This window comes from Populus alba, chromosome 12 (genome assembly GCF_005239225.2).
Source record: "Populus alba chromosome 12, ASM523922v2, whole genome shotgun sequence".
Lineage (NCBI taxonomy): Eukaryota > Viridiplantae > Streptophyta > Magnoliopsida > Malpighiales > Salicaceae > Populus > Populus alba.
In genome coordinates this window covers 14,678,669-14,731,944 of record NC_133295.1, presented here as the reverse complement: position 1 = coordinate 14,731,944, position 53,276 = coordinate 14,678,669, and the positions used below count along the sequence as shown (strand labels likewise).

The window sequence follows — 53,276 nt, the reverse complement described above, 5'->3', positions numbered from 1 at the left end:
CTGGAACCAACTGAGTGTTATGATGAAATTTTGCTATATTTGAGTTGATTAGGAAGTTTTTGCATCTGGGTTTTGGGAATTTTATTTTTATTTTTATTTTTTGGATTTTGTTGTTAAATCATGCTATTTAGTTGAATTTTCATGATTGTAGTTTGAGTATGATGTTTGATGTAAATTTTTATGCTTTGTTGATACTGTAATCCTATGAAGTAATAATTATGATTTTACAAGGAGTTGCTTAGTGTTTAATTTGATGAAGGTGTTGTTGGTAGAAGTATAGATAGGTAGATGATGTCGGTAGTTTGGTTTGGTTTTTGTTAAGATTTTGCTTTTAGATTAGGCACTAAGATCACACTGGTTATTTAGTTGCGGACAGCAGGATTTTGATAATTTTCTTATTGGTGATAAAATGTTTGATTTCTGCTTTTATGTTATGAAAAGATGTTATAGAATTTTGTGTTTTAGATTTTAGAAACTATTTGAATATTTATGACCGCTCAGGATAGTGTATTTTTTTATATGAGATTCATCCTGAATGTGCCATGCACCTGTTTCTGCATACCTTTGGGAATGTCCTTGCTTTATAGAGTTATTTTTCCCCTTTCTGTCTGGTGCTCAAATGACAGGTGTATGGTTTTCTGAATTGTTGTTGCAGATATGAGGATGAGCCACCAGAGCCTGAGATTGAAGTAAGAACTTGATATTATGATTTGTTACCTGCAATGTAACTTAGAAATCTATCTTGTTCTTTATTTAAAATGAGGGTGCAATGATTGGACAGGAAGGGGTTGAAGAAGATGCAGATAACGAAAATAATGAAGATGACAAAGGGGAACCAATTGAAACTGAAGACAAAGAGGAACAGGAACCAGTGGAGCGGCCTCGTAAAACATCAAAATTTATGACAAAATATGAGCGTGCTAGAATTTTGGGAACCCGTGCTCTTCAAATCAGGTTTATTCATTTTCCCCTTAACATTGTCACTATAAAATTGGGTTGACCCCGTTTAGTTTTTGTGATTGCTAATTTTTCTTTTGCTCTGTAGCATGAATGCTCCCGTGATGGTTGAGTTGGAGGGTGAGACTGACCCGCTTGAGGTAAGATTGTTTTACTGGGATCTATGTTGAATTACTAGATTATTGCTTTATAGAGATGAAACATACTGTAGTCAGTGGTGTGCTTCTTGCAATGTATGATATGGTTTGTGTGGACAACTGTACGTTCAGGTGCTTTACACTTGTATATATGTTCAATAATTTGATGTTTTGGTCTTTCCATTTGATTAGATTGCTATGAAGGAGCTTCGTGAGCGAAAAATACCTTTCACCATCCGTCGCTACCTGCCTGATGGAAGGTCAGATTATTAGCTTAAATTATCCTTAGCAAATTAATTTTGCAATGTATAACATTTTTCTCCTTTAATTTTCTTTACTGTTCACTCTAGTTTGTTCTTGTTCTTTAATGCACCCTGTGGAATTATCCAGTTATGAAGACTGGGGAGTCGATGAACTAATTGTGGAGGACTCGTGGAAGAGACAAGTGGGAGGTGATTGATAAACCAAGATTTGGTTGGTGATTCCTGTTGCAATTTGATCAAGTTGGAGATAGTTTAAAGCCTTGTATAATATGTAACCAAAAGTATTTGCTCTAATTGCTCGGAACATGACCTGTGAAACTAAACTGAATATGTGGTGTTATGACAGATTTTGAACTCTAGAAGTGCTTGTGATTCTTAGAAAGAAATGAATATGGGTGCTTTGAATTTCAAATGTTGTATCCCAAAGTTCTGATGGAACGATTGGTTGGATGCATGTTATGGGACATGAGAAGTATTTTATTCTCCTGCTGCCAGGCATAGGAAAGAAGTTTTCTTGAATCTATTTCAAATAACTGCAATGTTAATCATGAATCTATTGCCGACTATATAAATGAATTCCTAAGTGATTTCTCTTACGTAAAAGCTTCCCATTCTGAAGCTTGATCATCTTCCTGCGGCCATTAGAGCTGTACTGCTGTTTTGGTTCTGAAAATTTTCAATCGGTGTGAGTGTCTCTTCTCTCTAAAAAAGTTTCCAAGTTCCAACTTCTCTTCTGTGAGGAAAGAAACTCTTAACATAAAACAAAATTATTGATATCTTTTCCTAAGGCACAGCTGTGTACAGTTAAGGTGTCTCGCTATAGATTATGGCCACTTGACTGCCTCGGTATTTTCTTGGGAAAACCAAGTTTCAAGTTGTTTGAGTGTAGCTATCATCTTGAAATATCTTTTTCAAAGAACATCAATTATTTGATTGTCTGTAACACCTAGTTATTTTTTCCATCAATGGTAAGTATTAATCGAAAACTCAGCCCTGGATGTATAGCATATTGGCATTACTCTTTAAAAAAGATAAAGAACCCAACCCATCATTATGTCGTCCTTCATCGCCTTCCCCAGATTCTTACAAAAACTGGTTATAAGAACTCATTAAAGCTTTGCCGGACGAGGATAAAGTTAAGGCAGGAATCACATCTCACCTTCACGTGCATTTTTCTGTTTCTCATGTTCAAGTTAAGGACTTACCTTAAGATTCATCAACCATTGTGAGAAAGACTAGCTTTTTTGAAGTATGAGATGAAGAGGATGTTCTTTACTGATATAGAGTTGATGTAGTCTCTTCAGAGAGGAGACTTCCAATAATCTTATTTCAAACAAAACTAGTAAGCTATTAAACAGATTGTATACATATAGCACAACACCACACCAAATAGCCCAGCATGCTTCATGGATCACAACACAGTACAGGAAACAATCACGCAAGATAACAGAAAACACAGGGAAATTAAAGGGTTGCTCCATCATCAACCACAAGAAGTTATGATCATTTCCTCAATTTCGGTATAAGCTTAAGAGGTTGCTCCTTCATCAATGTGATACCATACTTCTCATCCATGTCTAGTTCATCAGGAAGCATGTTATTTGGTAGCGACCAGTCAAAGCCATGGATTAAATTGGCCAAAGCCAGCTGAACTTTCTTAACAGCCATTGGTAACCCGGCACAAATCCTCCTTCCACTTCCAAAAGGCAAAAACTCAAAATGGTTTCCTTTGTAATCCAGATCAGAATTCAGGAATCTTTCAGGTTTAAAACACAAAGGGTCTTCCCAATTGGCAGGGTCTCTTGCAATTGCCCATACATTCACAAGAACTTGGGTGTCCTTTGGTATGGTGTAGTCCAAAACTTGACAATCTTCTGTTGCTCGGTGAGGTATTAGTAATGGTGCTGGAGGGTGTAATCTCAAAGTTTCCTTGAAACATAAATGCAAGTAAGGGAATTTTGCCAGGCTTGATTCTGTTATCAAGTCTTCAGGAGTTTCTCCAGCAAGTTCTTCGCGAAGTTGTTTCATTGCTTGTGGATTCCTCATCAGTTCTGCCATCGCCCATTCGACTGTTGAGCTAGAACTATCCGATACTGCAGCTAAGAGTTCCTGCTCCCATGAAATAATGCAAATGATAATACTAATATCTTAACAAAAGGAATGTATTATGAGTGTATAAGTTAGAGATCATATATACCACGAAGAATGAACTGATTTGCTCATCAGAAAATTCCCCATCAAGCAAAACATCAAGGAAATCTTTACGTTTTCTGGAATTATCATCTCCTGTATCGTTGCGGCCTTCTCTGCGTTCTTTGATGATACTCCCCCATAATTCTTGAATTCTACTCCCGCACTCATTACACTTTCTACTCAGACCTTGAAGATCCAACCTACCTAGTACAGGATACAAATCCGATATGTTTAGAGTTGTATGTAACTCCATCATTTCCCTTACAAGCTCACACACTCTTTGACACTCTCCAGATTGATCGTAATCTATCAAGTCTTTTGATAAGTAAATGTTCGCCAATACATTAAATGTATAAACAAACACAATATCTCGTATTTTGACTCCCTCCCCTTCCTTCTTTTTCAAGAAATCTATCATTTCTTTGGCCTTGGCCTCTCTTGTACTTGACTGTCCATCAACGACTTTAGAAGAGAATAGCTCATTCCTCATCAGGGAACGAAAGAACTTCCATCGGTCGGTGCACTCAAACGTCCAAGCTATGGAGTCCTCATTCAGCTTAGGGTCCTTAGCAAAGGATGCGTGAGGCACACACCGGCCGGAGAGTTCTCGGTCATGGGTCTTGAGGATTTCGGAGGCTGCTTCCCGAGAAGACCCTACCACAAGAAGTTGAGTCCCTAGTCGGAGGGACATGAGCGGACCATAAACCTGTGCTAATCTGGTCAAGGAAATATGGGGCTTGTTTCCCATTTGAAGTACATTTCCTATAAGAGGCCATGATCTTGGCCCTGGTGGAATTGCCGGGACTTTGGAAGGTTTGTGTTTTAGGACAAGGGAAAGCAACAATAATATTGCTAGAAGAAACAACATGGGAAAAGATGGATAGGTGCTTGCTAAAACACTTATTGAAACCATGGTTTCCATGAATTAATGCGAAGAAGGTGTGTTACAACATTAACTATGTTGCTATATATTTATAATGGGGGAGGAGGCAATCAAGCTAGCTGCTGACGACGGACTGTTGTTGCCAATAATTAGAAAAAACAAACATTAACAGTAGAAGACCTTGCCATTAACCTGAGGGGGTTATTCTCATTCAAAAAATGCCAGGCATACCTGCCGGCTTAATTTTAAGTAGAAGTTATGATGTCAGCAAATCTCAAAAGGTACAAAAAAAAGAAATAATTTATGTATCAATTACAGGTAATCTCCTGGACAGATGTAATTGATAACACTTGTGGAATGATCTTTGGAAATTTGATGGAATCAATCACGTGACTGATTTTTTTTTTAAAAAAAACAGTAATTGATAAAAAAAAAAAAAAAAAACACTGGAACGTCGAAGCCCTTCCATGTTTGAAGAGCCCTTCTTTTTTGTTTTTAAATTTAAGGGGCTTGAGATCCCATTAATTGTCAAAGTCTCTCTCTCTCTCTCGAATGAAATTGATGATATAAATTCATATATATGAATTAATATTTAAAACAAAATTGATGATATTTCACAGCAAGGAATTTAGGCTGGGTTGAAGCAATTCTACCTAAATCTATTGAGAGTGAATGAAGATCTTCGAACCATCATACTAGAGTTGATAGACAAGCATGTGGTACAAAAACCATGTGATTCATGTTTGAGGATATTGAGACCCTAACACCAATGGCCTCTAATTATCAATTTAATTTCTTGAAACTTGTTGTTCAACACTATTAATCTGTCCTTTTTTATTAATAAGTATTGATAGGAAAGTGATGGATCGACAAAACAAAAATCATCAATATTTTTTCTTATGTTAGATCCTTTTGAAATGTAATCTTTCTTGGACCCATCAAAGATAGGGCGTAGTTGAAACATAGTCATGTGCTATGGTAGATTTCACCGACTCCACTAGGAAATATCAATTCACCAATCTCAAGCACTCTCTTGACAAATGCACCAACCTCGAGATTAAGTTTTTATAATTTAGAGAACGATATTTCAAATCTTCATGATTTAGTGGCTGTTTGGTAATACAATCACGTGTGAGATGGAGATTGAGTCACAAAAATATATATTCTATTAAAGTAATACATGGTTTTGTTTTGATAAAACCCACCATAAATTGAGATTGCATCTCAGGTTTAACGAAAACAAAAAAAATTAAATTTTACAAACAGCAGCTATCTCAATTTTTCCAAAACAGAGAGGTTATTCTGGGAAGACGAAACATAAACAAAAAAAAAAAGGTTTAACAGAGGCCAACGTAGGGGAAAAAAAAAAAGACATTGCCGCCTACCTTCCTTATCATCACCACAAAAAAAAGCCTTGAGTCACTGTCAACAACAACAGCACCACTATCAGAGAGGAGAAAACCCCGCAGAGTAGCTACTCTTCCCCTTGGCCTTATCCTTCTTTTTCTTCAGCTGCATTTCCGTCTCCACTATTTTGCAAAGTGAACAGTGAAGAGCGTCTCCACTATTTATAGGCAAGGCCAGGTCCTGCCCAAACTTAGATGCATTGGACTGGATCTGACTAGTAAAATTAAAAAATCCAACAAAATTTCTTAGATTTTTTGTTTTATTTGAAAAAATAGTATTTAACATTATTCAATGATATTACATAATTACATTAGAAGAAAATTACATGATAACATAACATTTGTAAAATTTGATCGTAATATCAGTTTTACTCCTGATGATATTGTACCTGATATTATTGCACGCCCAGGAAGCCATGGAAACTGTAGTCCTTGTCGCATGAATTTCATACGTGATGGAATTGTAAATAGTTTAATGGAACAATAAAAAAATACTTTATATAAAGTATTATTTATTTCATGATATAATAACAGTAATTAAATCTATAATATTTCAATTGAAAACTATTAATATTAATATATGTTTTTTTAGTTATTTTATAATCTTAATTTGAAAAGTATTCTTAATCAAACACATGAAACTACTTTTTGTTCAACCTCAATTTCAACCATAATTTTAACCAAACATATATTTTACTAAACCAACTTCAACTAAAAATGTTTTTTACAAAATAATTTTTTTCAAACTACAACCACAAAAACTACCACAATCCAAAACACTTAGCTAGCTCCGATATCTATAATGAAACCATTATTTGTTCATACTTCTTGTATTGAACCTAGCTAGCAAGCTAGCTATCTTTGCATTAATCACCTTCACGGAACCAAAAAGTTCCATTAAGTGTTACTGATAGTAAAACTGGATAGAACATCACAGCAGGTCGACAAACAGAAATTGGTGAGAGAAAGAACTGACCTTCATTATCTATGATTCCATCTTCAATGAGCTTTGGGATGCTGAATCTCTGGAGTAACATTGCAGCTCGCTCGATCCAATAGGATGAAACCGATCTTATCACTGTCTGATGCATTAATCCTTTCAGTGAACTCCTCTTCTTTTCCTGGCATAAGCCTCAGGAATGTTTCGGATCTTTTCCCCGACTTATTCCTATCCTCCTCAGATTCCAGACCATCACGAAATGAAACTAGATGGATTAAATCTCCTATGTTACCTTTCATTTTCAAAGCCGATGCATTCCTGATACGCTCTTTGTTACGAGCCATACCGGGCATTCAAAGGAAACTTGCCTAAAACATTGTGTTCTGTACTGTTTACAAATGTGATTTGAACCCGTAACCAGCCAAGCATGCTGGAAGCTCCATTGGAGGAATTATAATACCTTGTTCTGGAAAAGATATAACTAGGATATATCTCTCTTTCTTTTTTATTATTGTTTTTGAATCATTTTTCTTTGCCCCCAATGAATGTTTTAATAATTGATGGACCAGTTTCTGGATTTTTTGGAATAAATTTAAGGGGCTTGAGATGCCATTGTCAAAGTCTCTCCCTGATCTCCAATGAATTTGGTGATCCTACATGCATTCACCTGAATTAATATTTAAAACAAAATCAAACAAGAAACAATAATCATAATGCAATTTGTCGCCGTCCAAGAAATTGGATGATGCTCATATATATATGAGCATCCAATTTCTTGGACGGCGACAAATTGCATAATTTGGCTGTAGCATTCATTGAATGTTGCATTATATATATATATATACATCTGGAGATACCCAGTAGACACTTAAATGATGCTAATTTATTTTTTCTTCAACTCGAGATCCCACTTGATGTTTATACGTGAATTGCAAAATGCAAATAGGGTTCAAATTAAGAATGTTTTTATTTAATTGTTTTTTTAATGTTAGGAAATAATATAAATTATATCCTAATACTTTATTTAACAGTTTAAACTATTAAGTTGAGATAATTCTATGACATCATATCAGAGTTTTGATGACCAAGCAGTCACGAGTTTGAATTTCATTATCCTTATTTATATGATAAAAAAATAAGCACAAAGTAATGTGGACCTGTGTAAGTTTCAAGATTAAAGAGTTTTCACTTGAGATAGTGTGTTGAAGAATAATATAAATCATTTCTTGAGACTTCATTTAATAGCTTAAGCTATTATGTTGAAATGATTCTTTGACACTTTACCGTTTAATTATTATTAGTTGAGCTATTAGCTTGCTGAAATTATAATTTTAATTATAAAAAAAATAAAAATAAAGGAGAACAACCACACTTTTGATGATATTGAAATTTTTTTTATTTTACTTTAAATTAATATATTTTTAATGTTTTCAAATCATTTTGATATGCTGATCTTAAAAATAATTTTTGAAAAATAAAAAAAATTATTGACATGTTTTTTCAAGTAAAAAACACTTAATTTGAAAAGCAACAACAATCACACTCCCAAACACACTATCAATCTTGTGGAGTAAAATAAGATTACTTCCAATCTGTTGTGTGTTAATCATGAAGGGAAATCAATATGGAAACGATTCAAATTATTGGGATTCACTTGAATCCAGACTTTTTGAACGGTTTTTAGCTGATACTGACCGCAGTTCAGACTCTTCTCGGCACTATTGACATCAGATTCTTAGTTTAACATTTCCTTTAGCTTAATTATGTGGGCAGTTGTGTTCTTGATGATTGTGACTTAAGTGTTTTTTCTTCTTTGGCTAACAATGATGCAGGGCACATACTCCCAGTATGAATCATACGAAGACGATGGCAATATTGCATCCTATTATCGTGGTTCTTACGAAAGCAGAAACCAGGGACAGCACTCACGGCAAGCGGCTGGAGGTTCATGGCCGGATAATGAAGTTATGGCTAGACAACTACAGGAGATGTCAATATATGGTGAAGACTCAGGGAGTACAGCTAGTGAAAACCACCAACTTTTATTTAATCTTTATCTTGTAATTGCTTACCATTTATGGTTAACTATGGGCAAAGTTTTGTTCCTAACTCTATAATCTTAAATCTACAGTACTTGGTGCACCACTAGGAATGCCAAAGATTTTGTTGTGGAGCTTACAGATGCTTAACATCTCAAGATAATCAAAAAATCATTATAAAATTAGAACCAAACTTTTTTTACCATATTCTGTTCGGGATGGGTTGGATAAGATTGGATGCTGACCTTCATGAAAAGAGTTCATAGCTTTCAAATAATCTGGGCAGGCTAGTACTATATTTTGTGGACTAGACATCTTCAAGAGCAGAGCTCACAGCACCGTGCTATTTTACTGGCTATACTCATCTGGTTTAACAGAAAAATTGAATAGGATACAAAATTTTAGGGACTCTTATAGAACAAAGGTGATGATTATATGGAAACAGTGACTCTTGATGCCTCATCGGAGCTTTCCACTGTGACCACACAGCATAACAAGCAACTGTCAATGTTCTTAGTTCTTGGCATTGAGTTGGACCTGCTTAAGAATTTTAATAGGACTCGTGCAATTTATTGCGGATCCCTTTGAATGAAATAGAAAAACCTTCACTTTAAGCCTTACATAATATCCTTAATCTAAAGGTAGGGAAAAAATGCTGTGACAAGCAGCCATCTAGCATCCTCGACACCATGTTTAGAAGTTGAAACTTGAAAGCCCTTTAGGATCCATGGTCCTTATGGTGACTATAGTATATTTGACCTCCTTTTTTTCTGTATTAGTGAATACAAACTGCTAAAATTAACATAATTAGAGCCATTTATCTATACAAGGAATAACTAGGGGCAGTTCTCAGGAGCGATGATGGGACAACCATGGCATGGAAGTTATGGTTCGTATTAGGAAGATGATGAAGCTATAGCTAGAGAACTGCATCAGAGTTACAACTCAGATGTAGCTGATGATGCAGCTATAGCTAGAGAACTGCAGCAGATGGAGGATAGAGTGGGGATTATGGCCTTATATGATGGAGCCTTTGGAAGTAAAAGAGGTAAAAATTTTGAACCTTTAATTGAATCATATTTAGTTAATGGTTAAGCTTCTTGGATAACTCTTCGCAAGTCCTAGATTTTGTTTCTCGCTCCATAGTCTGCTTGCTAAATACTCACAAAGCTCATGCTGTGAGGTTTAAAATCTACAAAAATGTGTCTGCTATTTACGATGCAGCTAGTTACAGTCATGGAGATTACTCCATAGGCTCAATATAAACAAATAGAAAATCAAAGTTATGCAAATTGAAAATTACAGAATGTGAATGGAATGGAACTGGGTGCTGGCCAAGGGCCTGGACTTGCAATATGTTATTTTCTTCCTGCACCCCAGACAAGCAATTGACTGACAGAAGTCTCACTGTTTCAAACTATTATCTGTATAAACTTCTTGATTTGACCTGGTGATGGATTCAACTGGTTGTTATAATGAACTCACTTGAGTCAAATTTCTAAAGGTTGCTAGTTGAAAAGGCATATTCATCTAGCTTGTGGTCTCTAAAGTTTGCTAGGCTTGATATTGGAACGACTTGAACAACTGGACCACTTCCAGTCCTAATTAGGTTTATCCTTATTTATATGACCAAAATAGTGAATTTCTACAGATTCTGCATGGGAGGGTAATCTTGGAGGAACTTCTGCTAATCATGGAGGTTCTGCTAATCGTGGAGGTTCTGCTAATCGTGGAGGAGCTTCTATTCGAGTAAGATAATGAACTCATTCCTCTTTTCTCTTTGTTCTTCTATTTTTCTTCAAGTGCTGTGTGTTTGTTACTGAGTTTAATTTTTATATTTTCTTACTCTTTCCGATCAGGTGACTAATGTTCAAACACGGGATGGCGGAGAAGTTGATTTAGATAATATGTCATATGAGGTAGGCTTTCGAACGGGCACTGCATGCTTTTGTAAAATTTATGAGCTGACTTGTTTTAGCAGACTCCGTTAGTTTTTCTTCTTTTTTTCTTTGAAATTCTAGCTGTATGCTCCATCAAACAAGCTTTTCCACATTACATTACAATATTTTACGTTGTTTATTGCATTTAAGTTTTCAATAAGAAACCAGAGTAAACTCTGCATTCTTTTGGGATTTTGGTCAAAACTTGGCAATTTGTGGCTTCAAATGATACAAAAATCAAAGTGAAATGGTCGGTCTTCCACATGTATCGATGCTCGAGAATTCTTGGCATTTGTCTTATCATCAAACTCACAAGTTCTTGCTGGGATCTTTATAATATGAACATTCTGCTAATTTGTTCAGGAAATGCATCGATTCGAAGAATCCATGGGTAGTGTAAGCAAAGGTCTGTCAAGGGAAGCAATCTCTAGATTGCCTGTTCACAAGTGCAGTCCATCAAGCACAAGAAGCAATTCAGGAGATGCAGAGTATCATTCTCTTCAATTATAAGTTCTATTCAGCACACATTTATGTGCGAGTGATAAGCAGGGGCCCACACATACACACGTTTGCAAATAAAAGACCATGGCAATGTCATCAAGATAAGATTTGGTTATTGTCTCAAAAAAAAAAAAAAAAAAAAAAAAAAAAAGAGACAAGAATATTTGGAATAAAGAGGACATGTTCTCCTGTCCTTCCGGTTTTAAAATGATATTAATTCATTCTAAAATTATCTTGGAAATAGAATTATTAATTTAGTCTTCACCTTTGTATTTCTAACTTTTTTTTTTTCTTTAGTATTAATTTGTCCTAGAAAATTTATCCATTATCCATTTCCTAGCAAGCTAACCAAACACAATTCATAAATGTTTATATAATCTAAAAAATCAAAAACATATTAATTTAAAATAAAAAAAATAAAAAAAATTTAAATTTTTTCAGAAACACTTTCAAAATGCAATGTCAAACACATTGATATAAATACCCACAACCTTCCCAAAAAATAGCTTCTAAATTATGATTATGTTATTACCCTCTTTAATTCTTCTTTCATGCCTGCATCTAGGTGTTTGATATGTAAAATGGAATACGAGAGGGGGGGTCGCTTGGTCACTTTGCCCTGTGCGCACCAATATCATGGGGATTGCATTAAGAAATGACTGAAAGATAACAAGGTTAAGTTATTTATTCTTGCTTGGCAATGTTGATTTATAACAAACCTCTTATCATTTGCGTCAATTGTATCAATTGGTATTAAAATCCAATGGTCTTTGATGATTATTTTGCTTTGTTATATGTGGCAAAACAACCATGGCTCAAAAAAGTTGCATAACAGGACATAATTGTATAGAAGAAGATGAAGAGGTTTCCCTTTGAGAAAAAGACATTAAAAAACTAATGTGTTGTTTTTGTTCATATCAATTGTTATCATTCAAATTCTTAATGGTGGGATCCTTGATACGACGACCCATACAAAGTTATTGTGTTAGAGATCCACAATAAAGTTGCATGTTTAAAAGTGTTGTGTTAGAGATCCATGATAAAGTGGTTGATATAAAGGTGTTAGGAACTCATATTAAAATGACTCACACATAAAAAGATGTTTTTGATGGAGAATAATTTTTAACTAAAGACTAAACTCGAGGACAAGTTCTTTTCAACCTAGAAAGACTAATGTTATAGCAGTTTTTTTAGGAAAATAGATATTTTTCTTAGTTAATTTTATTTCTTTCTATTTTATTTTCCTATTCTTTATTATGATACTTTTCTAGTTTTTTTTTTTTTTTTCTATTTGAAGGGGATATTTTTCCCCAATTTTTTTTCTATTAAGTATTATTAGGGTTTCTCTAGTTTTTTTCTATATAAAAGGTTGAAATAGCTTTTTGACAAAAGAAGACCTAAAAAAATAAAATTAAGTATTTGAGAGTTTTTCTATATTTATGATGTTCTTAGTCTTTAATAGTTTTCAATTATAAATTTTTTTTTTATCATTCGCTCTGCATGCGTTAGAGAGGAAGAGCTTATGGCCGAAAAATAAAGGGGTGAAGAAAAAATATGTTCTTCATTTTTATGCCTTAATCCGACAATGATTTGTTTTCTAATTAAAATAATTTTTTGATATGTTATGCATGGTAATGAGCTCTTAAGCTTAGATAGTATTGATCATTGAGAAACTTTTATATTTGAGTATTTTCAAAACACCTAATTAGGGAGATTTAGCCCTATTTGTTTTTATTTTTTATTTTATGGAATCCATCCTTATGATCATGAATTTGGTGATTTAATATATATCCTCTATCTAGACTATGAAAGAACTTTATGATCCTGTTATTTGACTTGGAGGAAGAGTTTGAGTAGATTATATTCCTGTTGATTTTTTCCACATCGAGATTTTTCAAATAAAAATTTATTATGTTGTGTGTTTATTTAACATTTTTATTTTTGTTAAATGGTTGACCATATTTTTAAGTGAACAAAGAGAGAAAAGAATTGAGAATTGTGACATGTGAATTTGGTTATATTCTTGTCTTTTCCCAGCATAGATTAATAATAGGATTGTTAAATTTGGTTTAAGGCTTGGCCTAACAAGGGCACTAGGCCATCAATTGAACCAACGGGTCACTTTATAACCGAAAATTATAATTGATAAAATTCAAAAAAAAAATCATAAGTTTTTTTTTTTTTTTTAATTTTTAATGATTAGGTTTGACTATACGTATAGATTAGGTTTCGTTCATGGTTAGAACAATCAACCTTGGATCCTATACACAGTGCTCTGAAAACCTAGTTTGGCCTAAGCCTTAATCAAGTCAACATTTATGGTTAGACCAGTCAGCCAGCACCAGAATTTTTTTTTTTATTCTTTTATTTGTTTTTGACAAACTGGTCCAAGAGAAATGATTAATCCTCCCAAGTCGTGCAATCATCTTTCTTATCCTGAAAGTTCTCCTAATAATAATAATATATTTTACTCATAAAACTCAAACTCAAAATCTTATTTAAAAAAAAATAAACGCCAAACCAGTTAAACTAAATATCATTAATTTATTAGCTTGAATATATATATATATATATATATAAATGATTTTCTAAATTTAGAGATTGGACTTATTACAATATTTAATTACTTTTTTTCATAATTTTTTTGAAATTAAATTCAGGAAAAAAAAAAAAGGATATCAGATAAAAATAAGTTTCAATTGCTGTGGAACTAGAGTTGATGGACAAGCATGCGGTACAAATTAACCATGTGATTTATCAATTGGGACCCTCACACCAATTGGCCTATAATTATCATTTTGATTTATTGAAACTTCTTGTTCAACCCTATTTGTTTTTTTATTATTATTATTATTATTTATAAGCATTGATAGAAAAGTGATGATCAACAAAACACTATCATCAATATTACTTGTCATTTTCGATCCTTTTGAAATGGAATCTTTATTGGACCCACCAAAAAAACATAATCATATACTAAGGTAGATTTCACCAACTAAGCTAGGACTTTAGATGTAGAAAATCTTTTTATGTTTTTTTTAATCATAAATTTTTTTTTTAGTCTATTTGAAGTATTGATTGAGATTATATTCTATTTAGTAATTTTAAGGACACGTTGATTTGATATATTTAAAAGAAATATATAAAATGAAATCAAAATACTCTTTAGTAATAGGAATTATATTTTTTTTTATTTTAGAATTAAATTATTAATTTTAATATACAATTAAAAATAAAATAATCAATCTAACCTCGTATAATTTATAAAAAATAATATGAATTGGTTAAAAAACAATATTACTTTTAATACTTGTAACTTGATTATGCGGGGTAGTGTTTTTTTTATTTAAAAAAATCTAATTTTCAAACCATTTCAATTTAAAAACACATCATTAATTTCAATGGAATACTCATAAGCTAATATATCAATCAAAATACTAAAAACATGTTAAAAACACAAAATTAAATCGAGTTAGATTTATTTATTTTTATTGTTGGAATCCAACAACTTTTCTCTTTCTAACAAGAGATTGAAAAATAATACAAATAAACTCCTATACCAAAAATGATTTTGTTTAAATTTTAAGGAACCTAAATTATATAATTTGTATTATTTTTAAAGTTTAAGTATCTAAGTGTATATTTCATATAATCTTTAGCACGTCATCCATGATTTAGTGTCTTTTTAATTTCAGTCCATATTTTTCTAAATGCAAATTTGCCTAAAAAATCCAAATTAATTAGCCTTGAATTAGGATCTAATCATTCAAAATACACAATGTTTGTTTGTTTGAACAGTATCAGGTTCATAATATACAGCCCACATGTTTTAATATTTTTATTTAATTATCAATTTAATTTCTTGAAACTTGTTGTTCAACACTATTTGTTTTTTTTATTAATAAGAATTGATAGAAACGTGATGAATTAATAAAACATAAATCATCAATATTACTTGTCATATTCAATCCTTTTGATATGTAATTTTTATTGGACCCGCCAAAGATAGAGGGTCGTTGGAACATCATCTGTCTAGGACTCTAGCCAGGAAGTATCAATCCCAACAAATATATTAACCTCAATGACTCATCTGTCTCTCTTTTTGTCCTACACACAGGTGTTCCATATGTGTATGAATTCAATGAATGGCTTGTATTGAGCCAGCCCCACGTCTGATCAAGGGTTCAAAAGTGCTTCACAAACATAATTGTGTATTTGGTGTTATGTTTTAAAAATATTTTTTAAAAATTTTTAATTTTTTTTAATTAATTTTTTATATTTTTAAATCATTTTGATGTGTAGATCTAAAAATAATATTTAAGAATTAAAAAATATTATTAGTATATTTTTTAAATAAAAAATATTTTAAAAAATAACCACACATCAGTGAATAACATAATTTTTCTTCGACTTTCAAGAGAAAGTTTCTCAATTTAGAAATGACGAACTTAAGCTAGTTTAATCTTTGTAATTATTTGATTTCATCCCAGTTGATGATTCCCATGGAAAGAAGAAGGCAGAGCATGAAGGACCATTGGACCAACAAGTCACCATCTTTAGGAAACAAAAGTCTAGCCCATTGGTCAACAGCAAAGCTTGTCTTTGCGAAGGTCCTGGGTTCGATCCTCAAGAGTACCAGCCTGTCACCCCCGCGGTGCCTTACCTGCCTACTGGGCTTGCAGGATGTTCAGTGGGCCCGGGGAATAGTCGTGGTGAGCGTAAGCTGGCCCGGACACCCCGGGTTACAAAAAAAAAAAAAAAATTTATTTCGTGTGCTGTGAACTTTCGATTAATTAAATAGTTAGTCAACAAAGCATTCACTTTAATTTATGTGCTAGCCTCTAGTGTGAAAAGAGCTTGCCATGCATGGGAAAATAGAATTTTGATAAGAAATGGTGCTAGCCTCTAGGCTGGAAATGTTGGACCACATTGAAAGAGCAAACCATAGTGAGCCTCCCCAAGTAAAGATAATGTGTAAATCTAAAAAAAAAAAAAAAGAAACCTTGTTTTATTTTTATGAAAATTAAAAAATGTTGCATTAGAATTGTTTTAGAGATGGGTGATTGAAATTCTTAGAGTTTTAAATAAATTAAAAACAAACCTTTGGGACTGCTATAGTAATGCACCTAAACCATTAGGGGAGATTAATGAAATTAACCAAAAAGATTACTTGGTCATGCTATTTTTTTTTTTAATAAATATGAGTGTTTTTTTTTTAATAAGTTTCTAATTATTATCATATTAGCAATCATAAAACTCGAATTTAAAATTATAAAGAAATTAAATCCTTATTTTTTACTTTTTTTATTTTTTTGTGCCTTGTCATGCATCATTGAAACTTTCATGAATAAAGTTAACAAGCAATTATTGGAGGGCACATAGATAGTACACATTATATGAAGAAAAAAAAAACGTGTGTGAACATTCAAACTAAACAAGTGGGCACCATGTGCAAAGCTCTATGACCTTTCTTTCTTGTGGATTGCAAAGGAACGGTTTTCAGGAGAAAATTCTATATATAGCAACTAAATCTAGTTAGGTAAGTATTACTTTGAATATTGTAAGTAATTAATGTGATTTAATCATTAATTTACTCCATTAATTATCAACTCAAGACTGCCACCCGCCGGAAAACAAAACAAGCTAGCACCATCTTCTTTGAGGGTTCAGTTAAAAAAATTACATCAATTATGAAAAGATAATGAAAAATATTTGTAAGTGATAATATTATTTTCAGATGTAAAAAAGAAGAAAGTAAGAATATTCATAATTAATTCGTTTCATACGTGTAAATTAACCCCTAATTAGTTAATTGTAAAGTGAGAACTAGTCTAAAAATCTTTCACAAAGTATTTGGGCCTTTTTGGATTAAACAAAAATAAACTTCCTTTTACATGTATTAGCTAAAACAATCTTGAATTATTTATAAAAAGTTATTGCTGCAGAAAGCATGGTAGTTGAATTTCCCGATGGTATTTATTCTTTTTTAATTAAAACTAAGATAATAAGAATAAATTAGGGATTAAGTCTAACTTAATGGTAAAAAAAATTAATTAGTTTTAGTTTTTTATTTTTTGTATATATAATTGTGTATTATTTTTTATTCTAGTTCGTCTTTAGCTTTATGACATTAGCATCGATCAATAAAATTCCTCAATTATTATTAAAAAAATATGTGGTGAAATCTTTATTAACTACTTTCACATAAAAAGAAATCCAATATTTTTTTTTCTTCATCAATATCCATTAATTATACACTATATTATCCCTTCTTCTTCTTTTTTTTGCAATTTTTTTATAATTTAAATCTACCTATCACTTGTATCAATCCCCACACACATTCCTCTCTTGATATCTATCCCCAAAAAGAATTCAAAAAGTAAAGTCCCAATAGAAATCAATATTATTCTCCAATTGACTTCAAAATATAAGTGAGTATATATATATATATATATATATATATATATATATATATATGGATTGGTTGGTTTCCCAAACGCCACAAAACCGTGTGTGGATAATAATATGACATATTATTCCCTAATATATATATATATTAATCCTTTGAATTAATTAAAAGAAATTAAAAACAGGTTTTTCAATTTTACTTTATCCCTTTTTCTCCCTGCAAGGCTTCTACAACTCCCATCTTTCTCTCTCTCTGTCTCTCTTAAAATCCAAATTCATACCTCTCTCATACACATGAAGAAAAAGGTTATACATCTTTCTTCAATCTCTCCTCCAAATAGCCAAATGACTTACTACCTCCTCCTCTACCTTTAAACACTTGGATTTCTTGATATCAATCTAGGGTATCTTCTTGTTTCTTTTCTTGGATTTTCTCGCTCTCTTTATGGGAGCTGGCTCGTCTAGTTTGGCCTTGGAAAGTGAGGGAGGTTCTTCTCCATTAAGACCTAATCTTGATGATGTCCCAGAAAGTAGTGTCGCTTCTATTCTCATGCACCTGGATCCTCCTGAGATATGCAAACTAGCCAAGGTGAACAAGACTTTTCATGGTGCTTCTTTGGCTGATTTTGTGTGGGAAACAAAGCTTCCATCAAACTATAAGTATCTTGTAGAGAAGATTTTAGGTCAGAGTCCTGAGAGTTTGAGCAAGAAAGAGATCTATACAAGATTGTGTCAACCTAATTGCTTTGAAGATGGCACTAAGGTATATATATCTATATATCCCTCTGATCTCTTTTTTTTTTTTTTTTTTTTTCTTTTTTGCATTTTTTTCAAAATGAAATAAAATAGATCGCAAATGAGTTAGTTAATTATATGCTATATCTCTTGTCTAATATTTAATGATAAATCTTCGCATGATTAATTTTCTACAGCAAGTTTGGTTGGATAAAAGTAGTGGCAAGATTTGTGTAGCTGTTTCTTATAAGGCATTAAGGATAACTGGGATAGATGATCGAAGATATTGGAATCATATTTCATCTGAGGAATCCAGGTTAAATATTTATATATTCTTTATTTTTCTTTTTGGAGTTTCTCTATATATATCAAGTAAGATTCATGATCTATCGAAGGCTTCATGATGCGCAGCAGTAAGATTTATGGGATTTTGGATTTAAATTACTACATCAAAAATCGAGTAAATTCAAGTGAAAAGAGGTCTGTGCAAGTTTGTGGTTATCTAGCTATGAACATATAAATTTATAATTTTTTTTAAGACAATAAAAATGGACCCCAGTTTTCCCTGATCGAGATAGTATTAAAACATACATCTGAGATCTGACCAGTAGCAGGCGATTTCTTAACTCTACAATTAATCCCCAGAAAACAGTGCAACCAGTTGACGAAAATAATGACTTTCAAGTACTAATTCGCAAGATGGAAAAATATTTATAATATTGAAGACTTTATGCCAAGGTTTTCTTGCCTTGACTGCTGTGAGAAATTAAATACTCTCTTTGGATGCCTTGTGTGCATGACTAAAATAATGATGGAACTTGGATGGTAATCTTTTCACCGTTTAAAGGTGTAATAGAGTTTGTTTTTTAAAATTTATTTTTGATATTAATATATTAAAAAAATTCAAAAATAGTAGAAAATAATAATTTAAAACTAAAAATAATTAGAAACATGAAACTTATCTTTCATCACGGTCCATATATAGAATTGAATAAAATTCGTTAAATATCTAGCTTCCAATGTTTCTAATTTGATGAACCCAAAAACACACTATTATTTTTTTTCAATGAATAGGGAAAATGTCTTCCAAAATCTTGGGGTTTTCAGCCATAAAAAAATATTACTATTATTATTATAGTAAGAACTAATTCAAAGTTACAAAAATGCAAGAACTAATTTAGAACTAAATATTGTTGCCATGTAGGTTCAACACAATTGCGTATCTTCAACAAATATGGTGGCTTGAAGTAGTGGGAGAATTGGAGTTTGAATTTCCAGCAGGAACTTATAGCCTATTCTTCAAGCTCCAACTGGGAAAAACCTCGAAAAAATTTGGCCGACGAGCCTGTAATGTCGATCAAGTTCATGGTTGGGGTGTTAAACCGGTCCGATTTCATCTTTCAACGTCGAACGGCCAGCAAGCCTCATCAGAATGCTACTTGCATCAACAAGGAAAGTGGGGGCATTACCGTGTTGGTGATTTTGTTGCTGACAACAAAAATACCCCAATGAAGCTCAAATTTTCCATGATGCAGATTGATTGTACACACACTAAAGGTGGTGTGTGCTTAGATTCTGTGTTCATATGTCCTAGTGAATTTAGAGAAAAGTTGAAGCAATTTTAAGGCAAATTAAATCTTAATTTGTAGGTAGGATTGGTCTTGAGATGTTACGTAGTAAAGAAATATATTAGGGGGGCAGCTTTAGCTGAAAAATGAAAATGGTGGGCTAGTTTTTTGGGGTCTACAAATATTGTATTCTTGTGAATCAATGTAGATTTTGGATTGATCATGTTCATTTGTTTGTGAAACAATAATGAAGGATGATTATAATATTGTAGATTTGTATGCTAAACTCTCGCCTGTATTATTGGCATCTAATTATCTTCTAAATAAATACAGAGTATAAGTAATCCATTACAAGAAGCATCAACCAATTGGAGAGACAGATCACATACTCAGATAAAATGCCACAATCTTTTCTCTCTCGCAATCTCGTTGTGAAAAGATTCAGAGGACAATAAATTGTAGAGACAGAATCCTTAACTAGAGAAAGTGAAACTCTTTGAAGAAATATATGGTTTCTTTACTTGAGAGATGGTTGTTATCATGGGGATTTCACTAAACTGGCGGTCATCTAGGCCCAGTGGGTCCTGTTGTGTCTTCGAGTTTGGGCATAATAGCAACGGGGACGGGTGGCGACCGACTGATTTGGAAGATAGTTCTGTCACTTTATGCTCCTTTGGCATTCTTATCCACTGGCATTCTACTGGTTAGGAAGATTAGGGCTTTGCCAGTTGGCCCACCAGTTTATTGCCACGTCAGTCATTAGCGTTAATCTTAATTTTTAAACACCAAGGAACGTTAATCAAACAAAACCTGAATGAGCTAGTGGAGTGCCACCACTTTGGTTCCAATCCTTTTGACGAGGCGGATAAGGTGAGTTGCAGGCCGCTGCGTCAAACCCTAGAAAGAGGGCAAGATGCTGCCCAACAAATGAGAGGTGGGGGGAGCATTTATCTGGTTCCGGTAAAGATAGGAGGAGCTTGGATGGGATAAGATTGATGTGGATTTCTGTGACAAATCCCATCAGCCATGCCCTAAAAGAGGCAGTCACTTTCCAATGCTCTACAAATGAATCATAGGCATCTTATTTTGAAGCGAGTTGGGAGCATTTCAGCACAAAGTAGGAAGAACATGGCAATCCACCCAAGGCAGGATAAGTGGCTAAAAGCCATAAAGGATGATGTGGCCCAAAATCCTTATAGATTACATTCTAGACAAGCTTCAATACAATATTGGAGAACTCATTTAGATATCATATTTCCTGTTCCAGTTTTTGTCCAATAGATTACACTTGCAAGACTTGATTAAAAAAATCCCTAAAAAGACAAGTTGATGAGAAGGCAAAAGAAGAACAAAAATAGAGAAAGCCTAAGTACCTACTAAAGTGCAAGTGCCTGATGCCACAACAAATTCCATAATTAGAAAAAGCTTGGGAGGTAGGGGAGAAAGCAGATATTTGAATATTCTGTACAAATACAGATGGCCAACACTCGCTCATTTGAGAGCAAATAGCTGGTCCACCTCTGTTAGTCATGCCTTCCAACCATAGCCCATGTTATCATCAAGGTCACTGTTAAAAAACCCATTTTCAGTGAACTCGTGGGCAATATCGCTAACAATGTCGTCCTGCAGATGAAGATTCTGAGGCAAATCTGGTACTTTCTGGTTAAACCCACTGTTGCCACCAGCTGCCGAAGAATCACTGTTTGCAGGAGCTTTAAAACTGTTGCTCTGGCTTGGTGCAGGTCCTCCTGCACTTACTGACACAGTGGAAGCAGTTGGTGCCGTTGCCAAACTGTTGCTTCCAAAACCTAGTCCGTTCCTTGCCAGACCACCATTCCCACTCTGCCGAGAAATGGAATGTTGTTGGACTCCTCCCCCACTGTTATTGGACATTTCCTGCAGCAGTTGGTGGATCATCTGTGGTTGCAATGTCTGGTTGCCATGGGAGGATCGAGGAAGGCTCTGTTGGAGTAAGCTATTAGAGCTCAATGAGCGCTGCTGCAGCTGCTGGGGCTGCTGGGGAGGTGGATGTGGACTTGAAAAGCCACTCACAGGTAAATTCTGCATGGATCCTGGTATGAAATTAGCACCTCCTTGGAAGTTTGAGGATGGACTCTGATTAGAATTACTGAATGGTGAAGCAGCCTCCTGTTGAAGTGAGCAGGAGTTTGAATTCATCGAGTTCTGTCTCATGAGCAGGTTTTGGTAGTTTGTTAATGCCAAAGCAGCCTGCGCCGAACCACTCAAAGCACCTCGACCAACCATTTGATTGTTGCTATTGACATGATTGTTTATTCCAGGATGTAATGCCATCAGCTTATTGAGGGTGTTCCTATCAGTTGGCAGACCTTGAGCACTTGCTAACTGCTCCATTTCCTGCATTTTCTGCATCTGGAGCTTAGCTGCAGTGGCATGTCGAGGATAACTTTTCAAGCCCTCTGCAGACATGGATTCACATCAGGTCTTTATGCAGTCTATGATTGAAACAACATTTTCTCATGACAAAAATTAGCAGGCAACAGAAAAACAAAGCAGAATAGTCAAAACGCACAAAAATGAACCGAAAATTGTTAGCTGTCTAAGAACTAAAATAATAAGGATTGTGTAAAAGAAATGAAACCAAACAGGGCCAGTTTCTGATAAAATCATCTGAGGTAGTGACCTTCATGTTGAATGCAAACATCAGAAAAATCTTAATAAGAAAATTCCTAGCAGCAGGTAAGGCAAATATATCAACACTAGACGGCCTTTCATACTAAAGAAAATTACAACACAGATCATTGCAAATAATAAAGGAAGAAAGAAAAGTAGAAGCCAAAACAGACAAAACACTCCAATTTTTCTCAACCACAAGATATTAAACTTGAGAAAGCACTGAACTGCATAACAAAATTTTATTCTAAGGAAACCTTCTAGGATAGGGTAGAACACACAAAATGGAATAACACCAGCCACAAAAGGAATTTACCAATAGGTCCAGCTTTCTGCTCCCGACAGAAATCAATCAGATCCTTCATGCTGTTGACAACCTCAGATATCTGTCACACATTGAAGTAAAAATCATAAAACAAAGTAATTTGTAATTCTTCTATCAGTATAGAAATTCAGACCAAGAAAGTGTGAAAGTTATACCTGCAGGCACCGGACATATCTTTTGGAAAAACCCAAATCATTCAGTGACTGCAACTCTAAACTCTTTGCAAGCTGGCGACCAGCTGTCAGAACCCTTTATAAAAGATCAATGTTGGATCAGTATTTAACGGCTAACCATAATTATAATCCATTCCTTTGCAAACCAAATATTATTTGATAAAGCCTCAATTAAAATTTTAAAGCTCATTCAAGAGTTGAGACACTGTTTTGTGAATGTCATGCCTGAGGAAAGCTATATGGTTTAATGCTCCACTAGAAAATAAAAGATTTATGAGGACCACTGTCTAGAAAGGTAACAGTCTCAGCTGCAAGTTCTAGTCTACAGATTCAAATCTTGAGAGACTTCATCCAAAATGCTCAAGGACACCCAAATTCTCTCTCCACAACTTTCATTTATCCAGTATCAACACTAGATACCTCAAGCACTCATTGTATCATATGAATAGGGGAGCTTGAGTTAGCAAAACAACATAATTATGTCCATCAAAACAACAGGAACATGTCAAATGCTTTTTATTTCAGGAAATATAGCCTCAGGGATGGGGTCTGTGTGGACCTAAACTCATTAACATTGGAGTGTATTAACTTTATGAGTCAACAAGCTTCAGCCAGAAAGCTTGCATAAGCAGCACCAAATTGTATTAAGAAAGAATTAAGAGAATGCTCATTTTACTTACATATTGCTGTTTGTTTGCAAATCCTGTTGAGAAACCCCATCAGATCCGCTTTCAGCAATAGTGCTCTGGCATTTCTGTGCAACCTGGAGCAACTGATTCACCTGCAAAAGCACTCACTAGGTTGAAGTTAAAAATGCATCTACAACATTCAAAATTGAAGAGGGCTCACATCACTGTGACGAATGATGTGCAATCCAGTAATTGCTATCTAGAACTTCACAGGTGTTATTGAAGATCCACCGCGCTTATCCTTGAATGCTTTGGATTAAGAGCATTCACAACCAAACAAAGAGATGACTATTTCAGCCTCTATTTCTCTATTCATTTTCTCATGTTTTTCTTTGGTTAGGGTAACTGTGATGGATCATCTCTAGGAAGCATCACTCCAGAAAAACAAAGAGCTAGTGGGACTTTCCAATGAACACAATGTTTCAAACACAGTACCTGTGGTGCAACCACCCTCCGTGGAAGAAGTTCTTCATGGCGCCGAGCACAAAATTCCCATGACAATATCTAAAAATGAATAGAAGTACTAGCCAGTTATTAAGAATTTTATAAATTATCAATACTTGTATCAGAAACAGTGTTCATATTGACCTTTAATTCAGGGGTGAATATAATACGAAGCTGACCCTCACGAACAACACGAAGTTGCTCATACACACTCTCTTGGACTGCTTTTGCATACTCCAGCATCATTAATCCAGAAGGCAATCTAAATTCACGTGGCAAGTCCAAAAACAGAAGCTCATCAATGACACCACTTCCAAACTTGATTTCATTAAGCCTAGGGAGTACTTCAAAAGTTGCCTCTGCAAAAAATAACCCATAACAAGCTCGGAGTTAAATCTCCAGAATAAATGAATCACAAGGATGTTCCAAGTTACAGTGGTTATTTCTAAGTTGAGGGTTGAACAGGAGCTAGATAGTAGCCCTAAGAGTATTTTATGACGAGCAAGAAATATGGAATCATCATGTTATCATGTTAACATTCCTAAAAACAATGAAGAAAAGAACCAAAGCACACATTTTAGCTTTTTAGCTAATGAGCTGCAGATGGCTCTTAGATGATGTTCATAGTTTTTTTCATCTACTAAAATGTAGATATTTGAATTTAATAGCCTTAAAAAAGGTGGCCTGTGGAGAGCGCAACAAACCGCCATCAAAGCTCTTAAACAAGTCAACTTAAAATAGGCAGAAGAAATCTGAGGAAAAAATAACCACCGGTGAGAATTTAAACTTGGGGCTCATCCTGAACAACCCAACTCAGCTAACGCCCAAGGAAAATAAATTAACCAGAAAATCAAAGCACCCAGATATGTCCCATTCCTTTTTATGAATGACCCTCATAGCAGATAGCATATATCATACAAGTGCACAAAAAACATACCAAGAGAATGATTATAGATGAAAATTAGGGCCAAAAAGTTGAGTAACCAAAATATTGAACCAGAAACAAACATTAAACATCAAAAGAGCAACAAAAATAAAAAGAGAGGGGGGGGGGAAAAAACTTTTATCAGTCCTGTCATATCCCGACTTTTCACCCCATGCAATCCAGATTTGGAACCCATGCCTGTTTCGTTTCATGTCAACAATTATGCTTGATAACCAATGGGAATATGAATTCTCAATTTGAATGTGAAAATAAATTGAAGTTGAGATTATACCATTTGTTTGCATCAACACTCCAATTGACAAGCAATAGTTCGATAAAAGAAAATTGAAGTCGAGATTATGCTTTGTTAATCTTGTCTCCCATAGATCTATGTATACATTACACTGTATTGACTTCCATAAAATCATGTAGGGTCAACTCCGATAGTGATCAGAGTTTGACAGTGTTTACACAAGATACTCATATTACAAAAATGATTGCACAGAGTAAAAGCATTCAGTAAACTTATGAAGCTAAATTATCTCACACTAACATGCCATTCTTTCCAAAATCAAACCAGTAATTTTCAATGTCATTTTTTACATGAACAAAATTCCAAGAATTAGAGTATAGGGGTGATAATGTTGGGGCACATCATCCATTACTACAAAGCATCACAATTCCCTTACCAAAACCTCTTCCAGACTTGGAACCACAAAGGTCACACTGCCATGCCTCCTGAAAAAAGAAAAAAAGAACTGTTACATGCAAGTGATGACAACATAATGTCTATAAATAAACAAGTGATGACTGAAGCTACTAAATCTATTGCTTGCTCTTAACCAAAATATGAAATCACCGGAGAAAATGGAAAAACTAAAACTCAACATCAGGAAAAATAATAGAAATCTATTCACTTGTATCAGTAAGGAGTCCAATGACTTGTCAGTAAAAGTTAAATAGAAAAACTTCAGTAACAGGAAAAGGACAAAAACACTGACCATAGCTGCCTGGGGGAAAACACCAAGTGCATGATGCCCAACATTCTCATATAACGACAAGCACCACCTTTTCTTTGCACGAGGAGAATAGTACTCTGAGACAAATTTACGCCAATATGCAATAGTGTTCTCCTGTTAAAATAATAAAAGTCCATGACAAGATTAAAAACACATTTGTGCTTCAGGAACTGCTTAATTAAAATGAATTTATATATTGGGCGATAAGTATATGAGCATACATATTTACCCAGGGAAAGCATGAATTTAGTATGACATCAGAATGCCACAAAAATTAATAACAAGGAAAAGGATATCTGCTATAGAGTTATTAAACAACAGCAAGAACTTACAGCAAGCCGTTGCCGCTGATGATATAGATATTGCATCAACCGACGGGCACAAATACCCCCATCAAAGGGACGCTTTAGGGAAGATGCTGGTTGCATGGCCTGTTGTTGCATTTGCTGCCTCAAATGCATTTGCTGTTGCTGCTGCTGCTGCTGTAACTGGGCTCTCTGCAGCGGTGGCATAGATTGGAGAAGTTGATGCTGCTGTTGCCTCAGTCTATGTTGATGAATCAAGTTTTGTAGCTGCGGGTTTCGGTTTGGCAGCTGCATGGAGTCCTGCCTTTGCAGCAGTTGCTGCAACAACTGCTGCTGCAGAATATCTTCCTGCTTGATATCCAATCTTGGCTTCTTTTGCACTTGCGATAGATTATTATGGTCTTGAAGAAAGGATCCCTGGCCTCGTGGACCCATGGGAAGTGAAACTTGCCCAATTTGTGATGTGGGCAAGGATGTAGCACTTGAAGCACCGTGTTGTTGCTGCTGATTCTGCAGAACCTGCTGGACATTTCGGTCCTGATGGTTGCCCTGCTGCACCACAGAGGACCCATCAACAACTGACGAGCCTGAAATGCTTATATTATTGGATGAAAAAGACATAGGTGATGCTGGCAAGCGCATATATGACTCTGTATTGATACTTGCGCTTCTCTGCAAATGAGGACCTCCAGAAAGCGCTGAATTTGCATCAGTCACCAAAGAACTCGCCCCAACACTCGGTCCGGAGTTTGCCACACTGTTCAAAACCGCATTATTCATGTCCCCAGAAACCGGACCCAAATTGGGTCGCCCGGTTCCAGGAATCGAATTTGATGAGTTGCCAAATGATGAGCTCAAGCGAGAGTTAACTAAACCCTGGGACTGCCCATCCCCTTGGAAGAAAATTCCAGAACTTGAGGAAGATTGGGCTAAAGCTCCAGCCACTCGAGAAGGTACCATACCAGGCACCGACCCTTGGTGGCCAGAATCTAAGTAGCTCTCCAGGGCCAGCCCTGACCAATTTTTTCAATACTAAATATCCTTAAACCCCTCAGTAATAATAAAATTATAAAACCAAAACCCAGATCAAAATTATAAAACCCACAAAAACCACAAAATATAATCAACAATTCGGGCGTCACCAACCAAATTTGAACCCAATATTTTTGTGATCTGTTTCAGCTTTCAACAATTTCTTGTAGGGATCTAAAACAAACAATATAACTCTACATCAGCACTAGCAAAAAGGAAGAACACCAAAAAGAAAACAACAATGAAGACTAATTTCAATTACCACAATTTCAAGAGCCAGCTTATCCCTGAAAAAACCCTAATTACCTCACAGAAAACCTAATCCTTGGCTAAATTTAGTAACAATTACAACACTACCTAAGCCCCAAAAAAAACCAAATTTAATCATCTTTTATTAAACCCCCCTTCAACCACAACTCAGAAAACCTAATTTCCTAAATTATCCCCAAGAAAACCCTAACTTTTTTAGCTAAGCTTTAGCTACAACAACCACACTACCTAGCTAAAACCCAAAAAGACTCTTAAATTTATCACGTAAAACCCCTATAATCACTAATTACATGTCATTAACAACTAATCAAGCTTAACCACGACTTAATTACTCACATTCAAAATCAAGAACTCAAAAAGATCCTCACTTTAATCAAAATCAAGCTCTTAATTGTCGCTTAAAAATCAAAAGATCAAAAAATAGAACAGACACAAAAAAAAGGTTGCTTTTTTTAGCTCAGAAGATCAAAAAACAAAAAAAAAATCAAAAAAAGAAATTTACTTCAAATAATAATTTGTTTTCCAGGAAAATAAATACTTAATAAAATCAAAAGATTACTTTGCTACTGACCTTGAAACGGCAATCTGGATAAAGCGAAACGCAGAATTTTTTTGGCTAATTCAGAAACCGAAAATCAGAGAGAGAGAGAGGAGAGCAGGGAAGGAGCTGATTATATACCTAGCGGGAATTGAAGCACAGAGAATGACCGGCTGTACTGGTAAGGGAATGTGTTGACGGGTTTTGCCAGTGATAATTGGACACGTGCTGGTTTTTGGAGTGGGGAACCGTAATCTATTTTTTGATCGCGCGGGGTGACGCGCGGTTGGGGATGATGTGGCGTGGTTTTATTGGGTTATCGTGGAGGTTCAGTATCGTCTATGATGAGGACGTGTAGCTTTTTGGTACGTCTCTTCGAGGTAAATATCCAGTGTGGTCAAGTCGTGTGTCGAATTTAAACCTTTTTTTTTTTAACATTGGTAAGCATCTTCGAATAAGTTCTTGACATAAGACGAAGAATTCGGATGGAGTACGGTAAATTTAAAAAAACGTATATTTATTTTTAAAAAATATTAAATTAACATTTTTTATAATTTTAATATAATAATTTCAAAAAAATTTGAAAACAAATATTTTTAAAAGACATTTTACACCATGATATATACCAAACACCCACTAAATTGAATCTAAGAAAATTGATAAAATATGGGATTTGTGAAATAAAAATTAAAATTTATCTAAATTAAAGATTGTAACAGAACAAATGGATTTATTTAGTAGCTTGTTTGAAAATTTAAAAACTTTGAAAGTTGTTATTTTAAATGTATTCTTTCTAAACATGTGTCAATGATATTTAAATATTATTAGAGTTGATATGTTAAGGCTTCGTTTGTTTGTAGGAAAGTTATTTCTTTTTGAAAAATGAAATCCGAGGAAAGTGAATTCCTGAAAAGTGAATTTCGAGAAAATATTTTTTGATATTTAGTAGTGTTATGGAAAATAAACTGAAAAACACTTTCCAGTGTTTGGTTGAGTTATGGAAAACGAACTTGAAAAATAATTTATTAATAAATTAATTTTTTTTTCAAGTTTATCTAATATATATAAAATATTCAATCACTTATAATAAAAAAAATGAAATCTAAAAAGTATAATGATGAATTAAATATTTTATAAAATGATATGGTATATAATATAAAAAACTTATATATCTGTTATAAGATTATAAAGTGTGTGGTGTTTTTTTTTTATCCACTTTATTATTCATCACCTCATATTTGACTATAAATTTAATATTGAGATTTTTTAGAGTTTTTAATTTGATCATTAAACTTTTTTTTTTTTGCATAATTAAGCCTTTTTTAGCATAAATTTAAGATCAATTACATATTTTTTTTAGGGATAAGGGTTGAATTGAAAAATGAGGGTTTAGGTGAAAAACATGGATAACATAAGTGGTTTGAAAAGTTCATTTTAGTTCCCTACCTTTCTAAGCCATTAAATAATTGATCCTTAGAATTTTTAAATACTTTATTTTGATATCATACTTTATTTTATATATATATATATCTTTTTCAGTTGAGAAGAAAAGAGTGGTCGCTTCATTTTAGTTTAGAAAGAAAATATTGCAGTTGACAATGATTTCAACTACTAAATCAAATATGAGCTCTAGAAGATTTTTGGGTTTAGATTGATTATGGGTTTTGGGGGTTTTTTTTTTTTATGTTTTTGAAGGTTATGGATTGATTAAACAAGATTTTAAGAGTGTTTCCTAAGTGTTTTAGGTAAAAAAAAGTTGCAAATAAGTTTTTAGGTTGAATAAACAAAAGTTTTATATTTTTCAATCACCACATAAATTCTAGGCAATTATAGATGAGGCGTTGTCTACTGAAACAAATGGCGTGTCATCTATTTTTTTTTTTCAGCAAAGAATGGCTCAAAAAACATGTCATACGTTCCGTTAACTTCAAAAAAATTTAAATAGAGAACCATTTGCAGGCGCCATTATTGTGGACAAAGTGGTTTACCATGCCCACAACACATAAGCTCATTCTTTGATTTTTACTTTTTTATATAATTTTCTTTTTCTTAAATTACTATTTGTTTTATATGTATTTTTAAAAATAATTTTTGCATTTATGTTTTGATTAATACCCCTTCATTTTTAATTGTTTTTGGCTTATTTAACCCTTTTGAAATAACAATTTTTTTTTTTTATATTGAGTGTCTTTAATTATTTTTATGAGATTAGTATGATTCATTTATAAAAAAAATAAATTATACTTTATATAGATTAAAAGTATTCTAAAAAATGTTTTATTTTTTTATAATATTTTTAATATGTGTAGCCTTACATATAGTGTTTCTCTATTTATTTTATTTAATAAATTATATGTATGTGTTAATTTCTGTTATAAATTAATTTTTATAAATAAATTTATTAAACACAGCGGGATAAATGAACTGTATTGCGCTATTAAAAATCTTGGTCTATATCCATATTTTAATTTTTCAGATTTTAATTTTGTTATTGTTAACAACTTTTTATTTATTTATTTCTTTATATAAATAATTATCGGTTTATTTGATTAGAAAGTTTGCATAAATTTTTTTATTTGTACTTTATATTATTTTTAGAAAATAACCTTCATACCAGGCTTTTTTTAAAAGAAAAATTTATGACTTGTTGTGGAGCGTAGGTAAAATAGCTAGTGCTTATGTCTATGTTGTATTTTGTTGAATTTAATGATGTAATGCTATGTATAGGATAAAAAAAATTATTGATACACCAATCATTAAATGCAAAATCATTTTAATGAAAATCTTTAACAATTTAGTTTTTTAAAAACAAAAACTAGGAAGACTAAAAATTAAAACAAAATATATCACATAAATTTTTTAAAAATAATCATAGCAAGATAATCCTATACATAAAAATTTTTACGGTTAAAATTCTCTTTGGATTATTAAAATTTATATAATGTTTTTATATTATTTATTTTTAATTATCATTCATATTCACATATTAGTTTGGACATTAACTAAAACCAAATTCTTGTCTCATATATTTTAAAATTATACTTTTCACATTAATTTATTAATATGTTTAGAGAAATAAACTTCCTTGTATATGAATTCTAAGATTCAAACTCAATAAATCTAAAAAACATTGAACTAAACATGAAACTCAATTTAGTGGGATCTTTTGCTTGCAAGAAAATGATTGGGTGGTTGAAAGCAACGCTTTTTGTTGTGCTGGGATTACAGTGAATATTATTTAAAAAATATTATTTATTTAAAAATATATTATACTATTTTATTTATTTATTTTTAATATTATTAAATCAAAAAACTACAAAATACTAAAAAGTGTTAATTTAAAACAAAAAAATAAAAAAAAATTTAAAAATACAGTCTAACCGCATTCTCAAACCATAAATTAAACAAGAAGGTGTAGAATATGAAGCTTAATAAGTCTATTTGAGACTGTAGTAATGTTGTTTTTTAAAATATATTTTTGTTTTGAAATATATTAAAATTATTTTATTTTATTTTATTTTATTATATCAGCATATTAAAACAATAAAAAAACACCAAAATTTTTTAATTTAAAATTAAAAAAATATAGTTATACTATAATAACAAATAAGGCATTACTCCACAAGGTTAAAGGATGGAGATGGGCAGATTGACACGTGGGATAAAAACTAAAAGGTCACTTTAGTCCCACACCCTAATAATTGTTATCTGAATTTCAAATCAGTCCTTAAAAAGTTAGTTTTGCATAATTTAGCCTCCAAACCACTCTTAACTTGTAAGATTATTTTAAACAAATCATTAATGTTTGGGTTAATTTAAACTATTTCCTTGCGAACTTTCTTTGAAATCTTAAACGACAACTCGAGAATATAATCACTTATCAACTAGACTATCAAGAATTATTATTTTTATGTTTTTATTAAGTAATTTAATTAATAAATTAGTTTCTTAAACTCACATGTTAAATCTTTGAAATGTTAATAATATTATCACAAAATATACATCTTTTATTTTTATTTTGATGTGAAAAATGTGTTTTTAAAACTGTTTAGAACGCATATATTGTTGCCACCCAATTTTTTATCTATCTTTTTAATAAAATTTTTGAAAAAATAAAAAATAGCGAAAAACAACAAAAATAAAAAAATAATATGTTTTTTTTTAATATATTTGCATTTTTTTTAGCATTTTCAGCATCGTCTCAAAAGAATTTAAATTTTCAAGGTTTTTTTAACGCGTTTTACTTTTAACACGTCATTTTTAAAATCATTGATTTTTTCTTATTTGAGTTGATGTTGACATTGTTCATTTTCAAAAAAAATTCAAAATACAAAAAAACAAGAAAAATCAAAATTTACAAAAAAAAAAAGGAAAAGAAGTTGGGGAACATGTTTGAGGACCAAACAATATTTTGCTTATAAATAGTAGCCTTCAACACATAATAAAGAGGGTAATTTTGGTGCATAAAGGAAAGAACCACAAAAAAAAAAACCTAAAAATGACCTAGCGTGATTGGCAGTGTGGTAGCGGTTGCTTTCCAAATAACTTTTCGTGTCGAAATGCATGGCCAATGATTTTTTTTTATTATTTTTTAAAAATTATTTTTGATATCAGCACATCAAAATGATCCAAAAAGTACAAACCGCATTAAATTTTAGTAAAAACTTTTTTTTTAAATTTGGTGGGAACGCGGTTTGCAGGGCGTTCCCAAACGCTTCCCTAACTTTCCCTTCTCAAAGCAGTGTCGCTGCCCCCCTTTAACCTCATTTCCCTTTGGTCTCCCTTAAGCCGACTGAGAGGGTGTTTGAGAATGCTTTTCAAAAGTGTTTTCGAAAAAAATTTGATTTTTTTTTTTTTTGCTTTGAATTAATATGTTTTTGATGTTTTCAAATTATTTTATATGCTGATTTCAAAAATGATTTTTAAAAAATAAAAAAAAATTATTGGCATGCTTTTTTGAGTGAAAAGCACTTTGAAAAGCAACAACAACCACACTCCCAAACACGCTGAAAGAAGACTAGCCCTCATTTTCCTTCAACCGACACCCGATCTTCCCCCCCATTTCCTCTCATCTTCAATCTACAACATAGCAGCCTCATTTCCCTCCACAAGAGCCAACACTCCCTCTATCATCTCCTCTCCCAGCCGGCTTGTTCTTCTTTTTCACCTATAAAAGCCAGCCGTCGCTGCACCTCCATCTCCCACACCGAACAAGCTCCCCTCCTCCAGCCGCTCACCACAGATGTCCGACCAAGACCTTCCCTCTGCATACCACATACCTGTCTGTAGCTCATCCTATCTTCTTCCCACCATCACCGACCAGCTTACCAAGACCGAAGCAACCCCCAGCAACACCCTGCACATGGGACCCGTAGATCCACTTCCAATCAAACCCCTTGACTGGACAGCCACCTCCCATATCCATTGCAGTTTCAGCAGCCACGGACGACATCAACAACCAGATCTGCCATCGGTAGAAGAAAAAACCTAACCAGGAGGTAAAGAGAGCAAAAGGCTTTGAACATATCTAAAACCGAACAAAATCGACTGTTTACCGTGTTTTATTTACTTTGCAGGTGATATTTCTTGTCACTGCCAGTGCAGAAGGGAAAAGGAGAAAAAGCCAAGCCAGACCACCCGTTTATAGGTTTTGCATGCAGCGGCGTGCGAAGCCACGCACCGCCGTTGTTCTTAAAGTGTCAGAGGGCTGCCTGGCACTGTTCTGGATTTTGTGGGGTTTTATTTTTTAAATTTCAAATTGTTTAATGTACTATTTGTTTAGTTGTGAATTTTTATAATTTGTAGCTTGCAAATGTGAAAAAAAGGGGAAAATATAGTAATAGTGAATGTGTGTATTTGTATTTTTTTATAGATGTGTTTTTTTTTTATAAAACCATAAAGATAAAAGAAGAATTTAATATTTTGATTTGCTCACGGTAAAGAATTATGAACTTACATGTAAGTCGTATTTTTAATATCCGATGAAAAGATAAAATCTTTAAAACTTTTTTATCACATCAAACCACGAAGCAACTTATCTCAGGTAGGTTGTGCTAGGGGTGTTAATATTTTTTTTAGCCACAATCAGTTCATTACCTGTGAATCTCTGACAAGACCAATATATCTAGGTTTTTTAGTAACTCTCAATCAAATACTAGATGCTAGTAACTCTCAATCAAATACTAGATGACTACTTTCAATCATCAAGCAAACAAATAAAAAATCACCAATAGATGCTGGGGGTGACATGTGATAGATATAATCTTAAATTAATATGAAAACACCTTTTACTATTAAGGGAGAAAAATCTAAATTATACAAAAAATGCTAATATTTTGATTAATAACTTATTTATTATCATCTCAAGCAATCTGGAATCAAATCTTGTTCAAGCGTGGGATCAAAGAAGAAGATAAATAATTCTCAGTTATTTATTTAACTAATTGATTAATATTAGTATAATTTTATACAATTGAATGAGTTCCATTTTTATAGTCCTTTTAAAATATGGGTCCATGCTACCTTTCCTTTTTGCTTAGGAAAGAAGTATATTAATTGGAATATTATATTTGATTAATATGGTACATACTTTAAATATTCAGAATGATACCTTTGAATATAAAATTCAATATGACAACTAATGTTTTTTTATGTTTGGTCCATATGCATGCATTGCCATGGGGAATAGTTGATTTATTCAACTGATACACCTAAAACAAAAACACTAGACAAGGAATAATTATACTTGTAAAATCTAACTGAATAGTTCATCTGGGTATGATCTATTTCACAAGTAAAGAAGGTCCAATTTTTTTTTTTTTATTTAAAGATAAAAATGATATTATTTTAATAAATAAAAAAAATATGGATGAATAACCTGATTTTAATCGAGTTAGCAATCTAGATTATAGAGTCAACCTGATTTTTTCCTCTTATTTTTTCTTTGATTCAAGTTAGTTAGTCTTTGTTGATTTGTTGGACCGATTCATATTTTATAATTATTGGAATAGACAACTTATACATGAATAATATAAGAATACCCATCTTTAGTTGATTTTTTTAAAATGGTACACCTTAAAAAAAAAGAAAAAGAAATACAATATTAATATTCATTTTTATAAAATTTGACTTGAGGGTTGATATGAAACAAAGCTTAAGTCAAGAATTAAATTAAAAAAAAAATTAAAAAAAATATTAAAACCTATGTTGTTTGACAAAATAAAATTAATAAACTAAGTGTTAGGTTTTGACTTAGTCAATCTAAATTTTTAACCAAGTCAATCTAATTTTTTTTTCTTTAATTTAGATAGTTAGATTTCAAATCAACCCGTTAAGTCAAACAAAGTTTTACAACTATGGGAATATCTAATTTATTCAAATTTAGAGACAACTCATGCATGAATACCTTAGAATACCAAATTCAATCAAAAACATATCACCTGCAAGGGAAAGAAATTTTTTTGCCTGGAACTGTACTCACTTCCCTCTCAATCAATGGACCACTCGGCACTTAACTCTCACTTCTCCGTTTTCAATCACCCCGACATTTCCAAGTTTTACCATTGACGCTGCTTGCAAATCCTCTGAAGAACAAACTTTAATCCCTGGCAAATGATTCAACAATCCATCTTGTTGATCTCTTCCGAAGACACATTTTCCTTCTATAATCTCTTGTAATAATCATTATCGAAAGTTGATGAGGTCGAGTGTAGGAATTCTCCTGCATTATCATCCTTGCTTGGTTTAGAGCATTTCTTCTTTAGATTCTTGGCGAACTGAGTATTCATGCTTGGATCAACGTCATGAACTGAACTGAAGCTTTGAAGTCGAGCTAGCTTCAAAAGAAGAGCAATGTGAGAATCCTAAAGTATGGCCTCCTGATGAAGCTACCAAGTCTTTCCTTCCTGTCAGCACATTCCAAGAAGGTCCTCCAGACTGATGAAAACATCACAGGTGAGATGATATTAAAAGAAAACTAAACAATATTTTTCATTTTAATCATATATATATATATATATATATAAGTGGACATTCATGTAAGAAAGTGTTGGAAGCGTTTGTTTTCTTATTACCATGGCTACTACAATATCTCTCGCCGCTATGGCTATGATATCAGCACATGAAACCGTGCGTGGACAAGCCATCTCGAGCTTAGCGATGGCATCATCAATCACGTAGAATGATCGAACTGAGACATTGGGAGGGCCATCTTTCTCTGCTTCGTTTCCAGGAGTAGAATCCAGCAAAATCGATGCATCACACATCCCTGTATCAAGAAGTATTCCAGTAAGATCATATACTATGTACTGTTTAATTTCTACATTGGCTACTCGGTGTTAAAGACTACTATCATGTATTTGTTTACACATGTGCCAAGAGAGGAATTACATACCCTTACGAAGCAGTCATGGAAGAACATCCTGAGGATACGAGCTGCAGGGACTTTAGGATCATGCATGGAAGCATTAAGAACTGTCTCTAAAACTATTTTCTCTGCTTGTGGACATGTATTTGATCATAGTGATGAGAATCAAGCGCAGCTTTTGAAGGTGAGATCAAGATTAAGAGAAGGAAACTAGTTGCTAAAGACGATAAGATTGTTGCGAAAGCAGCCATATTTAGTCTTTTGATTCTAAAGGTAGAAGAATGTATATCTAATCATGGTTTGAACGTCCATGGAGGTAGAGCATATATATACATAGCAGTCAGCAGAAACAAACACATAAAAAACAAGTTTTCATCTAGATTTTATATATACCCTTTCAAGTTACTGATCAAGAGCGTTATTCAAGTCCTACAATGAACAAAAGTGTTAACTTTAGATTAACAAAACACAAAAAAATAATTTAAAATAAAAAATAAATTTCACACTATACTAACAAATAAATTAAAAGAGGGTAGTTTCTGGGAGGTCTTCTGTTCTCAAGTCAAATCCGCTACCCATAATTGAACTATACACAGAGAGTTTGGATCCGTGGAGGGCTGAATCTAAAGGAGCTATAAAAAAGAAATCAAATTGCAAAATGTATCAATTTAAATTTGAGTATGAACCAATGATTGACTTAAAGCAAAAATATCAATTCAATTTTTTTTTTTTTATAATATCAAAATGATAATACATTGGATGAATCTGAGTTATGAGATTATAAAACAACATAAGTTTAAACAAGCTAACTTGTAAAATTTATGACCTGTGTTATAAGACTGAGATAATTTTATAAAAAATAAAATGAAACAAAAAACAAAGCTAATTGATAATAAATCAAATGTTGAAGATGTTGAAACTGAAAAAAAAATCTAATTAAAAAATTGATTCGATAGAGGTTAAGCCCATCAAACCCGTGAATGTGAATCATGAGACTAAGATACTTATAAAAATACAAAACTATAATAAATTATGAAAATTTAATTTCTAAAAAATCAAGTGTTGAATAGTGAAATTAAAAAAAAATATATAATTCTTTTAAAAAAATATTATTTTAAAAAATGTTCTAGTTGGGATTTGACTAAAAGTTTTTGAAACAGAAACAAGACTACAAATAAGATTAAAGTTTTTTGTTTTTGCGTTTTTAAAGCGTTTCAAAATTACTTTTAAAAAAATTTATATATATTTTTTTTTTGCTTTAAATTAATATTTTTTTAATGTTTTTAGAATAATTTAATGCACTGATATTAAAAATAATTTTTTAAAAAATAAAAAATATATTTTTTTAATATATTTTTAAATAAAAAATACTTTAAAAAATAATCATAATATTACATTCCTAAATAAACTCTAATTTTATCTGGATTTGTTCTGTTTTTTAAACATTAACCACCGGACATGAGGAAATAGAATGGACACCCTTGTTTTTTTTTTTTTTTTTTTTTTTTTTAATTAATCCATCGGTTCTTATGCAAATCAACACCACATGCTTAAAAATCAGTGGGACTCACCTTGCATGTGCACGACTAACCTCATGTAAGCCTGTTCGGTGAAAAAGGATTTTTATTTTTAGTTTTTTTGGCTTTCAGGGATTTTTCTGGTATGTGGTAAAGATATCTTAAGCTTCCATGTTATGTTATGTTTAAAAGTGTAGTTGTAATTATTTTTTTAAGTAATTTTTATATTAAAATAACATATATTTTTTTAATTTTTAAAAAAATTAAATCAGTATATCAAAATAATCCAAAAATAAAAAAAATTAATTTTTCACCAAATAAATTTAAATTTGTTGGAAACATGTATTGACTCGGGTTTCCAAATACAACCTAAGACTTTTCGAGATCTAACTTAGACTTTAAGACCGAAGTCAAAATAATAAAAAAAAAACTTCAGTTTTGATAAAAAAAAATCTTATTTAAAATTGAATCCAATTCAAATCAAATTTGAGTGAGTTTGCGTGTCATTGAATTAATCCATCAAAATTGATAAGTTTATAATTATGAATTTTAAAATGTTTTAATATGTTATAACATTAAAAAGAATTATAATTATAAACACACATTTCTTTTTTTCTTTTTTTGTTAAACATGCTCAATTTTTCCCAACATACCACCATATAGGTTGACCAAACCAAACTTTCCATAAAGAACCGGGAGAAATGAATCAATGATAAGAACAGAGTGAAGACAAAAGGTCAAAAATCCCACAAAGATAACAAACAAAACCAAAAGAAAAACCATGTTCCTGTCCTAGAACCTAAGAACAAAAAAAATAATAAAAAGCTGCTCCCTAATCGTAAAACACTATCACTACTACATTAACATTTGTGTTGGCCCCCCAAGTTGATTAAACGCAAGCCAGTCATCTCAAAATGCAAGATTCTGAACATGGTGCTTGTTTATGATCATGATTCACAGGATGGCCCAGATATTGAAGATCCTCTTAACATTTGTGAACCACCACTCCGCCGCCGCCAGTACTAGCACTCGTGGTACTTGGTCCTGAGCTTGAAGAACTCATTGACGCAATGTTATTAGAAGGTGACCCACCTGACCCCATTGACTCACCTCCACCAAAACCAACACCAACATTACCAGCAGATTGGAGCCCAGGCTGCATAGCAGAAACAAGGCTAGAAATAGGCTTCGCAGCCATATTAAAAAATGGGGTTGTACTGGCAGCAGGAAAAGCCCAAAATCGAGCCTGATTAGACTCACCACCACCGACAGCACTCCCTTGTGGGAACAGAAGAGTCCCCATTGGCCAAATTGGCACCAACCCTTGTGGACTTGTACTAGCAACAGGAGCCAAACCTGAAGAAACTGAATTCTGATGAGCGGCTTCTGTAAGATCAACAAAATCACTATTACAAGGTCTCCTACGTTTTATATTGGGCATCAAACCACCAGCATCAATGTCCGCTTCAGCTGTTGGCTGGTGTTTCAGTTGGGATTTTTAATGTTCCATTAACAGAAACAGCAATAGCAGGTACTGTACCTGTACCTGTTGCTGCAATAATTGCTGGCTCTGCGTGTTCAAGCAACCATCTTATTGTCTCACCCTCAGACTTGTGACCTAGTTCTCGAGTTAACTGAAAAATCCTGGCTGCACATGTTGCTGGCATCCGAACTCTCCGTCCTCGACCTTCTACTTTTGTGTGCCTGTCTTTTCTGTTCCTCTTTGCTGCAATCACCACTTGCTGTTGCTTTCTTTGTACTTGATGTAAAACAAGAGAAGAAGAAGAAGAAGAACCGTTGTTGATTCTTTTATTGTTGTTGTGTTCCTCAAATTCTTGGCTTTCTTCTGGGTCTGTTAAGGTCTCGTCTTTGAGTTCTGGTTGGCTAGAGAGATTTGCTGTGGTTATGCTCTGTTCTTTGTCTATTTTTTCAATGGTACGGTGGTGGTGGTAGTGGTGATGATGGGTTGGTGAGTCCATGGTTAAACAAGAAATTGAGAAAAAACTAGAATAAATTAACAAGGAACCACGAAAAAATTGATGAACCCAGATGGAATCAACTCTAATTTTAGTGAAATTCAAAAATTTCTTTAAGCCCTCGCCCCACTTATCTTTGCAGAGAGGGACCCTCAAACCAGATTATATATTTGTGGAAGAAGAAGAATCAACGGATGGGATTGTGACACGTGGTGAGGCCTATCTTGGATAAGATGAAATCCAATAAACCTAATGATAAAATTGAAATTAAAAAAAAATTAAAAAAAGAAAAAAAACAATATTTTAGTTAATATTATTTTATGAGGAGGAATACAATAAAATCCCTTATCTTTTAATTTTTTTAATTATTTTTTTAATAGAATTTGTATGATCTTATAATTTAAATATAGTTTAGAGGGCTAATTAACAAAGTTATTTCGAGTAAAAGATAAATCAAAATAAATTATATCAATATTATTTAATTACAGGCCAATCCAATAATGAACTTTTAGGTGATGTGATTTTAAGAAAACTTATTTTTTATTATTGTTGATTTAGTGTATGTTATAAAATTTATTTTTAATTAAAAAATATAAAAAATATTAAAAAAAATATTATTTTTAATATTTATTCAAACAAAAAAAAAACATTTCAAAAGCAATTTAGTCGAAAATATAATAAACCACATAAAAGTAAATAACACCTTACAATCAAAGATGCAAACACATCACCTCGTTACTTATTACTGACAACATATTTAAATTTTGTTTGAATATGATGTAATTATAAAGTAATCACTTTTTAATCTAATCCTTAAAAGTAAAAACACCTAATACAGAACTTGCTTTGAGAGAAAACAAATATACCATCTCAAAAAAAAAATTAAAAATATCTTTTTTTTTTTTTTGAACTTTTTACTAATGACGAGGTTAGTAACTCAATATTCTCATGTTAAAAGGGATCTTTCACTAAGAATATTACACATTACATCATAATTATTAAGATTAAAAAAAAAAAAAAACTAAAAAAGATCAGAGATGAGAATATTCACTGTGAATGATTCACTCACAGTCCACAGAAAAATATCAAAATGCCTGAATGCCTAAACAAGGAAGCAGATATTGTTGCAAAGATTGGTTCGAAGAACTTCCAATTGATGGTCAAGTTAATTTCTATCATCTGGTGATTTGAGTCTGGAATCAAAAAGGTGAAAATGGGGATTAAATTAATTCAAATTTCGATCAAGAGAACAGCTATCGATGGAATCAAAAGGTGAAAATGGGGATTAAATTAATTCTTGGATTGATTGAATAATTTATAAAAAGAGACGGTACTATTGCTCACTCAAAGCTTGAACTAAGATTGTCTTATGTGATTTTTCTTACAATATTCAAAACTTTTAACTTTTGGCTTTGAGACTTGCATGGAATTGATGTCTATATTCACAGGTGTAATGGACTAGCCATATGCACATGTATGGAAGTTCATTTAGGTTTAGGGTTGCGGCCTGCTGTCAAGGATGAGCTAGTTGTGCTCATAAACTCAAAAACCACCATATCATCTCATGAAATTTTTCTGACATAATCTCTTAATTGACATGCATGACTTGCTGAATGTTTTACACAAAAAAACTTCAAATTTACTAGATTCTGGAAACCATCCATTTAAGATGATCCAGTAATTTCCTTTAATTCAACTGTTATTCCATGACTCATTTTTTGTTGCGTTTACATTATCTGAACCTTGATTCTTCAATTTTGGGTTTCTCATATTCAGAAAAGAATTGTTTTACCTTCTAAAAGGTGAAAAAGACGCGTATTTTCAGTTTGGGAGTTTATAAAAGGATCGAGTGAGCAAAGCTTCCCGAGGAATGCACTGCTCTAAATTTTGCCTTGACATAGCAAGTGACACGCCCTCATCAAATCGCCTCATTGATGCCATTGCTAGCCACCATGCTCCGGTCATCGTCAGTGATGACTTTGAGCTCCCTTATGAGGATGTCATTGATTACTATCTATTCTGCATATTTGATCCCACATCAGATGCTGTTGAAGAAGAGTTCCTCGTAAATCTCATCAGGAGTATTAAGAAGGATGAATGGGCTAGAATGGCAGACGTTGAAAGAGGTAGAAAAATTCTTTGAGTTCCAATATCCATCAAGGGAAGGTGATGTAATTCAAATGATACTGAATTATTGAGTTGATTAATAATTTTGTTTTTACTCTTACCGGGAAACAAGACTAGAGTTTGTTTTTTCTGCTTATCTTATACTAATTTTCTAAAACAAAATGACGACAGATAGATTAACAAATTATTAAGAAAATGGAATGTCTCAATGATTAAAAAACTGCATAATGGGATATCCTTTTCTTCTCTTCTCAACATATTTATGGATTAGAATTAAATCTAACAGCGTTATGCTGCTTTCTGGTGTGCTTTTGTGGTAGAAAATCACGGTTTCTTCTCTAGGTTGATTGTTAGAATCTGTCAGTGAGCTTTTCTATCTATCTTTTCTAATCTTAGTTGCACTTTTTAAAATACAGGATTATGGGATTGTCCGTGGTGTTAGCAAGGACACAACTGAATCACAGCATGAACTATATAGAAGGGCTTTGTCGCTGGAGCTGGGCAGGCATGCCGCTGTTGTTTTTCGAGGAACACCTAGAGGCAAGAGCTTCCCATAATCTTTATGACTTGCAATAACATTCAGAGTTCTCCCAAAACCTTTATCATTTTTCTATTTTCCTAGATTTTCTTTTTAATTCTAATTTATCTTGTTCATGCTGTGTCATACACGCAATGTATTGCGCGCCCCCTCATCATTAATTCTGTGTTCACCACGAATCTGTATTCCATGTATGAGCTCATATATTAGAGTACTAATCCTAAACTTCCATAGAAAGAAGGGTACAGTTCCTTTACATCTGGCTTATTTAGTCCCGTAACATTTTGTTAGCTTTTGTTTGGAGTAGGATCAAACTAAGAAAATAAAAGAAAGAAAAATACTCAAAACCAAATCTTCAAACTCTAGCTTAATCCAAATCTTCATACGAGCAGTACAGTTCCTCAGATATCCATTACATCTGGCTTACTCAAAAAATTAGTTGCGCGCCACACTTCCTTAGAGTAGTACCATTGCCAGGTTTGACAGACACTTCCAATTCGTCTCCACCTTCAATTGTACCTTGAATCCTGCTAAATGGGATATAGATCACCCAAGAATGATCTTCATCTTTTGAAGAAATGCCAAAGTATGGTCGTGTATAAAACAATTCAGTATTATCGTTCTTTTTTCTGATAGAAGCAGAACAAAGAGAAGAATAACTGAACAACTTGTCCTTACAAGTGTCTGCATAGACAGTCCATACAATTAGTCCTTGAATTAAACCAACTGAAATGGTTGGTATACGAAATGTTGAGGAAGATATAGCCCTTTGATATTGGGTAAACCAATGCGGTACATCGCTACCCGGGAGAACAATGTCTGGAAGCTTTCCCTTAGACAAAACCTGAAGAAGAAGCTCCTTAAAATTGTTTGACAAATTGTTACAATTTTCCATGCGAATGACTGGTTTATTTTCTACACTCTCCAAGCCTTGAATCTCAGCTAGTTTTCCACAGCGACTCAGTAACAGATCCGGCGCTGTCTTTGACTGAATTGACACTTTTTCCAGTGATATGCAATCAAGTGCCACCAAAGTTCTTAAACTCGAGGGGATCTCTGAGATAAATAGAAGATTTCTACATGCTGACAGGTCCAATATCTCTAGCTTTGGGAGGTGGCCAATGCCGGCAGGCAATTCAGAGAAATCGTTGCTGGCCAGTTTCAGATCCTGGAGAGACGATAAACTCCCAAGATTGACGGAAGTATTACTGTTAGATAAATGGCGATTACTAATATGGAGCGTTGTCAAAGAGCTTAAACCAGAGAAGGATAGTGGCAGGAAAGGTTGTTGCTTGATGACAATCTCTTCTGAGTACATGGCTAACTCAGGAACATAACCATAGCCACAGCCACACACAAATAACTTTTTGAGCTTCTTCAAATTTCCAATGGAAGAGGGTAGATGATGAACTTCAGTTTTATTTGCTTGAACTTCAATTAAGCCTTGCACATCACCGAAGTGCTCTGGAAATTTCTCAAGTCTGATGCAGCCCGTGGTGTTCAGAGTTTCAAGAGTGGAAGGCAAGCTTTCTGGAAGATTCTTTAGGCTTCTACATCCCTTTAAATTCAAGAAAACAAGTTTTTTCAATTCGCCAATAGATTGGTGAATATCAGCTATGTTTTCGCAATTTTCTAGAATTAGTCTCTCCAAACTAGGGAGTCCAGAGAAGTTCGGTGTTTTAACAAAGAACATAGAATGGCTGAGATCGAGGACTTTCAGATTGTTTAGACACTGTCGAAGCCAGAAGAAAAAGATCAAAGTCAGCAAGGAAATAGAAACATAACTTCCACTAATTCAAACTATTTTATGGAAACAAAAGGGCTATCATCTGTTTCATACCTTGGTCTTCTTCCAGAGTTCTCTGATTTCGCTGTGCTGCATGTCAAGAACAACTAGGCTGTCAAGTTGAAATTTGTGTGGTAAAGTTCGCAAAGAGCATTTATGCCAGCAAAGCCATATCAATGCCTCTGAAACATGTTCGTAGTGTCCGAGGAGTTGTCCTCCACTGAATTGGAGCAACTGTAAAGATGTCATTCGAGCAAATGATGTTGTGCTTAGAACTACATCTTTTGATGCTTGAGATGTCGTTGGAGCTAATGATGTAGAGCTTAGAAATGCATCTTTTGACGCTTGAGCGTCTAGCATGATACCCTCCACTACTTCTGTCCCCTAAAAAACAACTAGAATTAAACAGGAAACAATAGTTTATGATCATGGGAAAGCTTCTGTGGAAACTTTTCGTCAATTGTTGCCTAAATGAAGAACAGTTAGTTCTTACCGAACACTTTTGTAGCACTTCCATTACATCTTCGTGAAGCCAGAGTCTGCTACGCTTTCCAGGATTTGGATCCATTTGACGAATGATCTCCCTTCCCATGTCTCGTAAGAGACTATGCATCTGTAACTTATTCTCACTGTTGACTGTTAAAAGGGATCTTTCCCTGAGAATATTAATATCTATTTCTGGATAAAAACCACGACCATCGAGTATTTTTCCCACATAATCTTTATCCATACCGATGAAGAAACACGCAATATCAAGGAACATACCCTTCAGTTTGTCACCATCCAAATCATCAAAACTTGTTTTAAGTTGACTCTGAATCTGGCGGTGAGGATTTTTTTTCAATTTCTCTATAGCACTTGTCCACTCAGGGATGCTTCTTCTAAACAAATAAGAACCTAGGACTTCAAGAGCCAATGGAACTCCACCAACACAATCAACTAAAACTTTAGACAGCTCAACATATTCTATCCCTGGATGGGGCTCCCTAAAGGCATGCCAACTGAGAAGTTGAAGAGACTCTTCATGGTTCAGTTCTTTAGCGGGATATTTTTTTACAACTTCAAGTTGTGTGAGTAAATGTTCATCTCTAGTTGTAATTACTATTCTACTTCCAGGACCAAACCAGCCTCGCTCTCCTACCAACGCATGCATTTGTTCCATTCGATCAATGTCGTCAAGAATAACAAGTACCCTTTTACGACAAAATTGGCTTTTGATGCCATTGATTCCTGCATCAACATCAGCAAGCCAAGTCTTTTCCGTGAAAGAATCAAAAAGAAGCTGTTCCTGTAATTGAAGTAGACCGTTGTGTTGATCTGAGTTTTTCCTGATATTCGAAAGGAAACAACTTCCTTCAAATTTATGACAAAGCTGGTTAAAAACAGCTTTTGCTATGGCTGTCTTGCCTATTCCTGGCATCCCATAGATTCCCACAGTTCGAACTTCATTTGTACCAACACTTAACATGGCAATGATATCTTTGACTTGAGAATCAATACCTACCGGATATGCGGCAACATTCATGTATCTGGGATTCAATTTACTTGAAACTTCTTGGACAATCTTTTGAACGAATTTTGATTCATGCCTGTGCATATAAAAAGAAAGTCACCATTCATCAATGAAAGACAATCTTTTGAATTTAATGCAAATTTAAAATACAAAATGTAATAAGAGTAGAAATTATAAGTATTTGCTATCGATATAGGGAAAGGAAAGAAGTACCCATTTGCGACACTGTGAAGATCCAACCCAGATAAATTTGCAGCCTCCACAAGAGCTTTTCTCCACTTTTGGACCTTCTCCATTCGTTCCTTAAAACGTTCCTCATGTCTATCAAAGGCTTCAGCAAAGCTTCCCGTCTGTTTTCTAATATCAGAAGGACCGATATCATAGAAAACTGGTAGAACAATCTGGCCAGTTGAATGTCTGCAATCAAGAATTTTTTCAAGTTCATCAAGACACCAAGTGGAGGAAGCATAGCCCTTAGAGAAAACCACTATAGAAACCTTGGATTCTTGAATTGCTTTGAGGATTTGTGAGGAGATTTCTTCTCCTCTAAGAAGATCGTCATCATCTCGAAATGTATGGATTCCTGCTTGGAGTAAAGCAGTGTAAAGATGATCCGTAAAATTCTTGCGAGTATCTTCACCTCTAAAACTTAGAAACACATCATAACCCCATCCAGGTCTAGAGAAAGGAGGAGCAGGAGAATAATTGAACGCACGTAAAAACAGGAACATGGCAGCCGTAGATAGGTAACATTCAGCAACGTATTGCAATGTTGTAACCACTAACATGGCTGCTATTTAGTTATTCAGTAAAGTTACAATGGATGTCACCTTCGCTCTTTCTTTTGTGGGCACCATGCTTTCTTGCAAGTTGCAAGAATATCTTTGCCAGCCATCTTTTTTAAAAGCATTATATTTAACGTCCTTTCAAACAGGCTTTGAGTTGAGTGAAATTGAATTACATTATTGAATAAAATCTTTTATGCGATTGTTTATTAAGTATTTTTTTTAATAATTTTTTTATTCATTTTAAATTAATATTTTTTAAATATTTTCATATCTGTACACTAATAAAAAATAAAATTTTTTTTTTAAAAAAATATTATTTCTATTTATTTATAAGAAAAAACATTTTAAAAAGTATCTTTACTACAGTATTAAATTGCTCGTAAACAGTTGAAAGAATAAAGGAGAGTGAAGATGCAAGGGAAGTGGCATAAAGCTTCTAAGGAATACCACTTTGTAGACTCGAGGGCTAAACATTATCTTCTTTGATAAATTTTAAAAAACACTTTATATCCAAACTTTAAAAAGTTGCAAGAAAATAGAGGAAAAAAAAAACAGATTAGAACTAATTTGACTTTTGCATGAAAGTGGGGAGCTCAGATAGATGGTAGGTTCCTATTAAAACACCGTAAAAAAAAAAAAGCTATATTATTAAACCTGATTTTGGGAGTGATAGGCTAATCCGTAATTTCATTGAAATTGAGTTTTAAATTAAATTGAATTAAAATTAATTTAATATAATCTAATTGATTTGATGCTACTCTGATCATTAATTTGACTTTTTTTTTTAATAATATATATTTTTAAATATTTTAAAAATAATACCATTTTAAATTAAATTGGATAAACTTAATCTTAGATCATGCGAATTTAATAACTTTTATTAAAAAAAAGAGTAAAGATATATGAATGTACCTGTTTGTTTTTACATTTTCAAAGTATTTTAAAAAAAATTAAATTTTTTTTTATTTTTTTTCTTTACATCAAATTAATTTTTTTTTATTTTTTTGATGTGCTAATATCAAAAATAATTTTTTAAAAAATTTAAAAAATTATTTTAATATATTTTCAAGTAAAAAAACTTTAAAAAATAATCATTATCCATATTTTTAAACATCCACTTCCCTAACAAAAACATAAAACGTCAAATGGTATTTGAAAAAAATATAAAAGTGATTTTGAAGAATTTATAAAACATTTAATATGCTAACATATCATTACCCAATGTTAGAGCTCAATATATAGTTTGAATTAAAATGAATATTTTTTTTATATAAATATTGAAGACAATAATGTATTTAATTGATGGAAGTTAACCTCAGGTTAATTTATTAATTTATATATTGGGTCATGAGATCTTGATACTCCATAGAAAAATAAATTAAAATAAATTATAACGCTCAATTTTAAATAAATTCAATGCTGAGGGATGAAATTAAAAAAAATAATTAAAAAATACCAAAAAAACTTGAGTCAACCCAAGTTAACATTAACAAACTCACGACCTGAGTCATGAAATCAGAATAACTCAATAAAAAAATAAATTAAAAAAATTTATAAAACTCAATTCTCAATTAACCAAGTGTTGAAGATGAACTTGAAAAAAGTTTTGATTAGAAAATGACTCTAGTCAATCCATTTTAACTTTTAAATATATGACCTGAGTCTATGAGATAATAATAACCTCATAGAAAAGGAAATTAAAAAAAATAAGGAAGTTAATTCATAATCATTCCAATGTTAAATAATGAAATTAAAAAAAAATTAATTAGAAAAAAAAAATCGAGTCAATTTATTTAATTAGTTAAGCATATGGCTTGGGTAATATAACTAAGATAACTTCAAAACAAATTATGAAGGAAGGATGAAATTATAAAGTGTAATATCCAATAAATATAATGTTGAAAGATAAAATTAAAAAAAAAAGTTATTGTGAAAAAACAAAAATGCCCCTTGCTTTAGACTTATTTTTTTTTATTTTTTAATGATATTTTTATAGTTTCATTATGCATTTTAATTATTTATAATTTTTTATATTTGATCAAATACAAAATTATGTCTAAGCTTTAATTAGAATGGCAAAAAAGCTATTATAAAAATACTAAAATACCCTTTAATACCAAGTTTATTTATTTTTTGCTTTCAAGGGTATTTAAGGTCCTTTCATTGCGTAATTAAGATGGAAAAATAATTATTTATTCTGGTTTTTTTGAGTAATGACAATTAAGCTATGTGAAAATTTCAATGTCTTTCTAAGTCTGTATTATTATATTTTATATGTAGAAGCAAAAAAACCATTATATTGTTCTAGTAACAATAACAACAATGAATCTAAAATTATAATATTTTTCAAAGGAGTTTTAGTTCTTTTTAATTATTAAGATTTGATAGAGAAATATTGTGGCTATATATCATAATCAAACAAATAACCAAACCAAGCTTACATTTTTTTATTGGAAATGCTTCATTTTAATTAAAAATAACTTATTTTAGAAAATAAAAATAAAAAATAAATTAATCTATGATTTAGAAGTTATATGATAATCCAATAATCACTTTCTTTATCAAATCAAAACCCGAGTTGTATTATGATATGACTTATTTCTCTTTTTTTTTTTTTTGGGATTTGAGAAAGACATAATGTGAACTCAAAAGCATTTTTTTAACAAAAATAAAAATAATAATAATTAAAAGATTATCAAATTTATCAGCCACCTAAAAATAACCTCGCAAATAAAATTAATTAGCATTCACGTAGTTAACGAATTGGGTTTCTATTAATAATCTGCATTGAGCTGAACTTAATTTTTAATGAAAAACATTTTTTAATTCTCGAGCACCTTGCTTAAATTCATCAAAAGAATATTTTATTAAACAAATGAATTTCTTAATTTTCAACACTTTCAACAATTTCACCAAAAAAAATATAATATGTAGGGGTTGAAATTTCACAATAAAAATATTTGATGGTTTTAGAAGGAAAAATGTAATCGAGAACATATAAACTTTCTTAGATTCAATTAATAAAAGAATAATCTAGAAACTAAAATAAAATTTACCATGTAATTGGAGGACTAATTTTGAGATTTGTCAAAAAAATACTACCACCATAGTCACTGATTTGTTGAATCGCAAATTGCAACAGCTTAAACAATAGTCTCTGATTCTCGAATGTTAACTCCAGTTTCAGTGTCCTTTGTACATGTTCACTCCAATATTTTGGCTTGCAAAAATCAATGGCTTTTTCTTACATTCTTTGTTCTTCACATAGGAGAATTTAGTTATCAAGAAGTAAGAATATGAGCAAGATTAAGCATTCTCTGAAACGGGTTCTTTTAGACAGCATTCAGAGATGCAAAAAGTTGACAACTTTCAAGAAAATCCATGCACAGTTGATAGCATCAGGGGTTGTTTCTAATGACTTTGTTGTCAACAGGGTTGTTGAGTTCTTTGCAAAAGGTCCTAACTTTGTTGATTATGCATGTGATTTTTTGAGTGAATATGATTGGAAAGTTAGCTCATTTCCATTTAATGCCTTGGTTTCTGGTTACGCTATTGGTGATAGGCCCAAGACTGCATTCTTGGTTTATAGAAGGATAGTGAAAGATGGGTTTTTGCCTGATATGTTTACTTTCCCTGCTGTATTGAAATCATGTGCTAAGTTTGTGGGGATTGGTGAGGGTAGGCAGGTTCATGGGGTGATTATTAAGATGGGTTTTGTATGTAATATCTATGTTGAAAATTCTCTTGTTCATTTTTACAGTGTTTGTAAGAGATTTGGTGATGCTAGCAGAGTGTTTGATGAAATGCTTGTGAGAGATGTGGTTTCTTGGACTGGTGTTATATCAGGGTATGTGAGAGCAGGCTTGTTTGATGAGGCTGTGGGTTTGTTTTTTAGGATGGATGTTGACCCAAATGCTGCAACTTTTGTTAGTGTATTAGTTGCTTGTGGGAGAAAGGGGTATTTGAGTGTAGGGAAGGGGATTCATGGGTTGAGTTTCAAGAGTGCGTTTGGGGTAGGTTTGGAGGTTAGCAATGCTCTCATGGATATGTATGTGAAGTGTGGGTGTTTGCCTGGAGCAAAACAAGTATTTGATGAGCTTGCTGAGAAGGACATTGTTTCCTGGACCAGTATTATAAGTGGATTGGTGCAATGCAATTGTCCCAAGGAGGCTTTGGAGTTGTTTCAGGATATGCAAAGCTCTGGTATTGAGCCTGATGCGATTATACTTACCAGTGTTCTTTCAGCCTGTGCCAGGCTTGGAGCTCTTGATTATGGTAGATGGGTTCATGAGCACATTGACCGCAAGGCAATCAAATGGGATATTCAGATTGGAACTGCTATGGTTGACATGTATGCAAAGTGTGGCTGTATAGAGATGTCAGTGCAGATCTTTAATGGAATGCCTCATAAGAATGTTTTGACATGGAATGCATTGCTAAATGGCTTGGCTATGCACGGGCATGCCTACAAGGTACTTCAACTTTTCGAAGAAATGGTTAGGGTAGGCATGAGGCCAAATGAGGTGACATTTCTAGCCATTTTGACAGCCTGCTGCCACTGTGGCTTGGTCAATGAAGGGCGTCAGTACTTTAACTGGATGAAAGGTCAGCAATATAATCTTCCTCCGAGGTTAGAACACTATGGATGCATGGTGGACTTACTTTGTAGGGCTAGACTCTTGGATGAGGCGTTGGAATTGACAAAGGCTATGCCCATGTCACCTGATGTTCGGATAATGGGAGCTCTTCTTAGTGCTTGCAAGGAAAATGGGAATACGGAACTCCCCCAAGAAATATTAGACCGGTTTGTAGAGTTAGACTCTCATGATAGTGGCGTTTATGTGCTGCTTTCTAATATACATGCTATCAATCAAAGATGGGATGATGTCACGAGAATAAGGAGATTGATGAAGGAGAAAGGTATTAAAAAACCCCCAGGGTCAACTGTTATAGAGTTGGATGGCAAGGCTCATGAGTTTATCGTTGGAGATACAAGACATCCTCAGGACAAGCGCATTCGTTTATTGTTAAAAATCCTATCAGATCAAATCTTTCTTGAAGAGCATCGTGAACACTCATTCTTCATACAATCACACTTCTGTGGTAAGTGCTGTTTTTATGTACTTGCTGTTTCACATTCTCACAACTGATGCATTAATATTCATGCTTTCTTGATAACACTGCTTCAGAAGTATTAAGGGAAACTGAGGCTGCGATCATGGTCTAACGAGCTGATCTTTTGCAGCAGCTTGAGTCGATCAAGACTTCTCAACATGCACTGAGGTGGAGAAGGAGACTTTGAGCAAGTCATTAGAAAAGACTCAGAGGGGGTATCAGCACGTCAAGAGTAGGTACTCTGAAGTATTGTCCAGGATTGAAGACCTCGAAAAGGAGCTAAATGATCTGAAAGCTAATTGAGCTAACAGGCTAAAAGATGCTATAGAAAAAGGAAGGGTGGAAGGCATCAATAGTTTCAAAGCCTCGAAGGAATTCCAGAATGAGCATGTTGAGTTTTCTGAGGGAGGGCTGAGGTACATGTTGAAGTCGTGCTTGTCACCATGGTCATCCAAATATCCCAAGTTACTTTTAATTTTCTGACCAAGGAGCTTCCCGAATTCAATATGGAATCGCTCAGCAGGTTGGCAAAGCTTGGAGAAAAACAAGAGCAGCGTGAATTCACTGAGAACGTTAATGAGGAAAATTCCATTCCTAAAGTCAGTGATGCCCCCCCAGCTTCTTCTGAGCCACCTCTCCCCGATCAGTATAATACTGCAGACTTTGGAGTTCTTCCAGAGCTCGTCTGTAAAAACACCCATAAGAAGACAACGTTATCATTCTCGGAGCTGCAGCAGAAAAGGCCCCGCTTCTGATAATTAGATAGTAGTTTTACGTTTGTGCAATTTATTTTGTAACTTTTGAGCTTATGGGGGTTGATTTTGTGAATTCTTTTTTTTTGATTTATGGATTTGATATCACATTACTTTCATTTTGAATATGAATTCTATTAATTCAAATACTTTCTCACATTCAAAAGTTGAACTTGTAAATTTATTCCTTTAACTCACGCTTTGTATATCTCTATCTCTTGTAGCCATATTATACCGGGATACAAAATACCGAAGTTAAATTAATAAAAAAAAGAACAAAAAATCCCAAGTTAACTTAATTCATCTACTATTTGACTTGAGATAATTTTATGAAAAGAAATTTTTTTTTTATAAAGTTGAACTCGATTAGGTAATTTTCTAAATTAATGACTCAAATAATCAAGTTATTATAAAAAACAAATAAAAAAACCAAACTTTTAATAATTAAAAAAATAAA

General features: G+C 33.0%; 8 protein-coding genes and 1 long non-coding RNA gene across 13 annotated transcripts in view; 5 read left to right on the top strand and 4 right to left on the bottom strand.

Moving 5' to 3' along the window:
* The window catches only part of LOC118060543 (DNA-directed RNA polymerases II, IV and V subunit 6A), a 2,039-nt gene extending 270 nt beyond the window's left edge, over nt 1-1,769 (top strand). Inside the window, exons 2-6 of the mRNA XM_035073771.2 lie at nt 656-689; nt 782-954; nt 1,046-1,097; nt 1,287-1,354; nt 1,485-1,769. Of these exons, the coding sequence (XP_034929662.1) occupies nt 656-689; nt 782-954; nt 1,046-1,097; nt 1,287-1,354; nt 1,485-1,554 (397 nt within the window). The 3' untranslated portion in view covers nt 1,555-1,769. The remainder of the gene's footprint in view (nt 1-655; nt 690-781; nt 955-1,045; nt 1,098-1,286; nt 1,355-1,484) is intronic.
* Nucleotides 1,770-2,643: 874 nt separating this feature from the next.
* LOC118060544 (probable (S)-N-methylcoclaurine 3'-hydroxylase isozyme 2) lies at nt 2,644-4,571 on the bottom strand. The gene is made up of 2 exons (XM_035073772.2): nt 3,555-4,571; nt 2,644-3,466 (listed from the first exon to the last, which is right to left on the bottom strand). The coding sequence occupies exons 1-2, from the start codon at nt 4,470-4,472 to the stop codon at nt 2,861-2,863; spliced, it is 1,524 nt and encodes a 507-aa protein (XP_034929663.1). The 5' UTR covers nt 4,473-4,571; the 3' UTR covers nt 2,644-2,860.
* Nucleotides 4,572-17,866: 13,295 nt separating this feature from the next.
* LOC118060547 (F-box protein PP2-A14) lies at nt 17,867-20,256 on the top strand. The gene is made up of 3 exons (XM_035073776.2): nt 17,867-18,430; nt 18,600-18,718; nt 19,607-20,256. The coding sequence occupies exons 1-3, from the start codon at nt 18,113-18,115 to the stop codon at nt 20,025-20,027; spliced, it is 858 nt and encodes a 285-aa protein (XP_034929667.1). The 5' UTR covers nt 17,867-18,112; the 3' UTR covers nt 20,028-20,256.
* Nucleotides 20,257-21,199: 943 nt separating this feature from the next.
* LOC118060546 (probable transcriptional regulator SLK2) lies at nt 21,200-28,524 on the bottom strand. 3 transcript variants are annotated; one of them, XM_035073773.2, is made up of 10 exons: nt 28,376-28,524; nt 26,530-27,708; nt 26,180-26,311; nt 25,868-25,916; nt 24,398-24,612; nt 24,245-24,313; nt 23,801-23,901; nt 23,103-23,196; nt 22,939-23,008; nt 21,200-22,408 (listed from the first exon to the last, which is right to left on the bottom strand). In XM_035073773.2, exons 2-10 carry the CDS (start codon nt 27,460-27,462, stop codon nt 21,498-21,500), a joined length of 2,574 nt encoding a protein of 857 aa, XP_034929664.1. In that variant the 5' UTR covers nt 27,463-27,708; nt 28,376-28,524; the 3' UTR covers nt 21,200-21,497. The 3 variants fall into 3 exon arrangements, with proteins under 3 accessions (XP_034929664.1, XP_034929665.1, XP_034929666.1); XM_035073774.2 differs by having other exon boundaries at nt 26,530-27,515; nt 28,376-28,502; XM_035073775.2 differs by having other exon boundaries at nt 26,530-27,259; nt 28,376-28,472.
* A 5,176-nt stretch (nt 28,525-33,700) lies between these two features.
* LOC140954372 (uncharacterized) lies at nt 33,701-34,203 on the top strand. Its single transcript, XR_012167557.1, has 2 exons — nt 33,701-33,840; nt 33,919-34,203. It is a non-coding gene; the product is annotated as an uncharacterized lncRNA (long non-coding RNA).
* A 1,630-nt stretch (nt 34,204-35,833) lies between these two features.
* Nucleotides 35,834-38,303, bottom strand: LOC118060548 (peroxidase 66). The gene is given in 9 exon segments (XM_073412924.1): nt 35,834-35,917; nt 35,919-35,975; nt 35,978-36,009; nt 36,012-36,177; nt 36,179-36,277; nt 36,415-36,608; nt 36,731-36,851; nt 36,854-36,882; nt 38,279-38,303. Coding segments are annotated over 9 exon segments (807 nt in total).
* Nucleotides 38,304-39,185: 882 nt separating this feature from the next.
* Nucleotides 39,186-40,344, top strand: LOC118060572 (uncharacterized). The gene is made up of 2 exons (XM_035073807.2): nt 39,186-39,258; nt 39,618-40,344. The coding sequence occupies exons 1-2, from the start codon at nt 39,186-39,188 to the stop codon at nt 39,839-39,841; spliced, it is 297 nt and encodes a 98-aa protein (XP_034929698.1). The 3' UTR covers nt 39,842-40,344.
* Nucleotides 40,345-43,196: 2,852 nt separating this feature from the next.
* Nucleotides 43,197-46,967, bottom strand: LOC118060549 (TMV resistance protein N). 2 transcript variants are annotated; one of them, XM_035073779.2, is made up of 5 exons: nt 46,662-46,871; nt 46,378-46,581; nt 45,145-46,240; nt 44,706-45,035; nt 43,197-44,597 (listed from the first exon to the last, which is right to left on the bottom strand). In XM_035073779.2, exons 1-5 carry the CDS (start codon nt 46,727-46,729, stop codon nt 43,293-43,295), a joined length of 3,003 nt encoding a protein of 1,000 aa, XP_034929670.1. In that variant the 5' UTR covers nt 46,730-46,871; the 3' UTR covers nt 43,197-43,292. The 2 variants fall into 2 exon arrangements, with proteins under 2 accessions (XP_034929670.1, XP_034929669.1); XM_035073778.2 differs by having other exon boundaries at nt 46,378-46,967.
* Nucleotides 46,968-50,088: 3,121 nt separating this feature from the next.
* LOC118060550 (pentatricopeptide repeat-containing protein At4g38010) lies at nt 50,089-52,979 on the top strand. 2 transcript variants are annotated; one of them, XM_035073781.2, is made up of 2 exons: nt 50,089-52,055; nt 52,201-52,979. In XM_035073781.2, exons 1-2 carry the CDS (start codon nt 50,249-50,251, stop codon nt 52,203-52,205), a joined length of 1,812 nt encoding a protein of 603 aa, XP_034929672.1. In that variant the 5' UTR covers nt 50,089-50,248; the 3' UTR covers nt 52,206-52,979. The 2 variants fall into 2 exon arrangements, with proteins under 2 accessions (XP_034929672.1, XP_034929671.1); XM_035073780.2 differs by having other exon boundaries at nt 52,198-52,977.
* Nucleotides 52,980-53,276: the final 297 nt, after the last annotated feature.

Coding starts and splice junctions, on each gene's coding strand:
- LOC118060544 (XM_035073772.2), bottom strand. CDS start 4,472: ATGGAAACCATGGTTTCAATAAGTGTTTTAGCAAGCACCTATCCATCT. Junction 3,467..3,554: donor AAATCAGTTCATTCTTCGTG/GTATATATGATC, acceptor TCATGGGAGCAG/GAACTCTTAGCTGCAGTATC.
- LOC118060547 (XM_035073776.2), top strand. CDS start 18,113: ATGGGAGCTGGCTCGTCTAGTTTGGCCTTGGAAAGTGAGGGAGGTTCT. Junction 18,431..18,599: donor GCTTTGAAGATGGCACTAAG/GTATATATATCT, acceptor AATTTTCTACAG/CAAGTTTGGTTGGATAAAAG. Junction 18,719..19,606: donor ATTTCATCTGAGGAATCCAG/GTTAAATATTTA, acceptor GTTGCCATGTAG/GTTCAACACAATTGCGTATC.
- LOC118060546 (XM_035073773.2), bottom strand. CDS start 27,462: ATGGTACCTTCTCGAGTGGCTGGAGCTTTAGCCCAATCTTCCTCAAGT. Junction 25,917..26,179: donor TTTTCCCCCAGGCAGCTATG/GTCAGTGTTTTT, acceptor TTCTTTTTTCAG/GAGGCATGGCAGTGTGACCT. Junction 23,197..23,800: donor TTGCAAACAAACAGCAATAT/GTAAGTAAAATG, acceptor TCTTTTATAAAG/GGTTCTGACAGCTGGTCGCC.
- LOC118060572 (XM_035073807.2), top strand. CDS start 39,186: ATGGCCCAGATATTGAAGATCCTCTTAACATTTGTGAACCACCACTCC. Junction 39,259..39,617: donor CGCCAGTACTAGCACTCGTG/GTACTTGGTCCT, acceptor GGCTTCTGTAAG/ATCAACAAAATCACTATTAC.
- LOC118060549 (XM_035073778.2), bottom strand. CDS start 46,952: ATGTTAGTGGTTACAACATTGCAATACGTTGCTGAATGTTACCTATCT. Junction 45,036..45,144: donor AAGTGCTACAAAAGTGTTCG/GTAAGAACTAAC, acceptor GTTGTTTTTTAG/GGGACAGAAGTAGTGGAGGG. Junction 44,598..44,705: donor AACTCTGGAAGAAGACCAAG/GTATGAAACAGA, acceptor TGGCTTCGACAG/TGTCTAAACAATCTGAAAGT.
- LOC118060550 (XM_035073780.2), top strand. CDS start 50,249: ATGAGCAAGATTAAGCATTCTCTGAAACGGGTTCTTTTAGACAGCATT.